Source organism: Cyclopterus lumpus, chromosome 25 (assembly GCF_009769545.1).
Source record: "Cyclopterus lumpus isolate fCycLum1 chromosome 25, fCycLum1.pri, whole genome shotgun sequence".
Lineage (NCBI taxonomy): Eukaryota > Metazoa > Chordata > Actinopteri > Perciformes > Cyclopteridae > Cyclopterus > Cyclopterus lumpus.
Window position 1 is genome coordinate 11,584,840 of NC_046990.1, and position 70,762 is coordinate 11,655,601.

General features: G+C 44.3%; 3 protein-coding genes across 3 annotated transcripts in view; 2 read left to right on the forward strand and 1 right to left on the reverse strand.

The window, feature by feature from the left end:
- The first annotated feature begins 6,167 nt into the window (after positions 1–6,167).
- Positions 6,168–23,388, forward strand: smg5 (SMG5 nonsense mediated mRNA decay factor). The gene is made up of 22 exons (XM_034528700.1): positions 6,168–6,619; positions 6,930–7,028; positions 8,779–8,902; positions 9,210–9,366; positions 10,396–10,485; positions 10,745–10,834; positions 11,515–11,593; positions 11,698–11,823; positions 12,748–12,816; positions 13,161–13,393; positions 13,844–13,981; positions 14,074–14,988; positions 15,084–15,253; positions 15,332–15,407; positions 17,539–17,714; positions 18,322–18,480; positions 18,669–18,728; positions 18,983–19,142; positions 19,768–19,858; positions 19,972–20,046; positions 20,133–20,271; positions 22,036–23,388. The coding sequence occupies exons 1-22, from the start codon at positions 6,555–6,557 to the stop codon at positions 22,117–22,119; spliced, it is 3,375 nt and encodes a 1,124-aa protein (XP_034384591.1). The 5' UTR covers positions 6,168–6,554; the 3' UTR covers positions 22,120–23,388.
- A 2,530-nt stretch (positions 23,389–25,918) lies between these two features.
- paqr6 (progestin and adipoQ receptor family member VI) lies at positions 25,919–44,343 on the forward strand. Its single transcript, XM_034529066.1, has 8 exons — positions 25,919–26,230; positions 33,789–34,051; positions 34,595–34,722; positions 36,236–36,441; positions 37,784–37,910; positions 41,196–41,292; positions 41,652–41,799; positions 43,021–44,343. The coding sequence occupies exons 1-8, from the start codon at positions 26,215–26,217 to the stop codon at positions 43,278–43,280; spliced, it is 1,245 nt and encodes a 414-aa protein (XP_034384957.1). The 5' UTR covers positions 25,919–26,214; the 3' UTR covers positions 43,281–44,343.
- A 4,027-nt stretch (positions 44,344–48,370) lies between these two features.
- The window catches only part of ntrk1 (neurotrophic tyrosine kinase, receptor, type 1), a 23,675-nt gene continuing 1,283 nt past the window's right edge, over positions 48,371–70,762 (reverse strand). The window contains exons 2-16 of the mRNA XM_034529065.1: positions 67,933–68,007; positions 67,371–67,442; positions 63,524–63,592; positions 62,179–62,333; positions 61,673–61,818; positions 61,252–61,390; positions 58,800–59,132; positions 57,968–58,026; positions 57,765–57,867; positions 56,704–56,859; positions 56,232–56,362; positions 55,330–55,502; positions 51,573–51,813; positions 50,890–51,048; positions 48,371–48,556 (exon numbers count right to left, since the gene is read on the reverse strand). Coding sequence (XP_034384956.1) covers positions 48,371–48,556; positions 50,890–51,048; positions 51,573–51,813; positions 55,330–55,502; positions 56,232–56,362; positions 56,704–56,859; positions 57,765–57,867; positions 57,968–58,026; positions 58,800–59,132; positions 61,252–61,390; positions 61,673–61,818; positions 62,179–62,333; positions 63,524–63,592; positions 67,371–67,442; positions 67,933–68,007 — 2,197 coding nt within the window. The remainder of the gene's footprint in view (positions 48,557–50,889; positions 51,049–51,572; positions 51,814–55,329; positions 55,503–56,231; positions 56,363–56,703; positions 56,860–57,764; positions 57,868–57,967; positions 58,027–58,799; positions 59,133–61,251; positions 61,391–61,672; positions 61,819–62,178; positions 62,334–63,523; positions 63,593–67,370; positions 67,443–67,932; positions 68,008–70,762) is intronic.

The window sequence follows — 70,762 nt, forward strand, 5'->3', positions numbered from 1 at the left end:
AAATGGTGCCGTTTTCCAAGTCAAATGTCTGTGTGTGCCATAGCACTGCCTCTTCCATGACTCACTCACTGTCTTCTCTCCTGTGGTTTGTCTCTCACAGGACTCCAGTCTGTTTTCTACCTGTCCGTCTGTGTTCTTTGTGCATCCTGTTGTGTTCTTATGTCCAACAGGGTTATTGGGCTTCCCATGTCCTCCAATCTCTGGTTTTATTAACAGAAGCAGCTCCCCAACTCAAAATGTTTTGATCATCTATTGAATCGGTTATTTCAAATTTGACAGTAATAACTTTAACATTGAATGAAGCTACTTTGAATGCGATGGATGAATGGACTTTCTTTTTTCTTTTACAGTTAAAAAGTGTCGGTCCAGTTTGTTTCCCATAAAGAAGATAAATGGGGACATTATTACATTTTATTCTGATTTTTCTTTCACCAATACTAATGTTGTAAGAGCATATAAATACTAATGACCGATTTGTGATTTAAGTCCAGGTCACGTTTTAGGACGGTAAACATGGATCATCTTATGTGTGGAAAGATCATTTTCAACTGCTTAGGTTTGCCTGCCATTAAGTGCCTGGGATCAATATATGGAGCGTCCTTTGGCCTGTAGACTAGCTAGTCATTGACCAAATGTACATTTTAATGCCTTGCTTGAGACAATAAGAATATATCACACCCCTAAAAAATCCGTAATGCCATACTGTAGTTTTCATAACTTGAAGTTTCTTTTCAAAAGGCCGGCATCTATTTCTGAAATAGCTTTTGAAACCAATTCAAAGAGAACACCGCTTGATTTACAGTACGTTTTAGAAATACGGTGAGATGTGTGTGTTTCTTTTTTATGAACTCTTCAGTTTCTCAAATGCTGAAAAACACGAGTCTTTGAAATGTTTGTACCGTGTTTCCATATTCCTTCATCTTGTGTATGAGCTGTCAGTCGTACGGTTGGTCTGCGTGTGAACTTGTTGTTTCCCGTCTCCGTGCACTCTCGCGTCGCTCTGAAACAACGTGCAGGTTGAACCAAGAGGAGTTCAAGGGTTCCCCATCAGCTTCGTTTTTCTATTCAGAGTGAACCAATCACTTACTCTTCAGTGTCAAAGGTCAACATGGCCGACGCCAGCACTTTGTAGACGAGTGCTACAGGATTAGCTTCGAGTCGCACTCTCAATGAATGTTTAACTGTTCAACCACCAAATGTTAACGATGCTAGCAGTCTTACGCAGGGAGGGCTTGTCTTCTACTTCGGCAGCTCGTAGGGCGACTCTTCTTTTCTCGTGTGTGAAGAATGTTGGATTTTTAAAAAAGCGGTCTAGGTTTGAACATCAGTGTCTTTTCAGAGATGTGAGATGATTCGTGATTGAGAAATTAACATTGCTGTGAAAATACCTCAGTGACTCAGGTAAACAAGCAGTTGCCTCAGAGCTGAACACACACACACACACACACACACACACACACACACACAACTATAGAAAAGAGTCCAGCTTTGGAAAGAATGCCACCATGCAGATACTCGGTCTAAAGCGATGCTTCAATAGCACCTGATCAAGCACCCTCCCCCGTTTCTTCTCTCTCTCTGTCTCCCCTTTTTTCTCCCCCTAGCCACTCTCAAAGCTTCATGGAGGACAATGTGGAACGTAATTGGCTGATGCACCATCGGCAGTCCGCAGGGTGGCACAGCCAAATGTCCAGAGCCCTCTCTCGTGACGCGATTGGCTGACAAAGGGAGAACTTGGGGCATTGGTCCCATTCTCTTTGCTCAAAGGACGGTGCAGAGCCCCAGCGGACCATGTAAGGAAATGCTGGGTTGTGTTTTTTTTTTTTTGCTTTACGTGGGCCCTCTCTCTCTGATTTGAGATGTTGTTTTTTTGGGGGGTTTTGTTAAGTGTTCGATGCCTCATTGGTGGATCTACATTTTACTTTTAAAAGGTAGGCTGGACACATATTGGCGTTTGTTAGCCTGCCGAGCATGCAAAGAACAGCTATGCAGTCTGATCAGCAGAACGAGGGACACGAGGCCAAAGGGGGGCGTGGCCACTAGGAGAGAGAGGGGAGGTGTATTGTGGGTAAGATGAATTTCAAAGGTGCTTGACTTCTCTTAAAATTTCAGTCAAAGCTGATTTACTTTCAGAGCATTTATTTCTCTGTCTCTCTCTCTCTCTCTCTCTTATAGTCTTTTTAACTTACCTTTTGATTCCTCTTCATCTACTCACTCTTTATCTATCTAGGATTCTCAAAGCATTATTTAACCACTTAATTTGTACTCAAATTTAGACCCGCTGGATCTCTTTCTCGTTTCATAGTATTATTCCGTTTGAATCTCTTTCAGACTTTGATTTTAAAGGAAACTAAATATGCACAGCCTAAAACAACAAGTGAAACTGCTTCAGAACAAAACTCTTGCTTCAATGAAGACTTTGAAAAACCTGACAGAATGTTATTATTTATATTTCTATGGTACTGATTATTCTTACAATAGTATAACAAAAAAAAAAACTCTTCATCTAAAATCTTCCGGAGCAGATATTTATTTCTTGATATAGATAGATGCCTCTATCTAATGGAAGTTCATAAATAATCCATTTTATATGAACCAAGTTTTTTCTTACTAAGACAATCTTGTGGAGAGAACCATTGCCCTGAAGGACTGAGACGAAAGGGACAAACTTGTGTTTTACCTACTCCCCGTACAGCAGTTTGCACGTTGCTGTGACCTGTGACCCCTGCCCCCCCCCCTTCCTCTTGGTTATAATCATTCAAAAGAAGAAAAACATTGGACGGATGTTTCTCGCCCAACAATCGCCATGGAGCTCTCCATTTACGGACGATGTGAAGGTGGATGAGGACGTCCTGACGGCTTTTGTTTTGTACTCCAACATTTCGACTCTCGGTCTGCAGAGTTCGAACCCAGCGGAGGATGAACTCTCGGTTTCAGTGCGGCCATTTTTTTAAATTATTTTTTTTTTGTGCTGTAAAACTTCCCCATTCACTGCAATGGATGGAGCCCACTGACACCAGTCGGAGTTGACCTCCCGAGACGACGCCAGAGAGAGATATGTTAGAGGTCCTGCTGGACCGAGTGAATGTGTGTGTATATAAGTGTGTGTGCCGGCTCAATCTTTGTGTACACACTGGATAAATGTGTATATATGGTATGTCTATGTGTATATACAGTTTGTTTGTACATGCAGAGTGTATAGTTATTTTTCCTCTAATGTGTCTCTCTCTTTCTATGATTAGGTCTTCTCAAGTTACCGATACTGAGGCATGGAAAGGTTTTTAAATGCACTGAGCTGTCAGACTTAGAATATCAGCGCGTCTGTCACGTATAGCTGCAATCTGGAGAAGTAACTCACGTAATCTTTAAGCTTGCACTCATTTTATGACCAACTCAAAAGCTTTTCTAAGTAGATTTGGGTGACCAAGCAATGTTTGTACATATATAGACAAAGACACTTTTTTTTTCTCCAGAAAACCTCCATCTGCATTTCTTTGAAGATTCTCGACCTGTTTTGAGTTCTTGCGTATCTGACTTTCACTTTAGGTTCCTATGGTATATGTTTGCAACGGTTGTCATTCAGAGTTATATATTTATTCCGACAACCCGTATATATTTCTTGAAATTTTGTTCCCCAAATTCTGCCTCTCGTGGAGTCTTCTAACCTTTTGTTAAGATGCGGTTAGACTGGCGAATCCTTCCATGAAAGTAAACTGTCTTTACTTAACATTGCTTGTTTTTGTATAGGTCCTTACTAAATAAGTGTGCCTCCCCCTTATACTCTTACTAACCTTAGATCCAATAACTCCTCTGGTCACTCATCTTCATACCCCTTGACAAGCCATAGCCCCCTCCCCAAAACTCCGCTATCGTTGTTTTGACAGGACAGACATTTGGGGATTCTGTGTATATTAATGGAAGAGTGGTGTTGAAGAGTGTATTGCAGTTGTATATGGAGTTGTTATGAATGTGGATATTCTGATCATTGAATTATTATTGTAATAATGATAATAATTATTGCCATTTTGATTTTGTTGATTAATTCCTTTTGATGAAGATGCCATTGTTCCCTTTTTTTCTTTTCTTTTTGGAATACACCGGAATTTATATTTTTCGGGTGGGCGAATCTGGAGATCGAAATACGTAAATAAATAAACAAATAATTAAATTCTTAATCGGCTGTGGAAATGTGTGTTCTGTTTCTTGAATGCACTAACTTGGACTTCTCTCTGTCAGATTAATTATCAGTTGTTGGTCACTTCCTTGCAGACTAGGCCCACAACTAACATCATCTATGAATCTGACAGTTACATTCTGGATTAAATAGTAATAGTCTCGATAAAATGTCAAAAAATAGAGAGAAATACCAACACAATTCCCCATAGCCGAAAACATGATGTTTATATCTGGTAAATGGTCCAAAATCCTGAAATATTTCATTTACAATCATACACAATAAAAAAAGAGCAGGCGGTCTTCCGATTTGAGAAGCTGGTGTTAGCAACTATTTGGCATTTCTGCTTCATAAATGACTCAAAAATGCAACTAATCACCCGATCGATGAATCAACCGTATCACAGCGTGCTCGCCCTCTTAACAAGGTAATTAGAAGAATCCTCAAGTCATAAATTATACACTGAATAGCTGAAACCAGGGTTATCTTATTGATCGGCTTTGATCACTTCCCATTGTTTTCCATATAGATTCATCTTCTGGACTTGTAAGCTTGTGGTTGCACACGCAGCTACAGCTCAACTGGGTCATCTACATTCCTCCTGTGGTTCAGATCATTTCCTCACACTCTCCTCAGCTGAGGTGCACACAGCGAGGACGGCGCTGGGGACTGGACTGAATATAGCAAGCTTGTAATTATCCTCATCCTCCCACATTTAATCGCCTGCAGTTCATTTGAGGGTTGGCTACTTCTGAGTTTGGACAGAGCAGGAAGAAAAGAGATTAGCACGATGGAGGAGCAAGACATGTAAACATGAGCGGCATGAGATGAGAGGTCCACCTCCACCTGCTTCAGCACCGAGCATCACATACATTCACATCATCATTCTGGATTACACTCTGAAGAATATTCATGTCACGATGCAATTACCTGTAAGGTTTCATTTGTCATGGTAACAACATGCCAACAAGTGTGTATCTATATCAAAATACATCACTTTTATAACACCGTTGCAAGCTTAATTACAACCAAAAGAAACACGAGATAGTGAACCAGCACCTTGATCAAATGACCCTTTTATTCCTAAGTAACACCCCATTGACTTCCATCATCATCAGAACAATAATCTGTTTCCACAGTCAGAGAAATACACAAAGAAGGTGTTACATTTAGGAAGCGAGCATATATCAACATGTCATTTATTTTAAAAGGATGTCAAATGAAATGTGATGTCTAGAGACCTCTAGTGGTAACCAGGAGGACTTACAACAACAACGTGATCACTGTGTGCCATGGGGGTGAAACATTTCTTCATCAACTCCATGTCCCATGTAAGGGAAAAGCATGTGAATGAAATATGAATGCAAAAATCTGGAAAGACAGTTTTTTTGCAATACAAATGTATTGTAGTAATCATCTTATAGACACAAATGAATACACAGGTATACAAGTATGTACCGCAAAATGTACAGACAGTATTAAAGTAAAAGAAATCCAGTTTCTAGGAATTTATTGAGTATTTATTGAGTATTTATTGAGTATTTCAATATGATGTTAGGCTAATGTACACTTGTATGCATGTTGGGGACAAATAGTTATTGTTACTGTAACAATTTAGATTATGAACACGAAATACAAATCAACAAACAATTACGAGAACATATTATTATAGGTTCCCCATCTAAATGTAAAGTAATGTAAATTATATATAATAGGTCAATCTGCACATAGAGTGCTTCTGTTGGTATGTTTGAAGATACTTGTTTTTGATGCAATACTTTTACTCGTAGTATCTGTATGCTGCGGTATTAATATTTTTAGTTAAGCAAACAATCTAATCACTTCTCCCACTACTGGCGAAATCTGTTATCTTCGAGGAATTACGTAATTCTCTAAAATGGGGGCTCTTGAGACAACCTGGCAACCCCCCCCCCCCCCCCCCCCCCCCCCCCCGAGTTGTCTGTTGACTTCGTTCCGAACTCTCGCGATATTCAGGCGGTCGCTGCCTGATAGGAATAATGGCCGCCTTCGTAGCAATGGCTGGAGAGGGGAACAACACAAGAGGCATATCGGAGCGTTTCAGCTGACCAGGAAGAGCCTAAATTACCGGGCACCCCCCTCCTACCCGGTTTACCGGAACGAACGGGTACAGGGGGTCTTGCCAAAGGACACAAGAAACGAAAGAGACTCGGGAGAGTGAGGAGAGCTAACGCTACTTCCATAGCTAACGCTAGCTGGCCATCAACACGGTTGTCACTGCCGGGGAGAACAAGCCCGAGTAGCCCTGACAACTGCGTGTCGTTACGGGGGGGGGGGGGGGGGGGGGTGTTGAGAGACCAAACGCTGCGGCGTGTGATCAACCGGCGTGCGGGTAGCGAACATGAGCGGACCGGTGCAGGACAGCGAGCCCGAAGCGAAAGTCCTCCTCATCAAGCGGCTTTACAGGTCAGTTTGCGAGGCCGTTTTTTGTTGTTGTTGTTCGCAGCTAACGCTAACTGCGGTGCTAATTGAACGTTATCGCACCCTCAAAGGGTGTGAGGGTCTGGGCAACCTGTCACGGCAACGAGTGGCCCGACATCCACGCGCACTCACGAGCGACCAGGGGAGGGGAGGGGGGGGGGGGGGGGGGGGTCGTCGTCGTGCTTTGTGTCTCACAAGAAAGGATGCGGTCGCGTGCACGAGCTTTAGATCGCAGCTATAACCTCGTCGTCATCGTGTGTTAACTCGTGCTTCCTGTTTGCCCCTCGCTGCCCAGGGCCGTGGTGGAGTCGGTGCACAAGCTGGACGTCATCATCGGCGGAAAGGCGTCCTACAGAGAGGTCTTCAAGCCGGAGAACATCAGCCTTCGCAACAAGTACGTCCAGCTGTGTGTGTGCGTGTGCGTGTGCGTGCGCGAGGAGGCAGGAGCCTAAACATCTGGCCTGTCATGCTGAGCATTGTGCACCTCTCTGCACCCTAGACCTGGAATGTTACCTCGACACTAAGCAATAGGAACATGTCTAATGTATCCAAACTGACCACTTTCATTATGATCATTTGATTCTATCTGTGTGAGTGTGTGACACTGCAAGTGTAAACAAACAAGCATATATATATATGTGTATATATATGTGTGTGTGTTGCAGCCGTGGTTCTCGTACTGGATACAGTGAAACAAAAGGAGGAAGTGAAAAGTAAAGATAGTGTCTCCACAGGTGGTGTCTTTACTCGCTCTGGGAACCAACATGCACTCTAAAAAGTTGACTGGTCAGGGGTTTGCATGTAAAACTTACGCAATTGGGGACAATAAGTGGGCATTACTTTGATAATCAGGTAATTGTGTTCAAGTAAAGATGCCAAACATTCACTAATTAGCTTCTTGTCTTTGTCTGTTTTAATAGTACACTGACTATATTTGGATAAACCTAGACTGGTGGGTGGGCTATAGTTAATTCTTATGGGCTTTTTTATTTAAAGATATCAGTTCCCCAGGACATCATTTAATGTAAGAGCTGGGGTCATATGTTGCATTTCACTTGCACATAATGAGCAATACTGCAGGCTCTCGCCTCGATGTCGTTACACAAGCTTGTCGTTGCCGGCACACATAAAGTGGGCACTGAGACACAGATCGTGTGATCATTCGCAATTGATGTAGTTTCTCTAAAATACGCATCATGCAACTAAATTCTATTTTTGGCCAATGATTAATCTTCAGATGTCCTTCTTGAATAATCATGGAAAAGTGCATTGAAGTGTGTACCCCGCAAGGTGTTTTGTTTCTGTTCTGCGTGGCCTCACCTGTTCATGTGAAAACTATGTTGACTCATTGGTCCGCCTGTCAAACCGGTGACCCAACTACCTCCTTAACATGTGTGTCTTTTCTTTCTGTGTGTGTCTGTCTTTTCTTTCTGTGTGTCCGTCTTTTCTTTCTGTGTGTGTGTGGTTTCTTTCTGTCTGTGTGTGTGTGTCTGTCTTTTCTGTGTGTGTGTTTTCTTTCTGTGTCTGTCTGTCTTTTCTGTGTGTGTGTGTGTTTTCTTTCTTTGTGTGTGTGTGTGTCCGTCTTTTCTTTCTGTGTGTGTCTGTCTTTTCTGTGTGTGTGTGTGTGTGTGTTTTCTTTCTGTCTGTGTGTGTGTGTCTGTCTTTTCTGTGTGTGTGTTTTCTTTCTGTGTCTGTCTGTCTTTTCTGTGTGTGTGTGTGTTTTCTTTCTTTGTGTGTGTGTGTGTCCGTCTTTTCTTTCTGTGTGTGTCTGTCTTTTCTGTGTGTGTGTGTGTGTGTGTTTTCTTTCTGTCTGTGTGTGTGTGTGTCTGTCTTTTCTGTGTGTGTGTGTCTGTCTTTTCTGTGTGTGTGTGTTTTCTTTCTGTGTGTGTGTGTGTGTGTCTGTCTTTTCTGTGTGTGTGTGTTTTCTTTCTGTGTGTGTGTGTGTGTGTCTGTCTTTTCTGTGTGTGTGTGTCTGTCTTTTCTGTGTGTGTGTGTCTGTCTTTTCTGTGTGTGTCTGTCTTTTCTGTGTGTTTGTGTGTGTGTGTGTGTTTTCTGTGTGTGTGTGTCTGTCTTTTCTGTGTGTGTCTGTCTTTTCTGTATGTGTGTGTGTGTGTGTGTGTGTTTTCTTTCTGTGTGTGTTTCAGGTTGAGGGAGCTCTGTGTTAAGCTGATGTTCCTCCACCCTGTCGACTACGGCCGTAAGGCTGAGGAGCTGCTCTGGAGGAAGGTTTACTATGAGGTGATCCAGGTTATCAAGACCAACAAGAAGGTAACTGCTCATGCAAAATCTGATAAATGTACTCGGGCGCTGTCAGTTGACTGTGTCAGTTGACTTTTGAAAATTAAAAGAAATCTGGCGTCGTGGAATTAGAAGTGAGCTTATCAGACTCGCTCGAGGCTCTGTGAGTCACTGATGGTGTAATGTTGGTTTTGTCATTTTTACAAATATATTTTAGCGTTTGACGCGTCTTCTTTTTCTTGTTGCCTTTTTTGATTGTCACTGTCAACTACAGCGTGTATGCAATGCGGACGGTCCGGCTCACACACCTCTCACCTCCTCTCTTCTTCCTCTGTAGCACATCCACAGTCGCAGCGCTCTGGAATGCGCCTACCGCACACACCTGATCGCCGGCGTCGGTTTCTACCAGCACCTGCTGCTGTACATCCAGTCCCATTACCAGCTGGAGCTGCAGGACTGCATCGACTGGACCCACGTCACAGACCCGCTGATAGGTCAGCAACACACACGCACAACTTTCAGACCTCATACTAAATGAGGGGTGTGTAACTTTCACATGTGAATGCGTCAAATTCTACATAGTTTGCCTTTCCAAATGGCCAAAATGTTTCTTTTAATTTCATTAAAAAAGTTATTTATATTTAATAAGTGTTTGTGTGTAAATTATAATAACGATCCACAATTAAAAGCTGGTACTATATTCATTTTGGAGCCACACAAGTCCACGACACTGTCCTGCAAACATTTCAGAATAAAAGCCTTGTGTACACAAATAAAAAAGGATTTTGTCCAGAGGGCTTTTATTTTGAAACAGAAGCAGGAGGTTTCTCGGATATAGACGTAAAAACTACAGTAATGGTGCCGGTATGTTAATATACTGTCAAAGATCATTTCTATTTATTCTATTTTTAGTACTCTTACATTGAGAAATTAACCGAAATCCACAGACGCATAGCTTTTTTTATTTTGCCTCTTTTGTCAGATAGGTTTTTATAATTTTTGTTCACACTCTAAACGCCTCCACTGGAAAGTTGAATGTCATGTACAGGTGATATTAAAATGTACTTTCACACGGGCAGGAAAAGTGTGGTCGCACCGTTGCGTTTAGAGCCGTTGTTTACGCGTCATTGTCTGAATTTAGTCCGTATCAGATGTCCGCGTTCCTGCACTATGCAGAGCACACACATGGGTGGAGAAGAGCCAAGTCGGTGTATTGTCAGCAAACAGGTGCAGGCTCACTCGAGTTTGTAGTACTACGACGCCGGCCTCACTCAGCTGGGGCTCAATCCCATCATGTTCATGTTTTTCTTATCAAGAAATATAAATCTTCTCGGCCACCTCCAAACAAAAGCCCGTGTGGATATTAACACCTCAGGGACGGAGAAATAATATCTGGGTGCTGTCTCTGATATTCAGCTTGTTCTTTGGTTGCATGACTCCATGTCATTTTGGGTAAGTGTGTAAAAACTAAATGCTTGAAATGATGAAAAAAAAATGCAAAACACTGTATTTGTTCCCCGCAGGCCGAAAGAAACCTGTGTCAGCCACCCCAAAGGAGATGGAGTGGGCACAGATGGCCTGTCATCGCTGTCTGGTCTACCTCGGAGATCTAGGTAATAACATGTTAATAGAATGTGCAATTATTTCATCTCTCTCTACCCAGCTTGCAGAGGTGTGAGACAGCATGTGTGTGTCATTCAGCGTGGGAACATTTGGCTTAGCTATTGAGTACAGTTGGTTGGTCGGTTTAGATATTTGGGTTGATTTTACATTAAAAGCTGAAATGATCAAGCAAAGGAAAATGATGTCTGCAGCACGTTCAAATCGCCTTTTTATAGATGAAAAGTCTTAACATTCCACTTTGTTTCGCAGCCCGTTATCAGAATGAACTTGCTGGAGTGGAGGCCGAGCAGCTGGCGGAACGGTTTTACCATCAGGCGCTTTCTGTCATGCCGCACGTGGGTGAGTGAATGGAACGTCACCTTTCTGCTGGTAGAGTTAGTGGTTTCTGGACTGGGAGAGTACTGGGAGACGACAAACACAGGAACATTTTTTCAAAAGAAAAAGAAAGCAATTGAAGAAGGAAGCTTACACATATTAAATGTCCTTGTAATGTTGTTGTGGAAGAAAAACGTGTTCAGACACTTAAAGGAATAGTTCAACATTTAAGGAAATACTCTTATAGTTGGAATCATACCGCTCTTACGCCTGTACGGTTAGCTTAGCTTAGCATAAAGACTGGAAACTGGGGGAAACGGCTAGCCTGGCTCTGTCCAAAGGGACCCAGCTCTTATCTAAAGCTCAGTGATTGACACACGGACGTTTTAATCTGCAGTCTCAGAGTTTCGTATCTCATTAGAGAACGAAATAAAGAAGCTAAACGATCGATTTGTGTATCTTTTTATATAATATTACTATTATTTGTGTTTTTACAGTAGTATTGGACAGATTAAACAAACAAGGTTTATAGCTTTAAAGGGGCTTATTGATGATATGTGTTGATCAGAACTGCATGTTTTAGTGGGTTTACTGATTTTTGCAAAATGCTAGATTAGTTCATTAGAAACAACTTCAGTTAATGGTTCTCTGTCCACAAATAAAGGTGGACTTGTTTACTCATTTCTTCGTCCTTTTGTCTCCAGGAATGCCGTTTAACCAACTGGGCACGCTGGCCGGGAGCAAGTTCTACAATGTTGAAGCAACCTACTACTACCTTCGCTGGTGAGGACTGTTTATGGACATTTGTGTTTGAATGTTAACTCCCGAACAATAAGTTCAGAGTCTTAATTAACCAATGTTTTTTACATTGTTTTAATCTGCGCTAGCATCCAATCAGACGCCCCCTTTGAGGGCGCCTATGGCAACCTGAAGCGGCTGTTTGACAAAGCTGCCAAGATGTACCACCAGGTGAAGAAGCAGGAAATGAAGAAGCTGTCTCCTTCTCGACAAAGGTGAGTCCAAAGAAATGCACATTTTCCTCCTGAGCCCTTTCTGGACAACAGTGATATTAATAATGTTTTTCTCTGGCTTGCCTTGGGGGAAAAAATCTGTACTGACATCCCAGAGTAACTTTAATCAAGGCCCAATTGACATCTGGGGTTAAACCACTGATTAGCTTTCAGCGTCCCTCTGCAGATGGATCAGATAATCGATGACACCTGTGGGGGAAATTATGTTGTTGGAGCAACAAAAGTATCAGAAATCAGTTGGAATAAAAGACATATATGCACAATAGATATAGGTCAAGTCATGTTGCTTGTTTACTATGAGATTACTTAGATTAGCAAATGAGATTAAGACATTCTTTTGCCACCGGGACAGAAAACAACACTGTTTTTGTTCCATTCCCACTAATAACACTTCACTTAGCTGTGTTCATACGGGGTTTTCCCAACGGAATAATGACTCATGGAAATGTATCATCTATTATCCCCATTTTGGGAACTAGATTAGATGAGGAGCTTGATTCCACAGCTTGTGTGTACGAGTTACACAAACCAGATGAACCTTGTTACCTTTGGATGGACGCTGTGTCGCCCTGCTCCCAGTCTTTATGCTGAAGGCTCAAACTCCATGTTTACTATACAGACATCAGGCCGGTGTCGATCTTCTCATTTAACTCGGCAAATAAACACATTTCACCCTCTTGCCTAGTGTTTGTTGTTGATCCCCTTGTTTGCTCTGGGGCCTCGTTTTCCCGTCTCTGAGAACACACAAAGGGAGAGTGGCAGAGCACCAGCAACACGCCATTGTTTACATTGTTTTACGTGCTCTAAAACATGAAAATGCTGAATTTGATTGAGAATGTTCGCACGCAATCAAAATGTTCTGTAATCTATCATTTCCATTGTTTAGCTATTTTCTTTTTTGTGCAGATTAAAAGACATCAAGCACCTCCTGGTGAGCTTCATGTACCTTCAGAGCCTGCTGCAGCCCAAGAACAGGTGAGTCGCTCGTCCTCCACAAACAAGCCTTCCACTTCACTGTGTTTAGTCCTTTTATTGGAATGTTAAGACTGAACGTCGTCTGTTATGTGTGGTTATTGTCAATTGACTCTATCTTTTAGTATCTGAACTCCTACCTGCATCAGTGATATCAAAGGTGTTCACTGCCTGTCACACAAGCTGATTTAACTAGCAACACAATGTACTCGTGGTTTATGAGCGCATACGAAGGACAGCGAAATGAGCATATCAGTGTTGAATTATTCATCGCTGGTTTGCGTTGACCTTGCACTTTCAGTGCATCTTTTTCACCACGTTGCGTCCGCTCCTCTGTCTCTACGCAGTCTAATGGAGACGGAGCTGACGTCACTTTGCCAGTCGGTGCTGGAGGATTTCAACCTGGTGCTTTTCTACCTGCCGCCGCCGACGCCTGGCGGCGCTCACCACCCCCCCAGCGAGGAAGAGGAGGAGCAGCAGCAGCAGCATGCCGACAGCTCCTGCCCCGTGCTGCCGGACACCCTGGTCTTCAAGATGGTGGTCACTTGTCTGATGGTGGTGCACAGCCTGAAGAAGGGAGGTCAGTGTTGCTGTGGTGTTTTTTAAATACATTTTGATAACTAATGTAGACCTATAACCGAGTAGCAAACATGAGCGTTTAGGTCAGGTTACCTTTATTGTCCCACGAGGAGACATTAGTTTTGCAAAACGACACAATTGAAATGTGTAAAGTAAACATACAATAGTGCACATTTACAAGTGTGCATTTCTTTGAATGTCATTTTAAAAGCTGCATTTCTGTTTCAGTGCCATCTTCAGTGGGCTTGTGTATCTAGATGACATAATAATTAGTGGTAGGGAAAGGAGACATAAACCGGACCCAAACTAAAATTCAGATCCTAACTTGAAATTGACAAGAAATGCAAAAGATCTGCAGAGTTGATGAGTAATAGTCTATAAATGTCAAACGGGTGCCATAAAACAGAAGTACACATTTAATAAACGCACTAATACATGTTGTGTCTTTTAGGATCAAAGCAGTACAGTGCGTCCATCGCTTTCACGCTGGCGCTGTTCTCCCATCTGGTGAACCACGTCAACATTCGACTGCAGGCTGAACTGGAGGAAGCGGAGAGCCAGGTGCCTCCACTTCCCACTGACGCCACAGGTGAGAGGGGAAACCTCTGTCTCCATATATGTGGGGAGAGAAAGGAAGACAAATGCAGCTACGAGTTAGTTCAATGTTCTTTCCTTGTCTAGATGACCTGGAGGCGAGGGACTCATCGGCTCCAGCGACGGATCGCTCCGTTGAGAAGCCTCTGCAGAACGGCTCCCTGGAGCAGGAGGACGAGGAGGACGAGGAGAAGGATGAAGATGCCAGGGTCGGCGCCAAAAAGCAGTGCAGTGCGGAAGAGCAGCGCCAGTTGGAGGAAGAGAAACAGAGACAGAAGAAGAAGTACACCCGTCTCTCTCGACTCCGCCGGCGCCGCTGTGCGCGCAAGGACACTCGAGGAGAGGCCGAAAGCGACCTGAGCGAGGGCTTCGAGAGCGAAGAGGACGAAGAGGACGTTGACGAGCGGAGGGGCCACGCGGACTCGACAGGCGCCGCCACGACGGGAACCCCGGTCAATCCACCAGCCGTCAGGAAGGAGACCAAGCGGGACCCCCTTGGGGAGGAGGGCAGCTGGGGGAGTGGCTCCGAGGAGGAGGAGGAGGAAGGGGGGACGGCGTTCGACGTGGAGACCGACTCGGACATGAACAGCCAGGAGTCTCGCTCGGACCTGGAGGACATAGAGGACGCGGAAAACTCTGACAACTTGGAGGGTCATGCGCGGGAGCACCAAGACGAAGAGGAAGATGAGGACCAGCCCAAGGAAGATGGAGGCGACGGGGACGGCGACACGCCGCCGACCATGAACGGGCCCCTCCTGCCCAGCGACTCCAGCATCAGCAGAAACCTGCAGGCCATGTCCTCGCAGCTCTTCCAGGCTAAGCGCTGCTTCCGCCTGGCGCCCACCTTCAGCAACATGTTGTTGAGGCCCCAAGCCTCGTCGTCTTCGGGTGTTCCCCCCGCTACCGAGGCCTCTGCTCCCCCATCACAAGAGACACCCCCTCCTCCTGGGGAACCGCCATGCGATACGAACCCTGCCGCTGCCAACGGAACCAATGAAAATGGTGATGTGCTCTTTACCTCGAAGTTACATGTAATCCCCCCCACCCCCTGTTACTCACACTTTCTGTTTCTTTCACTATTCTCTCACCTCTTCTAGACTTGGACTCTGATTCGGAAGGCAGCCAACACAGTACGCAATCAGTACATAGTGAGAAAACCCTCCTGGAGAAGCTGGAGATCCTGACCAATCAGGGGTTGATCCAGGTGGTGAAAGTCTTTGTTGATTGGCTAAGGACGAACACCGACATCATCCTCATGTGTGCACAGGTGAGAGGGCGGACTGTCCCGCTTGGCCTATGAAACACCGTCATCTCAGGAGCGTATTTAACACGGTTCTCTCTGCAGAGTTCTCAAAGCCTGTGGAACCGACTGTCTGTGTTGCTCAACCTGCTTCCAGATGGCAGCAAGATGCTCGAGGCCGGTGAGTTATTGCTGAAAGCTTTACGCTCCTTTATAGCACAGCAGTAACTATGTTCATTTCCCCACTGGAACAACGATGCTAAAATGTCCTAGGACACACAGAGTGAAGACATCAACCAAACCTCATCTAAAGGAGTAGACCTCAACTAAACCTCATTTAAAGGAGTAGACCTCAACTAAACCTCATCTAAAGGAGTAGACCTCAACTAAACCTCATTTAAAGGAGTAGACGTCAACTAAACCTCATTTAAAGGAGTAGACGTCAACTAAACCTCATTTAATGGAGTAGACATCAACCAAACCTCATCTAAAGGAGTAGACGTCAACTAAACCTCATTTAATGGAGTAGACGTCAACTAAACCTCATTTAAAGGAGTATACCTCAACTAAACCTCATTCAAAGGAGTAGACCTCAACTAAACCTCATTTGAAGGAGTATACCTCAACTAAACCTCATCTAAAGGAGTAGACCTCAACTAAACCTCATCTAAAGGAGTAGACGTCAACTAAACCTCATTTAATGGAGTAGACATCAACCAAACCTCATCTAAAGGAGTAGACGTCAACTAAACCTCATTTAATGGAGTAGACATCAACTAAACCTCATTTAAAGGAGTATACCTCAACTAAACCTCATTCAAAGGAGTAGACCTCAACTAAACCTCATTTAAAGGAGTAGACGTCAACTAAACCTCATCTAAAGGAGTAGACCTCAACTAAACCTCATCTAAAGGAGTATACCTCAACTAAACCTCATCTAAAGGAGTAGACATCAACTAAACCTCATTTAATGGAGTAGACCTCAACTAAACCTCATCTAAAGGAGTAGACCTCAACTAAACCTCATCTAAAGGAGTAGACCTTAACTAAACCTCATCTAAAGGAGTAGACGTCAACTAAACCTCATTTAAAGGAGTAGACATCAACTAAACCTCATTTAAAGGAGTAGACCTCAACTAAACCTCATCTAAAGGAGTAGACGTCAACTAAACCTCATCTAAAGGAGTAGACCTCAACTAAACCTCATTTAAAGGAGTAGACGTCAACTAAACCTCATCTAAAGGAGTAGACGTCAACTAAACATCATCTAAAGGAGTAGACGTCAACTAAACCTCATTTAAAGGAGTAGACATCAACTAAACCTCATTTAAAGGAGTAGACCTCAACTAAACCTCATCTAAAGGAGTAGACCTCAACTAAACCTCATCTAAAGGAGTAGACGTCAACTAAACCTCATTTAAAGGAGTAGACGTCAACTAAACCTCATTTAAAGGAGTAGACGTCAACTAAACCTCATTTAAAGGAGTAGACGTCAACTAAACCTCATTTAAAGGAGTAGACATCAACTAAACCTCATCTAAAGGAGTAGACGTCAACTAAACCTCATTTAAAGGAGTAGACATCAACTAAACCTCATCTAAAGGAGTAGACGTCAACTAAACCTCATCTAAAGGAGTAGACGTCAACTAAACCTCATCTAAAGGAGTAGACCTCAACTAAACCTCATCTAAAGGAGTAGACCTCAACTAAACCTCATCTAAAGGAGTAGACGTCAACTAAACCTCATCTAAAGGAGTAGACGTCAACTAAACCTCATCTAAAGGAGTAGACCTCAACTAAACCTCATTTAATGGAGTAGACCTCAACTAAACCTCATTTAAAGGAGTAGTTGGACATTTTTGTAACTACGTGTATTTGCTTTGTATCTCTGTATGCTAAATATAAAGATAGTGGATTAAACACTTGAATTGTGTGATTTAAATCTACACTAATGTGTGTTGGTGAATATGTTGTATGTGTCACATTTACGGTCTGTTTCCCCCGAGCTCTTTCTCCATCCCTCCATCTCATTTTAACAAACACAGTTAACACTCTCACACTGAATATTTGTCTGACCGTGCTCGCTGTGTCTACACCTCATTTGTGTGTGTGTGTGTGTGTGTGTGTGTGTGTGTGTGTGTGTGTGTGTGTGTGTGTGTGTGTGTGTGTGTGTGTGTGTGTGTGTGTGTGTGTGTGTGTGTGTGTGTGTGTGTGTGTGTGTGTGTGTGTGTGTGTGTGTGTGTGTGTGTGTGTGTGTGTGTGTGTGTGTGTGTGTGTGTGTGTGTGTGTGTGTGTGTGTGTGCGCGCCGCAGAGCTCGGTCTGAACGCCGCGGTGACGGAGCTGTTAAACGAGTGCGAGCAGCCCGGGTTGGTCCAGAGTCTGCTGCTGCCGGAGGATCTGGCTCTGCGACACCTGCCCGCGCTCACCGGCGCTCACCGGCGCCTCGACTTTACTCGCCGCAACCCGTCCCTCAGCTCCCTGCAGGAGGTACACGGGCGTGTACAGATGTGCCAATAACCATCCTATTGTTGTAGAATCAGGCACAGTTGCCTGTTGTCTTTCCTTTTTTTTTATTATTTCATGAGCCAGGGAGTTTGCAAATATCAAAACGGTTATTATTATTATTATCTGCACAGAGCTATTTTGCAGCGGACAATATTTCAATAATTACTGAACTTTCAGGAAAATCTATACACAGAATCTGTTGTTCTCACCGTGTCGTGCATGTGACAGATTTAATTAAATTGGCTCAATAAATAAGTCTGGCGCTGAAATGAATGGACGTCTATTTTGAATTGTTTATTTTGAAATTGTTTGTTCAGCTTTTAAACCATGAGAATGTATATTTCTTTCTCCTTTTTTATTTGAAATGACACTCAAGCAGCATTTTACACACTCCCAAATTTCATGGGAGAAGGACTATCTTTCCATTACAATGATTTGTATGTCATATATTGAAGAAACGTTCGTATATCTGTCACTGAAACATATTAAGACTCACATGTGTCCTTTATTACGTCCTCTCGTTCATTTATTCAACATGATATTTTATTATCTGACATCATATAAAACCTTTTCTCTCTCTTCCCTCCAGTGTGCCGTGCGAGTGTGTTGCATTCGCAGTTTTGGCCACTTCCTGACGAGTCTCCAGGGCAACGTGCTGCACTTCAACCCGGAGGCGGGCATCTTCACCAGCATCAGCCAATCCGAGCAGGACAATCTGGTGCAGCAGGCCAAGGCCCAGTTCCGAATGGTGAGTGACATCTGAACAGAACACCGGGGGGGGGGGGGTCTCATTGTTCTGGGCGCCGCTTCCACGGGCAAGATGGCGTCGTTGTGTGACTGCTGTGAAGCATGTTTAATTAATGACCTTTAACCACAATGTGTTTTTAGTTTTGCTTTCGATGTCCACTCTCCCGTCTCTTATCTCCATTTGTCCAGGCTGAAGAGGAGGCGCGTCGGAATCGCCTGATGAGGGACATGGCCCAGCTTCGACTCCAGGTTTGTAATCGGATCCCTCTGTCCACGGGTTGTTTACCCGTCTGTGTTTCCCTTCCAAATCTGAGCAGCGCCGCAGCGTGGACACAGCTGTGGGCCGCCGCCACAAGAGAGCTCAGAGCGGGTTTTTTATGGGAAATGTAGGGGAAAAAACTAATGGAGGTTGTGTTACCATGATGGGAACGTTGAGATAGTTGTGTTTTCTATTTCTAGGTCCATAAAACCACAATAAACACTGTCCAACTCTTGTTCTGCAGTTGGAGGTGTCGCAGCTAGAGGGCAGCCTTCAGCAGCCCAAGGCCCAGTCGTCCATGTCCCCCTACCTGGTGCCAGACACAGCTGCTCTCTGCCAGCATCTCAACCTCATCCGGCAGCTGGCCGGCAGCGGCTGCTTCATCATCATCATCCCGCGGACAGGTCAGTGTGTGTGTGTGTGTGTGTGTGTGTGTGTGTGTGTGGAAAAGAATAAATACCAGGGTATCTGCAGGTTTCTGAAACTCTTGAAAAAGTTACATTATTACACATACTAAGTGTAAATTAGGTACCAAAAGTGGGATATAATAAATCATTCTAAGCCATTTCCTCCCTTCATCATACTTTAGACGGTCTTGAAAAGGTCTTAAAGTCTTATTACTCTGACAGTTGTGTTTTGGGAACTCTGATGTAAAAGATGAGGCTAAACGCAAGTTTATGGAAAATTAAAGGAAGAAATTCTGAATGTTTATTATCGGATTTTAATTATAATCATTTTGTGTCCAAATGTCTTTTTTAATGTTTGGCTTCAGAACTCAATATTCAATGTTTTTTCTTTCTGTTTGTAATATTACGTCACACTGGAATTAAATTAGTTGTCTTTCTTTAAATTAATTTTTGTATAAATTATTCGTTTTTTAATTATTTATCAAGCAGTGCAAAATGACAAATATGTCAGATTTTGTCATGTTCATGTAATCGTTTGGGCACTTGGTCAGATGTAATTTATTCATAGAGTTTATGATTAATATTCAAACGTCCTGTCTGACCTTCTTCTTCTCTGTCGTAGTGATTGATGGACTTGACAGGTTGAAGAAGGAAAACGCCGGCGCGAGGGACGGCATCCGCTTCCTGGAGTCTGAGTTTCGCAAAGGCAACAGGTGGGTGTTGGTTCAGCGGCCGGCTGATGGAGCTTCTGGTCGAGGGCCGGATGTGAAGTGGGTTTTTTTCCTCGTTGAACGCAAGCCGCTGAATACTCTGAATCCTTCTGCAGGTACATTCGCTGCCAGAAGGAGTCCGGTCGGAGTTTTGAAAGAGATAAACTGAAACGTCAGGACATGGAAGCCTGGTAAACCTCGCCCGCCGCGCTCTACTGTGTCCATTTGTTTTCTGAGAGGTGTTGGACGACCCTGACTTCTCTCCTGTCGTTCCAAGGCATCTGTACAAGATGGTGGACAGCTGTCGCCAGCTCACGGTCTCCCAGAGCAACGGAGATGAGGACACGGCCGGCATGGTGACCATTCTGACCGACCATCAAGTGGAGGAGCTTTGCACTCGGTCGGCCGCAATGAAGGTCGGTCACCGGCGTTGTTTTTGTTTTACGTTGCACGCTCACGACTTCTGCTCCGCTGGCGTGATTTGGGGGAGGGGCCGTCGGGACGCCGTTGGACCAACAAGCTCACTGACACCATCGCGGTTGTTAGATTGTCACCATTTGGCTTTAAATTTCTTTTTTCTCAATAGTCACATGTTGTTTTTGGTTGCCAACGGTAATGGTCCTCAGTATCAGAAAGATATTCAATAAGGCAATTCCTGTTTTCAGTCTCTCTCTCTCTCCTGTTGTCTTTCTCTCTCTCTCTCCTGTTGTCTTTCTCTCTCTCTCTCCTGTTGTCTTTCTCTCTCTCCTGTTGTCTTTCTCTCTCTCTCTCTCCTGTTGTCTTTCTCTCTCTCTCTCCTGTTGTCTCTCTCTCTCTCCTGTTGTCTCTCTCTCTCTCCTGTTGTCTTTCTCTCTCTCCTGTTGTCTTTCTCTCTCTCTCCTGTTGTCTTTCTTTCTCTCTCTCTCCTGTTTTCAGTCTCTCTCTCTCCTGTTGTCTTTCTCTCTCTCTCTCTCCTGTTTTCAGTCTCTCTCTCTCTCCTGTTGTCTTTCTCTTTCCTGTTGTCTTTCTCTCTCTCCTGTTGCCTTTCTCTCTCTCTCTCTCTCCTGTTGTCTTTCTCTCTCTCCTGTTGTCTTTCTCTCTCTCTCTCTCCTGTTGTCTTTCTCTCTCTCCTGTTGTCTTTCTCTCTCTCTCTCTCTCCTGTTGTCTTTCTCTCTCTCTCCTGTTTTCAGTCTCTCTCTCTCTCCTGTTGTCTTTCTCTCTCTCTCTCTCCTGTTTTCAGTCTCTCTCTCTCTCCTGTTGTCTTTCTCTCTCTCTCTCTCCTGTTTTCAGTCTCTCTCTCTCTCCTGTTGTCTTTCTCTCTCTCCTGTTGTCTTTCTCTCTCTCTCTCTCTCCTGTTGTCTTTCTCTCTCTCCTGTTGTCTTTCTCTCTCTCTCTCTCTCTCCTGTTGTCTTTCTCTCTCTCTCTCTCTCTCTCCTGTTGTCTTTCTTTCTCTCTCCTATTGTCTTTCTCTCTCTCTCTCTCTCCTGTTTTCAGTCTCTCTCTCTCTCCTGTTTTCAGTCTCTCTCTCTCTCCTGTTTTCAGTCTCTCTCTCTCTCTCTCCTGTTGTCTTTCTCTCTCTCTCTCCTGTTGCTTTTCTCTCTCTCTCCTGTTGTCTCTCTCTCCTGTTGTCTTTCTCTCTCTCTCTCTCTCCTGTTGTCTCTCTCTCCTGTTGTCTTTCTCTCTCTCTCTCTCTCCTGTTGTCTTTCTCTCTCTCTCTCTGCTTCACCGCATTGTTGTTGTGATCCAACAAATAGTAACATCCTGACGCTGTACCTAATTACTAAAGCTGACCCAATTGCTTCAAAGCCTTGACCGTTGCCATGGTAACAGGCGTCCAAATCAGCATTCGACTCCGTCGTTTTTGTAAAAAAAAAATTTGTAATGTGCAACAAGGAATGATAATCTCACCTTCTCACTTCAATATTAATTATTACGATTCTCAGACAAATCTTGTTTTATACATTAGCTACACTATTTATAAAATAGTTTATAGGCCTACATATGAGCATATTTATTTTATGGGCTATCTAATACATTTTTTTTATTTGTGCATTTTTTACATTTTGTTGTGCATCTGAGTTTGTTTTTGTTTTTTTTTCGATTTAAAAAGGGGAATAGGCATTGATAGCAACGTTAGCTAAATGAATGCACGGACTCGACACTATCGCCTCACCCTGATTTCATGTGTTTGTGTTTGTCAGTCCGCGGTCCAGGCGGCGGGCTCGGCGGGCATGGAGCTGAAGAACATCGTGGAGTTCTACCGGCAGTGGAAGGAGATTGGCTGAGAGGTCAAACGGGGGGCAGCTGTCGGCACTGCGAACAGCTGATCGATCACAACGCTCTCTCTCTCTCTCTCTCTCTCTCTCTCCCACACTCTTTTGCTCTGTGTATCTGCGTCTTGAAAGGCAAAAAACCAACTCAAAAGAAAGCTGAATAGAAGGAAAGAGTAAAAAAAAAAAAAGCTTAGAGGAGTGGAAAAGTTAAAACAGTGGAGTTAAAAAAACAAAAACAAATGGAAGTTGGTAAGAAAATAAACCAGAGAAATGCGAGTGAAAAGGCGCTATAAGAAAGAGCCGATCTCCCACCTCCCAATCCTAAACATAAAGAGTGACCCCTAGTGGTCGGAGCGCGGGACACGGTGGGGGAACGCTACTCAACTTTAAAGTGCCCCTGGTTCACACCCTAACCAGGAATACACTGTATATGTTAGCAAACGAGTACATGGTGCCGAGAGAGAACCCGCACACACATTAACACATTCACGCTCGGATGAATCCATGTAGATGTTTAGGGCAGCGGCTCCTTCCCTTTCCCTTCAGTCTGCACTACGGAAAAGAGGGTAAAGAATGTGCCGGTCTGGTGGCGAGTCGAGGCTGCGTGAAGACACCTTTTTGAAGACGGAGGAACGCTCTGTCCACCTGAGGCCGCGACGCCAACCAGGCGTCGCTCACGGGCCTCGAGGGAAGGTCGAACGTGCACTTCTCTGGGATCGGTCTCTTTCCTACGTGGCTCTTTGTTTTTCCTCATTTGCGGTGTACTTTTGTGACCAGTGACGTGTATTGTGCTATTCTGTATGAGAAGAAGAAGAAAAGACAAAATGGGAGTCATCCTGTTTAAAAGGTTTTAATTTGGATTTTTATTTTTGTACCCAAATGATGTTGTTAATTTTGCTTTTTGTAAGCTACATTTTGAATGAGATGTCCGAGAATGTTTGAGGGGAAGGGGGGGGGGGGCGTTGATCCACTGAGCAAATCCTTCAGTTCTGAAAAATGAATAAACGACTTATAATCCAGAATTTATTCACCAAGGTGTCACGTTAGAGGGAGCTAGAAGCGTGTTAGCCCCGTGTCGTTAGCATGGAAGAGGGGCCGGCTGACTCTCCCCAGAGGACCGCGGGTTGTGTTTGGACCCCTGTAAACTACTAAAATGTGTCCCATCTACATCACCATTTCCATAGTGACTGTCCCATCATGCACAGTGCAAAAGAAAGCCAGTATATGTGTGTGGCCATGCATTGAACAATAAACAGATAAAAAGAAACTCGTATAAAATGATGACGACTTACTCCTTTTTTTTTTCCTGTTTTATTACCATGAATGGACCGCTGTCGGTTCAGTTAGTGCTGGTTTTCGAGCCTGCTGGTCCTGCTCGGCCTCTGAAGCCCATTGTGTGAGTCCTTCTGTGGCTCTGAGGGCGTGGCGGGGAGGACGACTCTGGAGGCCACGGCTCTGCACGGAGGTTTATAGTACTCGAGAGACCTGAACCCTCTCAACTTTCCTGAAGTCTTTCTAGGGACTCTCCTCTCAAACTAGGACTCCATGTGCCGCTCTCTTTGTGTGCGTGTGTGTGTGTGTGTGTGTCCCGGGCCTCGTGCCCACCACTGACCGAGCACACAGAATAACCAATCCCCTGGCAGCAGGGTCAGTGCCTCTCCAACAGAAGATGGCTGGCACTGGTGCCGGCCCCCTTTTTTCTTTTTTTGGGAAACCTCGCTGACCCAAGGAAATCCCCTTTCTGTGAGCCCCACGTGGCTGCTGGGACAGGATGAGAGGTGTAAACCGAGAAAAAAGCGCATTAGTTGGATTCATAACTTGGTTAAAAGCAGCTGTGATCTGTGAGAGACGTCCATGCAGGGCTCTGTGCTCAGTGGGGAAAGGCCTTTGGTCTTTTTGGACCAGCCTTGATCGTTGTCACGCATCTTCATTCAGAATGGATGCAAGCCTCGTTAGCTCTTATGCTAATGATGCTGGAGCTCTTGTTCTCGCTCCGCCTCGTCTCCTGACAGTGAACAAGGCGTCTTCTTTTCTTTTGCCACATCCAATGGGGAAAAAAAGCCTCTGCCCTGGGGGTGGGATTTCAACACTGGGGGAGGGGGTGCAGTGGTGTTTTGATTGGGTTACTGCAGGAATGTGCAGAGGATAAGAGGACGGGGCTGTTGCTGCAATGGAGAAAGTGCCCGACTGGAATAATTATGGATTTTTAATATAAAAAAGGGGTACTGAACCTCTGGTGCTCTGGCGCAGGTCACATGTGCTTGATTGTGGTTCTTCTGTTTAGTTTAGTTTTGATCTTCCTCTTATGTGCTTGTTTAAACATATTAGTGTTTAAAGTAGTGGATGACATTAACTTATGGACTGTACTTAAGTAATACTTGGCGTACTTAATACTTTGAGTATTTCCATGTGAATGCAGGTGATTCAATAAATATTATTAGGCTATCATGATTATCCAATTTTTAAACGTGACACTTGAACTCTGACTTATCGAGCCAAGAACATGAATTATTGTGTGCTAACTGCATGTAGGTGTAGCTTGTGTCCCTCAGGTGTTCACCGTCACGCTACTCTTTGTTTGTTGGACTCGAACGAGACATTCACAGATATATACGATGGGAAAGAAAGTTGTGTTGACACGAGCTGGATGTTTTCTCTGTGCACTTTGAAACAGGATGTCCTCCCCGGCCAGAGTTTGGACAAAGGAGGATCCCCACAGGCTCATTGTGAAGTCATGTGATAACGTAGAAACCAGTCTGCAACGTGGGCTTATGAGGCCGTGAGGACATTTAGTCATCCAAGAGGTTCAATCCAAAGTTACGGATGTAACCACGGTTCTATGGATGTCTTAATAAGTCACCTGTGACCTCAGATGACCCCCCCAGCCGGGCTATAAGTTCCGACATCATCCTGAGATCAGTCCTACGAAATCACGAGATTCCAAGAACTCTGGCGGTCATCCAGGATTCATAGAACCGTAGTTACATCCATAACTTTCCATATTTCATCCTTCCTGACCGCCAGAGGCGCTGCTTAGCACCGGCTCGATGGACGCAGTCTTTGGAGGGCGAGAGACCGGCAGCTCCGACCAGTGGTCACAAGCCTCCAACCGACGAGCTTCAGTTATCTTAAGTTCAGCTAATGCTAACATAGTAGTTAGCCTGCGTAGCGAGAAGATGAAAAAGGACTGATCTCGGGACGCCGCCGAAACTTATACCCAGATGGGGTCATCTGAGGTCACGGGTGACACTTGTTATTAAGACTCGACCTGTGAGGGGGGTCAGGTGTTTGGAAACACTCTCACTTTTGTCCACAGGGGGCGCCAAAATCAACACAAAATGAAAGTTCCTTGTAGCAGCTTTAAGAGAAATCCATTAAATCCGACTTAAACGTTAAGGGAAGCTATTTATTATTCATACGTGTAATATATAAATGGATTATAATTAGTAATGCGTTTGATTTAATGTTGCAGCTGGTAAAGGTGGGGATAACCTGCACTACTTATCCTTTTGAGAGGCAGACGCTGGGATCATGCAGCTTTAACTTTTGGTTCTTTAAGTGTAAGTTTTGGATGCAAATACTGTTTTACTTTTATTTGAGTGAAAATTATATTATGTATATGTATTTTATGTCCACCCTGTGGATGAGAAACCTTTTAATAACATTTCTTGTCTCAATATCCTGCACCGCCACTGGCCATCTGGTAGCATAGCAGTTCAGGGATGAGTCGAGAAAAGCATCAATAAAATACATATTTTAAATATACACACCGCGCACGAGGCGTCTTTGAACACGCGTGGCTCGTGTTGTTGTGGCTCCAGTGGTCACGTGACCACCGAGCGGCGCAATAAGGGGGAAAAGAGGAGGCTGTGGAGCTGGTTCCGTTAACACCGGGAGACGGAAGAGGGGGAGAGAGAGACGGAAGAGGGGGAGAGAGAGACGGAAGAGGGGGAGAGAGAGACGGAAGAGGGGGAGAGAGGAAGAGAGAGAGAGGAAGAGAGAGAGAGACGCCCAGCCGCTCCTGTCACACACGCGATAACCTTCGAGCGTTGTTACGGACACACACACACACACACACACACGAGGGAGAGCAACGCCAACGTCCGCATGCCGGAGGGTCGCGGTGAGTAAAACAACGCGGACACGAAGTTCATCTCGAGGGGAAGTGTCTTCTTGAGATGCTGCTGCACCGGACATGTGTTGTTGTTGTTGTTGTTGTTGTTGTTTTTAAAGATAGTGTTGAAAGAATTCCTGGGAAGTTAACAATGAGCCGGAAAGAAGCACACACGTGGGGTTGAAGAGTTCTTCTAAGAAGGGTCTCCATGTTTGTTGCTCTGGAGGTCCACTGGCTGGTCCGGACTTTGGAGATGTTTGGGCTTTATTGGAGTGTCATTGTGACCAGTCGCCACATGGACTGGAGCTGCTGGTCCCTGATGGTCCCTGACTGGAGCTGCTGGTCCCTGCTGGTCCCTGACTGGAGCTGCTGGTCCCTGCTGGTCCCTGACTGGAGCTGCTGGTCCCTGCTGGTCCCTGACTGGAGCTGCTGGTCCCAGACTGGAGCTGCTGGTCCCTGACTGGAGCTGCTGGTCCCTGACTGGAGCTGCTGGTCCCTGACTGGAGCTGCTGGTCTCTGACTGGAGCTGCTGGTTTCTGACTGCAGCTGCTGGTTTCTGACTGGAGCTGCTGGTTTCTGACTGCAGCTGCTGGTTTCTGACTGGAGCTGCTGGTTTCTGATGGTCCCTGACTGGAGCTGTTGGTTTCTGACTGGAGCTGCTGGTTTCTGACTGGAGCTGCTGGTCCCTGACTGGAGCTGCTGGTTTCTGATGGTCCCTGACTGGAGCTGTTGGTTTCTGACTGGAGCTGTTGGTTTCTGACTGGAGCTGCTGGTTTCTGACTGGAGCTGCTGGTTTCTGACTGGAGCTGCTGGTTTCTGACTGGAGCTGCTGGTTCCTGACTGCAGCTGCTGGTTTCTGACTGGAGCTGCTGGTTTCTGACTGGAGCTGCTGGTTTCTGACTGGAGCTGCTGGTTTCTGACTGGAGCTGCTGGTTCCTGACTGCAGCTGCTGGTTTCTGACTGGAGCTGCTGGTTTCTGACTGGAGCTGCTGGTTTCTGACTGGAGCTGCTGGTTCCTGACTGCAGCTGCTGGTTTCTGACTGGAGCTGCTGGTTTCTGACTGGAGCTGCTGGTTTCTGACTGGAGCTGCTGGTCCCAGACTGGAGCTGCTGGTCCCAGACTGGAGCTGCTGGTCCCAGACTGGAGCTGCTGGTCCCAGACTGGAGCTGCTGGTCCCAGACTGGAGCTGCTGGTTCCCAGGCGCAGGGCGTTAGCAGACGGGTGTCGTGTGGTTTGACTCGTTTGTTTAAACACGGGTTGTCACCTTCCACAGTTGTTGTTCTTCTGGGTTGTGGACATTTGAAATTGAGATTAAGCAAACAAACTATTTTTGATAATGTTTACAGTCATAAAAAGTTGTCTGGCGTGCAAAGAAATGCAACCAAATGTGTTCTTTCTTAGTTTGATCTTGTTGTAAACTGTTTGACAAGATGTCAGCTTGGTTTCTGGAAAAGGGGGACAATCATTTTCTCGGATTATTCTGACGTTTTTGCAGATGAATCGTTAAATCTGCAGGTTAATGTACAAATGGAATCATGTTTGCTGCAGCTGCCACTAAACGGGAGAAGAAGCTTGTGTTGATGGTTCAGGTTCTATAGTACTGCAGCAGAGGAATGCAGCAGCATGTGGGGGTGGGGGTGCAGCGTGCTCATGTCTCACACACTCTCCAGTCTTTTGTCTCCCTCTTGGATGCATGTGACCTCCTATTTGATCAGCGACGACGTGGAGAAACTGGTTTGACATTGTGTTCCTTTCTTATATGTAAAAACCCCACCAGCAGTCACGTCATGCGAGCCAAAAAGAACACGCCGGTACTTTTTTCTCATAAAAAACCCCAACAAACCGGTTCACGTGGTTGACAAACGCAACAGAAACAAGAAAGATACTCTAATAAATATGAACTGTCTTGCTGGTGCCGGTTGCCTCTTTGTTCCTGCAGCCACCCAACGAGAGCTGCAGGAACGCTGCGTTACATAAGTCCTTTTCATGGGGAATGTAGACCAGGAAGGGGGGGGGGGGGGACCCGTGAGGAACACCTTTTTCTCTTGTTCTTGGGAACATCCCCCCCCCCCACACACACACACACACACACATTCCAGCTTGACTTCAGACTTGAAGCCAAACGAGAGACGTTATCCACCCACCCCGTGACGAGGTCTAGCCCATGTCCCCGTGTGCAGCCCCCCCCTGGTTGTCCAACACTAACGGACCTCTTGGTCAGAGGGAAGTCGTTGCTTTGAGAAACGGTGCCGATGCTTCGAGTGAGGGGGGGGGGGGGGGGTGAAAGTAAACAACATTTGTTTTACATTAGTTATCAGAGGAAGATGGCACAGAAAACCTTGTTTTATTTGATTAGAATTCGTGAAAAAATGACAAAAATGAGCTTGTTTTGTTTGTCCAAAACATTCCGATGTTCAGCTCTCATAGAAGGAGAGTTGGTCATTGACACACGAGCAATTTTATTAATTGATTGACTTGTTGAAGAATGCCATATAAAGCAGTTAAAAACAAAATGTATCGTAAACATGTGTCTGTTGAAAACCGAGTGTTCCCAAAATAAAAGAGCAATATCTTCTTTATTGACTCACGTTCCAGAAGCATAACAGTAGGAACCGATCCGTCCCCGGGGGCCGCGCTGCGCAGCCAGAGACATCGTTACGCAACGATTAAGTATGTTGTTCTCGGTCCTCTCGGCGGCGTGAAGAGCAAACAGGTGGATGTAGCAGGTCGAGGCCGGTTCTGTAGGAAATCTGGGGAACATTAAGCAGATGAAAGTTAATCAGAATGAATAATCACAACGTGCCAGATTATGACACTTTTTTTTGTTTTTGTGAATGTAGGAGTAAAAGTACCAAATAAATACCTATTTATATAGGTGCATTAACCTTCAGTGAGCCCAACCACCGGTGAAGTATGGATGGTTTTATTGGGCTCCAGCTCTCCTGAGTCGCCCGCTCATTGTCAGCGTGCGGCCGATAAAGACGTCCATTGAGAAAAGGTCACGCGGGAGTGAAGAAGAAGAAGAAGAAGAAGAAGAAGAAGAAGAAGAAGAAGAAGAAGAAGAAGAAGAAGAAGAAGAAGAAGAAGAAGAAGAAGAAGAAGAAGAAGAAGAAGAAGAAGAAGAAGAAGAAGAAGAAGAAGAAGAAGAAGAAGAAGAAGAAGAAGAAGAAGAAGAAGAAGAAGAAGAAGAAGAAGAAGAAGAAGAAGAAGAAGAAGAAGAAGAAGAAGAAGAAGAAGAAGAAGAAGAAGAAGAAGAAGAAGAAGAAGAAGAAGAAGAAGAAGAAGAAGAAGAAGAAGAAGAAGAAGAAGAAGAAGAAGAAGAAGAAGAAGAAGAAGAAGAAGAAGAAGAAGAAGAAGAAGAAGAAGAAGAAGAAGAAGAAGAAGAAGAAGAAGAAGAAGAAGAAGAAGAAGAAGAAGAAGAAGAAGAAGAAGAAGAAGAAGAAGAAGAAGAAGAAGAAGAAGAAGAAGAAGAAGAAGAAGAAGAAGAAGAAGAAGAAGAAGAAGAAGAAGAAGAAGAAGAAGAAGAAGAAGTTTCGTGGCTTTATGAAGTCTCATTTATTAGTGTTTGCATTCAGAAAGAAGTGATGACGTCTCCTTTTGACCCCGAATGGCTGACTGAACTGTCAGCGGTGGAGTTGCATTCTGGGTAACATCCGGAAGTACAAGGTGTGTGTATAAAATCGGATTCTGCTTTATCGATTTTGATCCTTATTTTTCAAATTGTCCATCAGCTGAATCAGCGGAGCACTTTTTCTTTTTTAAGACGCTCTGGTCGTTGAAAGAGACACAACGACTAGAAAGACACACAAAACGACTAGAAAGACACACACACACAAAACGACTAGAAAGATGCACAACGACTAGAAAGACACACGACTAGAAAGACACACAAAACGACTAGAAAGACACACACACACAAAACGACTAGAAAGATGCACGACTAGAAAGACACACAATAACTAGAATGACACACAACGACTAGAAAGACACACACGACTAGAAAGACACACAATAACTAGAAAGACACACACGACTAGAAAGACACACACAATGACTAGAAAGACACACAATAACTAGAAAGACACACACGACTAGAAAGACACACACAATGACTAGAAAGACACACAATGACTAGAAAGACACACAACGACTAGAAAGACACACGACTAGAAAGACACACAAAACGACTAGAAAGACACACACACACAAAACGACTAGAAAGATGCACAACGACTAGAAATACACACAATAACTAGAATGACACACAACGACTAGAAAGACACACAACGACTAGAAAGACACACAAAACGACTAGAATGACGCACAACTAGAGCAGAGCTCACACTGAAAGCGTTCATTTCATTCCTCAAGCGAGTTCCAGGACTTTGTTCCTCCTCAGAACCAAAACGCCCACAAAGAGACTCGAAGCCACTCAATATTTATATTGATCACGTTGAGTTATTGGCTCAACTACGTGGATTCTGCACCGAATGGACGTCACCACGTTAAAAATGGCCTTTGAAGTCACCGGCAGCCGAGGATCAGAATTCAAATGAGCTTCTTTCTTCATTCCCACTCCAGTGGACCTCGGTGGCTTTTCGCTGCTATTGTCATCGTCAAACAAGCTGTGGTGTGTGTGTGTGTGTGTTGTGTGTTGTGTGCTGCTCAGATGTTATCCAGTCGTGATGAATGCAGGATTTGTACCAGTGTGCACGCATGTATTTGTATTTGTGTGTGTGTGAGCAGCCTCATTTCCATCCCGCGCAGTGTGTAACGGTCATCCTTTTGGCCCCTGTACTCTGGAGGCTTCAGCCTCCACAAAGCTCACTTTGTCACCGCTAACAGGCCGGGGCCTGCAGCTGGGTGTGTGTGTGTGTGTGTGTGGTGTGTGTGTGTGTGTGAAATCCTTTTAGTGTACTACTTGTTGTGCATTTGAGCCCCATGCTGGATTTTAAGGCTTAAAACATTTGGCCAATATTAGTTTTAATTGTAAACTCATTACATCTGTTTATTGTGAACGAAACATGGTCCATTTAACTTATTTTATTATCAACTTGTCAGTTATGGAGGACAGACATTGCATATATATATATATATATATATATATATATATATATATATATATATATATATATATATATATATATATAATCTCGTTCAAGGTAATTAAAACCTGGGGCGGCCTCAATGAACTGCAAACTGACATCCAGATGTCGTCCCGTCGTCGTGGTGACGGCCGGCTGTCTCATCACCAACACGGCGTTCTTCACGTGGAGACCCGGATGGTTCTCCGTGTCGGTTCTCCGTGTCGGTTCTCCGTGTCGGCTTCAGTCAACAAAGACTCTTGTCATGTGGACTTTAGTGCTGATGTAATATTTGACCAACTGAACCTGAAAGACGAGGTTCAGAAATCCAGTTTGTTGCAGCTGTCAACATATTTCATACGTTTTTAATAATATATTATTAAATAATATAATATTCAGTTATTGTAGATTATTTACTGTTTATTATTTTTCACTTTTTGTATGTCTCCCTTTACTGCTGTAGTCCTGTAAATGTGACGAATAAAGGAATATCTGATCTTACAGTGAGGAGCTTTTTAACTGCTAATGAAGCTTCTACATGTGAGAAGATATGGTTATTCTTAATGATCTTAAGGAAGATATGGTTATTCTTAAGGAAGATATGGTTATTCTTAATGATCTTAAGGAAGATATGGTTATTCTTAAGGAAGATATGGTTATTCTTCATGATCTTAAGGAAGATAATATGGTTATTCTTAATGATCTTAAGGAAGATAATATGGTTATTCTTAATGATCTTAAGGAAGATATGGTTATTCTTAATGATCTTAAGGAATATATGGTTATTCTTAATGATCTTGAGGAATATATGGTTATTCTTAATGATCTTAAGGAATATATGGTTATTCTTAATGATCTTGAGGAATATATGGTTATTCTTAATGATCTTAAGGAAGATATGGTTATTCTTAATGATCTTAAGGAAGATAATATGGTTATTCTTAATGATCTTGAGGAATATATGGTTATTCTTAATGATCTTAAGGAAGATATGGTTATTCTTAATAATCTTGAAGAATATATGGTTATTCTTAATGATCTTAAGGAAGATATGGTTATTCTTAATGATCTTAAGGAAGATAATATGGTTATTCTTAATGATCTTGAAGAATATATGGTTATTCTTAATGATCTTAAGGAAGATAATATGGTTATTCTTAATGATCTTAAGGAATATATGGTTATTCTTAATGATCTTAAGGAATATATGGTTATTCTTAATGATCTTGAGGAAGATATGGTTATTCTTAATGATATTAAGGAAGATATGGTTATTCTTAAGGAAGATATGGTTATTCTTAATGATCTTAAGGAAGATATGGTTATTCTTAATGATATTAAGGAAGATATGGTTATTCTTAAGGAAGATATGGTTATTCTTAATGATCTTGAGGAAGATATGGTTATTCTTAATGATATTAAGGAAGATATGGTTATTCTTAAGGAAGATATGGTTATTCTTAATGATCTTAAGGAAGATATGGTTATTCTTAATGATATTAAGGAAGATATGGTTATTCTTAAGGAAGATATGGTTATTCTTAATGATCTTGAGGAAGATATGGTTATTCTTAATGATCTTAAGGAAGATATGGTTATTCTTAATGATATTAAGGAAGATATGGTTATTCTTAATGATATTAAGGAAGATATGGTTATTCTTAAGGAAGATATGGTTATTCTTAATGATCTTAAGGAAGATATGGTTATTCTTAATGATATTAAGGAAGATATGGTTATTCTTAAGGAAGATATGGTTATTCTTAATGATCTTGAGGAAGATATGGTTATTCTTAATGATCTTAAGGAATATATGGTTATTCTTAATGATCTTAAGGAAGATATGGTTATTCTTAATGATATTAAGGAAGATATGGTTATTCTTAAGGAAGATATGGTTATTCTTAATGATCTTGAGGAAGATATGGTTATTCTTAATGATCTTGAGGAAGATATGATTATTCTTAATGATCTTAAGGAAGATATGGTTATTCTTAATGATATTAAGGAAGATATGGTTATTCTTAAGGAAGATATGGTTATTCTTAATGATCTTGAGGAAGATATGGTTATTCTTAATGATCTTAAGGAATATATGGTTATTCTTAATGATCTTAAGGAAGATATGGTTATTCTTAATGATGGGGTCGGATTGTGTACATATAGGATGAACTCATTCAGGTTCACCAGAAACCTCTTTTAGAGGTTTTCCTAAGGGACCACTACCACTGTCATCCTCGGGCCGACATCCAGACCCAATGAAGGAAAGTTCCCTGAAGGATACTTGACGGATAATAAAGTAGACGCCTCTAAATAAAAAGGGGGATTCACATTTTAAGAGCAAGAACACGTGTTCTACTTTCCACCATCAAACCCTGATCACCAGGACCAGCTGGTGACATGGGGGCAAGTCTCAAACTACCAGTCAGGTGTGTGTGTGTCTCATTGTGTGTGTGTGTGTGTGTGTGTGTGTGTCTCTGCAGTGTTTCCAGTGTGGCGGGGGATCGGGGTCGGTGCTGGCGTGTGGAGCCAGGGCTGGGGACGCTGTCTGCAATGGGACCCCGACGGTCCAGAACAAGGGCCCCGGATCCCGGTGTTTGACTACCCGGTCTGGGTTGTCCTCTGTCAGGGGGGGCGCGCCAGGCTCAGGGAGGTTTGTCAGCGGGGGAGGGGTGCCATCCGACTGCCCACGGACATGCTGAGCATCAAGCTGCCCCAGCTCTTTGACATCCACCAGGTGCCCAAGGTACGGAAGGAAGGAGCCCGTCTCCACTTTTACTCGGTTATAGATATCAAATGTTCAGGTGAGGAAGGAACATTAAGAAACCTGTTTGTGATCCAGGTCGGCGTCTGTTTAGAATAAACTCGCTGGTGTTTACATCACATCGGTTCCCACGGAGACGCCACCGGTATCGGCTTCATAACAGATGTGACGTCTCAGTGGGAACACCAGTATTTACTCATGTTTAAAATATAAAGCTTAAAGAAGTTGATTACTGTTCCTATTATTTGACTTGAAGGTTTGTTCCTGACACAGGATATTTAAATGTTTATCTCTTTCACAATAGTATAATTTTATGATTTCACAAGGCTTGCTTTAACAGTTATTCAAACAACAACAATAAATGGTTGAATTTCTCTGTGAGTACAGAAATGTAGTTTTACTCTTAAAATAAAACCTCTTAATAGTGAGAGGTCATACGTTTCAGTGAAGAGGGAACTTGCTTTCCACCTTAAGTTGGGACGGTTCTGTAACGTACGGAGTCACGAGGGTCTGCTCGGCCCACAGGTGTTCCGGGAGGACAGCATCATCTCTGGGTACCGTCACCCGCGCAGCTCGGCGCTGGACTGCGTCCTCAGCAGCTTCCAGCTGAACAACGAGACCGTCAACATCTGGACCCACTTCCTGCCGACGTGGTGCGGACGCCGTTGTTTTATTGTGCATTTCTCACGCGGTCCTTTTTTAATGTGTGTATCGTGTTCGCGAGTTATTGTGAACGCGTGATGTTCAAGACTAAAACTACACTAGAACCTTCCATCTGTAAGATAGGATCAGTCAACGTTTCAGGGTCTTTGTTTACGAAACAAATAAACCGGCTAAAATGATGTCAAGATTTTTAGAAAGAGGGGAAAAAGTTCAGATGAGCCTGAATCCTAACAAACAGGAGGCCCGGATCCGGATGGAGTCCAGCCTAGAGGGAAGTCCAGCCTAGAGAAGTCCAGTCTAGAGAAGTCCAGCCTAGAGAAGTCCAGCCTAGAGAAGTCCAGCCTAGAGAGAAGTCCAGCCTAGAGAGAAGTCCAGCCTAGAGAGAAGTCCAGCCTAGAGAAGTCCAGCCTAGAGAGAAGTCCAGTCTAGAGAAGTCCAGCCTAGAGAAGTCCAGCCTAGAGAAGTCCAGCCTAGAGAAGTCCAGCCTAGAGAAGTCCAGCCTAGAGAAGTCCAGCCTAGAGAAGTCCAGCCTAGAGAAGTCCAGCCTAGAGAAGTCCAGCCTAGAGAAGTCCAGCCTAGAGAAGTCCAGCCTAGAGAGAAGTCCAGTCTAGAGAAGTCCAGCCTAGAGAAGTCCAGCCTAGAGAAGTCCAGCCTAGAGAAGTCCAGCCTAGAGAGAAGTCCAGTCTAGAGAAGTCCAGCCTAGAGAAGTCCAGCCTAGAGAAGTCCAGCCTAGAGAAGTCCAGCCTAGAGAAGTCCAGCCTAGAGAGAAGTCCAGCCTAGAGAGAAGTCCAGCCTAGAGAAGTCCAGCCTAGAGAAGTCCAGCCTAGAGAAGTCCAGCCTAGAGAGAAGTCCAGTCTAGAGAAGTCCAGTCTAGAGAAGTCCAGCCTAGAGAAGTCCAGCCTAGAGAAGTCCAGCCTAGAGAAGTCCAGCCTAGAGAAGTCCAGCCTAGAGAAGTCCAGCCTAGAGAAGTCCAGCCTAGAGAAGTCCAGCCTAGAGAGAAGTCCAGTCTAGAGAAGTCCAGTCTAGAGAAGTCCAGCCTAGAGAAGTCCAGCCTAGAGAAGTCCAGCCTAGAGAAGTCCAGCCTAGAGAGAAGTCCAGTCTAGAGAAGTCCAGCCTAGAGAAGTCCAGCCTAGAGAAGTCCAGCCTAGAGAAGTCCAGCCTAGAGAGAAGTCCAGCCTAGAGAGAAGTCCAGCCTAGAGAGAAGTCCGGCCTAGAGAGAAGTCCGGCCTAGAGAGAAGTCCGGCCTAGAGAGAAGTCCGGCCTAGAGAAGTCCGGCCTAGAGAAGTCCAGCCTAGAGAGAAGTCCGGCCTAGAGAGAAGTCCGGCCTAGAGAGAAGTCCGGCCTAGAGAAGCCTAGAGAGAAGTCCAGCCTAGAGAAGTCCAGCCTAGAGAAGTCCAGCCTAGAGAAGTTCGGCCTAGAGAAGTCCAGCCTAGAGAAGTCCAGCCTAGAGAAGCAGACCGAGTGGAGTTGATGGCTATAAGTAAACAAGTTGTTGTTCTGCAGGTACTTCCTGTGGCGCTTCTGCGCCCTCTGCTCCACGATGAACTTCCTGACGGACAGCTACACCTGGCCCCTGCTGGTGTACATGCTGCTCATCTGCGTCTACCCCTTCACCTCCTGCTGTGCGCACACCTTCAGCACCATGTCCCCGGAGTCCCGGCACATCTGCTACTTCTTTGACTACGGAGCGCTCAGCCTCTACAGTCTGGGTGAGTCCTCGGACCCACTGACAACATTTTAAAAATGAACATCGATATTTGCAGTGCAAAACATTCTGACCGATTTTTATTTTGAAGGACGTCTTTATAAGCGTTTTTTTCTCCACTTCTTTTTGTTACTTAAGGCCTTTTTCCTGACAGACGGTGGTCAGCGTTCACGTCTCGAGGCAAACCATCCAGATAAAAATCTTCTTAAAATCTCTTAACAACCATTTAACAACATTTTAAGATAAAAAGTGTATCGAGTGATTTTTAAATAGATTTGAATATCAGCTCTTTGGTACACGACATCTAACTAAATTCTGTATAATCTGGCAGTGAAGCAAATATCTTCTGAACATTACCGTCCTTACTATTTGCTGACACGGCATCCTACAGAGAATTATAACACGTTATTTACCGGGCGATTGACATTGCAGAACGTTCAGAGCACTGTATTTATATAAATATGTATATGTTGTATTTGCCTTTTTTCAAACCCAGCTACGCGTGTGTGTGTGTGTGTGTGTGTGTGTGTCGGCGTGTCTGATTTCCATATCCTCTCTGGCTGAGAAACGATGTGCTTCATGGCTCATCTACACCTGGGGCCATCTCTCCTCTGATTAGTGTTTCCCTATCGCTGCATCGGCCTTCACAGAGGACTCTAGATGTTCCAGGGCGAGGCGTCCTCGCTGTGTGCATTTCAGATTACACGGTGTCGTATTTGTCTTCGCGGGCGGGTTCGTGATCCCAGTCGCACATTAACCCAGGGCCTCCTCTGGTTTGGTGGCCCCCTGCAGACTGATCCCTAATCTACCACAAAGGAAGGACCAAACACACATGACGGGTCCTTCCAGGCGAGAGGGAGGCGGCTGCAGCGCTTCTCTGATTACGAGTCGACGCTCAGAAGCTTTGAGGCGGAAATAGAAACTAACTTTAACGTTTGTCCCGTTAGAAAAACTGACTTCAGTGACCCCTAGTGGTGGTTTCAGAAAACACACTCGTATTTATTATGTGGTTTCTACAAGTTTTAAATACTCAAATGGTGTTTTAGTTAGTTTGGTGCGTTTTTAATTGCGTATTATTCCTTTTTTCCATATTATTTTCTATTGTAGCTTATATGTGATAAGATGCCTGTACGATGCTCACTCTTGTTTTGTCAGTGAATGTTTTGCTGTGTGTTGGTTTGTTTACACATTAAAATACATGCACAAAGATATATATTGGAATACATTTACATGTATACAGAAACGCTTTTGTCTCCATAAACTCGGATGGATTTAAACCAAAGCTCCCGTGGGAAGCTAAATGTTTGCGCCGACGTGCTTTCATGTGTTTGTTTATGTTTTGTCAGGTTGTGCCATAAGCTACGGATACTACGTGATGCCCGACTGCCTGCTGAACAGCTGGCTCCATCAACATTTTGTCCCCATCGCCATTGGAAACACGCTGTTCTGCACCGGTCTGTCCTGCTACTCCAGGTGAGGCACACATCCCCCACAATGCACGCTTCAATATTCAAGCTTTGGAATAACTGTCAGGAGTTTTCAGTAAATTCAACAACGTTTACCGTGAATTATTTCTTCAGGCTTAAAGGATTGAAAACGAATGCGCTCTCTGTTTGACTTTTCCATTTAAATGTGTTTGGTTCTTGTTGGTTTTCAGAGTGTGTTCGCTAGTTTTGATTTATACTTTCTCAGTTTTTCATTTAATTTAATTTCCAGTAGTTTTGGTGTGTTTTTCCAGGTTTAATATAAGTATGTCTCTAACATTCTTACCCAGTTGGTTAACATTGGACCGCAGCTGGACGGCTTTGTTTAATGGCATTTGACAATATTTATATCTCTTGTCATTTAATACTACACGACTAGACAACTGGGGTTAATTGTGAAGCAATTGTCGCACAGCGCCACCTCCTGGAGGGTCAAGTCTGATCAATGAGTCATGTCATGAGAGTTGAAGGAAATTCTCGCCGTCTCCTTTTCGGTGGTGATGTATTATAGCTCAGAAAAGTGATACTAACACTACATACAATCAATAGAACTATAGTTCTAATGCTTAATTGAGCTTATTTTGTTATATTATTGTTGGTTTATGTATTCCTCCCTCTGGGTGTCAATGAGATGGTGGGAGGAAGGGGGTGACATCACCTGAGGGTGATGAGTGTACGGCGTTGTTTCTGTACCTCTGTGTTCTGTTTCTGTACCTCTGTGTTCTGTTTCTGTACCTCTGTGTTCTGTTTCTGTACCTCTGTGTTCTGTTTCTGTACCTCTGTGTTCTGTTTCTGTACCTCTGTTTCTCTGTTTCTGTACCTCTGTGTTCTGTTTCTGTACCTCTGTGTTCTGTTTCTGTACCACTGTGTTCTGTTTCTGTACCTCTGTGTTCTGTTTCTGTACCTCTGTGTTTCTGTACCTCTGTGTTCTGTTTCTGTACCTCTGTGTTCTGTTTCTGTACCTCTGTGTTCTGTTTCTCTGTGTTCTGTTTCTGTACCTCTGTGTTCTGTTTCTGTACCTCTGTGTTCTGTTTCTGTACCTCTGTGTTCTGTGTTTCTGTACCTCTGTGTTCTGTTTCTGTACCTCTGTGTTCTGTGTTTCTGTACCTCTGTGTTCTGTTTCTCTGTTTCTGTACCTCTGTGTTCTGTTTCTGTACCTCTGTGTTCTGTTTCTCTGTGTTCTGTGTTTCTGTACCTCTGTGTTCTGTTTCTGTACCTCTGTGTTCTGTTTCTGTACCTCTGTGTTCTGTTTCTCTGTTTCTGTACCTCTGTGTTCTGTTTCTGTACCTCTGTGTTCTGTTTCTCTGTGTTCTGTGTTTCTGTACCTCTGTGTTCTGTTTCTGTACCTCTGTGTTCTGTTTCTGTACCTCTGTGTTCTGTTTCTGTACCTCTGTGTTCTCTGTTTCTGTACCTCTGTGTTCTGTGTTTCTGTACCTCTGTGTTTCTGTACCTCTGTGTTTCTGTACCTCTGTGTTTCTGTACCTCTGTGTTTCTGTACCTCTGTGTTCTGTTTCTGTACCTCTGTGTTTCTGTACCTCTGTGTTCTGTTTCTGTACCTCTGTGTTCTGTTTCTGTACCTCTGTGTTCTGTTTCTGTACCTCTGTGTTCTGTTTCTCTGTGTTCTGTGTTTCTGTACCTCTGTGTTCTGTTTCTGTACCTCTGTGTTCTGTTTCTGTACCACTGTGTTCTGTTTCTGTACCTCTGTGTTCTGTTTCTCTGTGTTTCTGTACCTCTGTGTTTCTGTACCTCTGTTTCTGTACCTCTGTGTTTCTGTACCTCTGTGTTTCTGTACCACTGTGTTCTGTGTTTCTGTACCTCTGTGTTCTGTTTCTGTACCTCTGTGTTTCTGTACCTCTGTGTTCTGTTTCTGTACCACTGTGTTTCTGTACCTCTGTGTTCTGTTTCTGTACCTCTGTGTTCTGTTTCTGTACCTCCTGTGTTCTGTTTCTGTACCTCTGTGTTCTGTTTCTCTGTGTTCTGTTTCTGTACCTCTGTGTTCTGTTTCTCTGTGTTCTGTGTTTCTGTACCTCTGTGTTCTGTTTCTGTACCTCTGTGTTTCTGTACCTCTGTGTTTCTGTACCTCTGTGTTCTGTTTCTGTACCTCTGTGTTCTGTTTCTGTACCTCTGTGTTCTGTTTCTGTACCTCTGTGTTCTGTTTCTCTGTTTCTGTACCTCTGTGTTCTGTTTCTGTACCTCTGTGTTCTGTTTCTCTGTGTTTCTGTACCTCTGTGTTCTGTTTCTGTACCTCTGTGTTTCTGTACCTCTGTGTTTCTGTACCTCTGTGTTCTGTTTCTCTGTTTCTGTACCTCTGTGTTCTGTTTCTGTACCTCTGTGTTCTGTTTCTGTACCTCTGTGTTCTGTGTTTCTGTACCTCTGTGTTTCTGTACCTCTGTGTTTCTGTACCTCTGTGTTTCTGTACCTCTGTGTTCTGTTTCTGTACCTCTGTGTTTCTGTACCTCTGTGTTTCTGTACCTCTGTGTTCTGTTTCTCTGTTTCTGTACCTCTGTGTTCTGTTTCTGTACCTCTGTGTTCTGTTTCTCTGTTTCTGTACCTCTGTGTTCTGTTTCTGTACCTCTGTGTTCTGTTTCTCTGTGTTCTGTGTTTCTGTACCTCTGTGTTCTGTTTCTGTACCTCTGTGTTCTGTTTCTCTGTTTCTGTACCACTGTGTTCTGTTTCTGTACCTCTGTGTTCTGTTTCTCTGTGTTTCTGTACCTCTGTGTTTCTGTACCTCTGTTTCTGTACCTCTGTGTTTCTGTACCTCTGTGTTTCTGTACCACTGTGTTCTGTGTTTCTGTACCTCTGTGTTCTGTTTCTGTACCTCCTGTGTTTCTGTACCTCTGTGTTCTGTTTCTGTACCTCCTGTGTTTCTGTACCTCCTGTGTTTCTGTACCTCTGTGTTCTGTTTCTGTACCTCTGTGTTCTGTTTCTGTACCACTGTGTTCTGTTTCTGTACCTCTGTGTTCTGTTTCTGTACCTCTGTGTTTCTGTACCTCTGTGTTCTGTTTCTGTACCACTGTGTTTCTGTACCACTGTGTTCTGTTTCTGTACCTCTGTGTTCTGTTTCTGTACCACTGTGTTTCTGTACCTCTGTGTTCTGTTTCTGTACCACTGTGTTCTGTTTCTGTACCTCTGTGTTCTGTGTTTCTGTACCTCTGTGTTTCTGTACCACTGTGTTCTGTTTCTGTACCTCTGTGTTTCTGTACCTCTTGTGTACTTTTCTGTACATGACAATGAACTCAACCAGCTGACTGCTGCCCCCCGTCTGTCTCTGCAGGTTCCTGGAGCTGCAGTTCCCACAGAGGAGCAAAGCGCTGAGGACGGGCGCGTTTGTCCTCCCGTTTATCTTTGACACGGTTCCTCTGTTTTACCGGGTGAGTGTCGGCATTGTGCACACCGGGTTGTGTTTGCGTGGTTATGCAAGCGGAGCCGATCGGGTGCAGCTGGCAGGACTCTGGCTCGCCGACCCGGAGACAGATTTCTCATACAAACGTATCGCCGCCATCGACTAATCCCTGTAATCGCTGCCATGATTAGTTTGTCATTTGTTGGAGTACTTCTTTGTCTCTAACTGGGTCAGACGTGCTGTTAACAATGCTGCAGCCCTCAGTGTCCACACGAATAAGGATATCTTAAATTGGTGGCGCCTGTTGACATTTCTAATCAGTATTTCTGCTTCTCGTTGAGATGCATTTAGCTGCACTTTAAAAGCTGCTCGTGTTTCTGCGTGCAGATCCTGCTCTGCTGCGGGGGCAGCGGCTGCAGCCCGAGCGACGCCCTGTCCAGTCACTGTTACCACCTCCTCTTCGCCTTCCTCACCTGCTTCCTGTTCACCGCCCACCTGCCGGAGAGGCTGGCCCCGGGACGCTTCGACTACATCGGTACGGTTCGGCTTTGACTTCAAATGATGACGAGCACATGTAGGAAAGATGGTCAGATGATTGAAGTTTGAAAAGGAGCGTATAAAGGAATAACATCCATGTGCTCCAGGCAGGAACGTTACAGGAGCTTGGGGGCCTCCATCTTTTTATATGCACTTACAGTTAACAGAAGATAAGGCACGGAATTATTAAGTCAAGAAAGCTTAAAGTATAAACGGCCATCTCAGTCTCACAGAAGTTTGTGTTGTTGTTGTTGTTTTCGAAACATTCGTCTGTGTTTGTGAACCTCAATAATAAGTTGCTCTTTAAAACGTTGCATTGATTAACAAAACCTGACATGAATAATTCAATCAACAAATTAATGAATTATTAATGGTTTGATCTGCAACTGATAGTTTAATGTTGTCGGTCACCTGACTTCTACAGTACGTTTCTTCTGTTGTCTTCTTTCTCTGAAAAGACTCCCCGTGTTTATTTTTGCATATTGATGATTCAACTCATTACAGACATACTGTGGGCGTTCTTTCCAATTCTCGATCCCTGCCTCTTCGTTTCCTACACCGAACCATGCGTCCTCTCTCCTCTCTGTCCTCTGTCCTCTCCTCTCTGTCCTCTCTCCTCTCCTCTCCTCTCTGTCCTCTGTCCTCTCCTCTCCTCTCTGTCCTCTGTCCTCTCCTCTCCTCTCCTCTCCTGTCCTCTGTCCTCTGTCCTCTCTCCTCTCCTCTCCTCTCCTCTCCTCTCCTCTCCTCTCCTCTCCTCTCCTCTCCTCTCCTCTCCTCTCCTCTCTGTCCTCTGTCCTCTGTCCTCTCCTCTCCTCTCTGTCCTCTGTCCTCTCCTCTCTGTCCTCTGTCCTCTCCTCTGTCCTCTCTCCTCTCCTCTCTGTCCTCTGTCCTCTCCTCTCCTCTCTGTCCTCTTTCCTCTCTCCTCTCCTCTCTCTCCTCTGTCCTCTGTCCTCTATCTCCTCTCTCCTCTGTCCTCTCTCTCCTCTCTCCTCTCTCCTCACTCCTCTGTCTCCTCTCTCTCTCCTCTCTCCTCTCTCCTCTCCTCTCTCTCCTATCTCCTCTCTCCTCTCTCCTCTGTCCTCTCTCTCCTCTGTCCTCTGTCCTCTATCTCCTCTCTCCTCTGTCCTCTCTCTCCTCTCTCCTCACTCCTCTGTCTCCTCTCTCTCTCCTCTCTCCTCTCTCCTCTCCTCTCTCTCCTCTCTCCTCTCTCCTCACCCAGGCCACAGCCACCAGCTCTTCCACGTCAGCGCCGTGGTGGGGACCCACTTCCAGATGGAGGGCGTGATGGCAGACATGACGTCGCGGCGGGCGTGGCTGCTGGCCCACGGAGGCACGCCCTCCTTCCTGGGGACCATCGGCATGCTGGTCGCCAGCCTCGTCCTCAACCTGGGCATCATCGGCATCTTCAGCACGCCGCTGCTGTGGAACTCCCCGCACGGCGCCGGCCAGCCGCGCACGCCGAAGTGCAAGGAGCAGTGAGGTGTGTGTGTGTGTGTGTGTGTGTGTGTGTGTGTTGACTATTAAAGACACTAGTTTTATAATTCAGAGAAAAAGATTTTGATGCATTTGTCTTAACATCCCGACGCGTCACGTGTCTGCTCAGCAGCCGAGGACCCGGCCACGTTCTTCCGATGTCACGTTGAGCCCCCCCCCCCCCCCCTCGTGTGTGTGCCGTGTGCAAAATGTCTGTTTTTAATTTATTTGTGAGGTTCCTGAATGGGCGTTTTGGGGTTGAAGGACGCGCGCTGTTGCAACACGAGCGCGTCGGTGTTCATTCCCGTTTACAAGTTTAAAACTAAAACTGGAAACGTCTAATAATCGCAGTTCGCAGGGATCAAATATGGAATAATGTTGTTTTTTTTATGTGCTATAGGCCAGAATCTCCTTTTTGCTTTATTCAGGATTTATTGAAAGTATTCTTTGTAACTGGACTGCTTGGTTGACCTACGTGTAAACAGTCTTATATACAGTGAATCCACGTATTGATTCCACTCAGCAGGGATTTGATTGGCAGGTCACGTGGTTATTGCTTCCTGATTGCCTGCCCTCGGCATATTACAGCGCATGAAAAGACCGGTACAATTGGGGGAAAATATATCTTTATAACCGCACGTTTCCATGACAACGCGACAGCGGCCTCATGGCCCCTGAAGGTCTTGAGTAAATGTTTCTCTTGTTCTTCCATCACGCTTCATGAGATCCGATCTGAACGTTTCTCACTTTAAACTTTCGTAATCTTTTGTGTTTCCGGTCAGTTTTCCAACACGTGCGGTTTAAGGAGTGAGAAGTACATTTTGTGATAGTTTGGGTCTTATTAATAAGAGTATTGTGGTGCATATATAGTATTACCAACCAGTCCCACTCCTCATACACTGTGGTTATCTTTTCCCATCAGACGGTGTCTACATTGACTACTGAAATAATAATAATAATAATATGTTTATAAGATTTTATTATATTAATCTTTTTTTTGTTGCATAAATGAAGATGTTTTTCTCTTTTGGGGGATTCATGGATAAAGTAACAGTTGTTCATGCTGTAAGTTGTGACTGTTATTGATCTTTGTGTCCTTAAAACACAGGAAAAGAAATGCAGGCAGAATCCAACTTGAGTCAATTTTTTGTGTTTTAAAAAAAATAAAAGTAAAGCTGAAATAATTAGTTTAGTTAATTAATCGATTAGTTGACTGACGGAACTATTTTGATATTTGCTTTTTATATTTCAGTTACCTTTCAGGCCAAAAATGTGTTCTAGCTTCTTATTTTATATCATTATCAATTGAATATTATTCAATAAAAAACGGGTTAAAATGATCACATGTTTTTAGAAAATAAAAAATTCTAAGGACCTTTAATAATGGACACAAATGACTTGATAAGCTGCATAAATTAGACATTTGCAGCCATCTCAGTACTGTATATACAGCCGATGCCTCAGAAGTAATGTTTCATGTTTATTTGAATGGGGACGGAACATTTCTGACAAACTGCAGGTACAGATATTTAATAATAATCATTTGTACAAAGTAGGTTTTAAAGCATGTTTTGCAAAACCTTAATTCCGTTAACACCAGAACACACACGAGGCGCTCGGCTCACACACTCACACACTCACACACTCACACACTCACACACTAAGGTCTTTTTGGTAGGGAGTTCAATAGGAGGGGAAAATGTATGTGTTATTATGGGAATGCGGTGTGCTGCAGGAAGAAGGGAGGTCGGATGTAGAGCCACAAAGAGCGCACGCACACTTTTATATTAACAGGAGTTCAAGTTTCAAGGTGTGCAGACAAAACTTTGATTGATTTCATTCAAAAGGAACAATAAAATCATTATTTTGCGGCGTTCCTCCCGCTGACCCTGTTGGTTCTTGGAGTTGCGTCATTATTGCTTCTCTTGTGGTTCTTTGCTATCGACCCAAAATAGTTGGAACTCTTTCATTTCTGAGCTGCTGTTGTTGTTGTTGTTGTTGTTGTTGTTGTTTTATTTTCGTTGACCAAACTATCATTTCCAAGCCCATAAATTCTTGACTCTTGGTTTCAATTATCAGGACAAAAGACGTAAAAACATAAAGTATTGAAGGATGTTTAAAAATGTGAAATGGAGAGCAAAGATGAGATGAAACATTTGATGCAACAACAATTCAAAATGTGGTTTGAAAGTTTCATTGGTGCCTTTTAAAAAAATAAAATAAAAGAAATATTTTTAAACATTTTATACAGCTTTTTCTTTTTATATAAGACAACAAACTAATTTAAAATGTATAAATACTTATTTGTTCTTTGCTATGTGTAATTTGTAATGTGCTACTTTTGTTCTACTAGACTTGTGTAATAAATTAAGCCTTTTATAAGTGTAATGATTGTCACTGGAATCATTTTACGTGCTTTTAAAACAGAAAATGTCCGACTAACACTCCAAAACCCAAAGATATTTAATTCACTGTAGCGTATTGCGTTACTTTAACCTAAAAGATGACCAAAACAAATGTAATACAAAATAAAAATAATACAATTTCAGATATGCAACTTGTCCTTTATGTCAATGGCTACAACCGTACAAAAATATATTTTCTTTGAGTAAAGAAAAATGTTGTTCCGCAGGTCCTTTTTATTTTAACGTGTGTGTGTGTGTGTGTGTGTGACCAGCAGAGGGCAGAACACAACCATAAGTGTGTCCTTCAGGGTGAGCAGCTCGTTGCTCCTCTGCTGATCAGCTTTTATTCCCCTAAAACTGAGCTGCAGCGTCGTGAATCCCCAAAGATTTATCTGAATGAATATTTATATATAACAAAAATAATACGGCATGTCGCTGCAGCATCTACAAAATGTGACAAAGAAAGTTGAAATAATTGCGTGTAGAACTTCAGGCTGCAGGAAGCCTCGTGATTTAAAGTGTGCAACGTGGATTTGTTTGCTCATTTATTTGTATTTCCATCTCCGTTCCTACATGAAGCTTCTCCGGTCTGAGGAAGAATCTGAGTAACCGGGTCGTGATTTCTGGAAAGAGACAAACCAGACCGGAAAACAACTAGGCAACTTCCACCAGAACAAGCTGTACTGGTAAATGGAGCACTGCAGAAGAGAAAATAAATATGTATTTTGGTGTGAACCATCTTTTCGAACTTGATTCATTGTTGCTCTATTTTCTCTTAACGCGTTGTTAAAAATTGGTTTGCTATGATTTTTACTTTGAGCATTGTGCGCCTCACAGGGTAGTAGTGTAGTGTAGTGTAGTAAAGCAGACAGAGTGGTCTATTATTGCCCAAATTAATCTGCACTGGCATTGTCATGGAAGAAATAATTACCATTACAAAAATCAATATCCTGCATACAAGCATTATTATGTCGAGGGAGAAGATTTAAAAGGAAAGCAAAGCTCCAATAGGGGTTCCATTTTAAAAATGCCCTCATTCCCAGCTCTTATTATAGTCATATCCCATATCCAGCCAGGATGGAGACTCGAGTGCTGATTAAAAAGTGCTCATTCTGAAACCACAAATGGAGCCCTTAAGGATAACGGGGACAAACACGAGTGGACTAATCCTGTCTGGCCCAGAATCTGCTTGTAGACTCCAGAAGAAACAATAAGCCAGACACGAGTCCTCCAAGTGTTTTCATCCGCCGGGCACACCAGAGGAGGTGGAGGGAAAGAAAGAGACAGAGAAAGGGATGATAGCATTACTCACAATCCATTACCACTCCCAGGAGACGCTGTGCATACAGAGTGATGGAGGAGGAGGAGGAGGAGACGGCAGTGTGAGGTAGAGAGAAGGGTTTTGGTCGGTGTTTGTAAGGCAATATGAAACTTGATTATTCCTTTTCAATAACCATCTGCCGAGGATCCCGTTGAGACGTCGCAAGGATGCTGATTAGTTCGTCAAAGATAATAGAAGCTCTCGAATAGCTTGTTGAGATGTCGAACTTTAAGAACACGAATCATTGTTCGCTCTGAAGCGCCACGTAATGACGAGGGCTGCAGCCGTTCTGCATCCTCCTTTTTTATCAAGTTTGTTTATTTTAAAGGCAGACAATATACAAAGTGCTGGAGTAACAATACATGAAGATATAGATATATATATATATATTTTAGACATGAATACAGAGTATGTACATGTAGTATTTACACTTAAAGGCATCACAGCTTTCATCCTCAATGTGGTTGAGTTTAAACGTGTGTTCTTCCCACGGAGGGCCTCACCTCCAGTGTCCGTTTCAGCGCCATCTGTCCTTCTGCTCCTGGAGCTTCACTCACTTAAATCCATCTGCTACCTCTAAAGCCATCGCAGTGTGTCACCGCCCCTCCAGCTTGACCCCAGCGTGCCGAATTTCACTGCAAGTGCTTTGATTTTGAAGGTGGCAACATGGCACGTTGCCTCAGGCCGGCGAAGGGTCGAACGGTTGATCTTTTGGAAGTATTTTCTTCATATTCTTTTACAGCGAAACTGACCGCATTGAATGTAAACACACACTTTGACATCCTGTTCTTGTTTTTTGAAAAATACTCATATGATACACTGAATCTCAGAAACAGACACAGCTCACGGTTTTGATTGTACAACTTTGATTCCTTATATACATTTACTGAAAGCCTTTCAATATTGTCCCATATCAAAACTTATTCAAAATCAGTGACTATACTGTACAAATCTTTTGCCCTCTCGTGTAATCATCCGTTTCATTTTCTAATCGCCCTCCATCACAGTGGAATAAAATGCACCGCAGCTCGGAGCCAAACCCCCCGACAAGCCCTCATTGTGAGGTCGCACTCCCAGCAACGTAAAGCCCATATACAGTTACTTCAACACTTATCCATGCATGCCCCTCCATCTGGCTGATCCCACTTGAGAAAAAGATTAAACACTTTGGTAAACATCTGACAGGTTTCCAGAGAAGGACGAGGGAGGGGGGGGGGGATGAGGCACAACTTAAAGTCAAGGCTGGATAAGCAGCAGCTGGGACATATTTTTTTAAATCTCAAACCAAAAGGAACCTGCTTAAAGTAATTAGCCCGGATTAGAGTAATGGAGTTAAAGCGGCACATTCCCCCGGTCGGTCCCCGGCCTCCTCAGCCCAGGATATCCAGGTACACCGGCGGGTTCTTGACCAGGAACAGCAGGCGGCTGTGGATGTCCTTGATGACCATCCTCTGCTGGGGCTCTCTCTGCCAGCAGCCCTGCATCAGCAGGGCCACCTCCTTCGGGCAGGTGCGTGGCCTCTCCAGTTCCCGGCCCTGCGTGATGCATTCAATGGCCTGTTGGGGATTTAGAAATGCGTTATATTAACAGGAGCCACAGTATTGTGTGTCCGTCCAGGACCAGAGACGTGGCAGCTCAAGCTCTCCAGCGATTGACTTATGACCAATATAGATATTTGAGCTTTGAAACAAGACCAAGAGTTGTAGCTGAAAGGGAGAATTAAAAGCACACCTTTCTCTCCCTGACATCAAAAGAGGGTGGAGCCAAAGAGGGTTTAAATGAGCACACCTGTGAGCTTGGAAAAAAAACTATCAAGTAACAAAAACCAGCAGGAGATCAGAGAGAGGAGCGAGAGTGGCTGAAGGAGAAGGATTCAGATTCTGTAGGATTCAGATTCTGTAGGATTCAGATTCTGTAGGATTCAGATTCTGAAGGATTCAGATTCTGTAGGATTCAGATTCTGTAGGATTCAGATTATGTAGGATTCAGATTATGTAGGATTCAGATTCTGAAGGATTCAGATTCTGTAGGATTCAGATTCTGAAGGATTCAGATTCTGTAGGATTCAGATTCTGTAGGATTCATATTCTGAAGGATTCAGATTCTGTAGGATTCAGATTCTGTAGGATTCAGATTCTGTACACCTTAGTAAAAACTTGAAAAATGGTTGAAGTACAAAAGCAACGGAACCGGCTGAGTGGGACCACGTCACGGGACCACGTCACGGGACCACGTCACGGGACCAGTACGGACCCGGTAGGCTGTTCTTCAGCTTCATGGAAAGTAAAGACCGGACCGGCTTGGACGCCACAGAGGATCTCCTTCCCTGCACCGGATCCTCAAGATAAGTCCCTACAAAGCCTACTCTCCAGGCCTCTCTGTTCCCCAAACACACACACACACACGTACGCACACACACACACACACACACACACACACACACACACACACACACACACACACACACACATACACACATCACTGCCTATCCACAGACAGTCAAACATGTTGGATTTAAAGGACCAACCCACTCACACCTCCCCTCTGACCCAAGACACTTGGCATTTCTCTGGAGTCATTTAGATTAATTACTTTGATTAATGACATTTTATTAGATATACAGACTCTTTTATTTGTGTTTCTGCCGGTCATGGACACCTTGGGTACTAAGATTGTATCGAGTATAACCCGAACGCTTTGGATTTGACCATTTATCTGCAAGACTAAAAAGTGGCTGAATGTTTATTGGTTTGGTGTATTTTGTGTATCTTTTGTAGCGGTTAGCATGCTATCCGGGCTATTCCTCCAATTGTTTTCGTAGAATGGCTATTGTCGGTATTTTAGGGATGATTTATCTCCGCCACTGCGTATTTAGGCAACTTGATAATTTCACCTGTCCCTCATTGGCCGAGACAGATTGGGTTAACGAGGTTACGGCTCATTGGGCCTGGGCAAAAATGAGAGCCAATCAGATTAGAATTGAGTGCCGGGGGAAAGTGATCCACCCTTCTCTTGAAAGGAGAGAGGGTTTGGGCCTGTAATAGCACCGCTGTGGTCGCAATGGAGTCCCACTTCTTGGTGCTCGAGCTGAAAAGGCTAGACTGGACTGCCCTTAATTACTATGAATTTATTGATTTAGTTTAAGAGTGTAGAGTCGTTAAAAAACAAACAAAAAAACATCAGCAACATACACTCTGAAGCATCCACGCCTACATCAAAATGTTTTGTTCTGTTTTCATTGAACACCTCTCAAAGAAACTCACTGTACGCTCTAAACTCTTATCTAATGTAAAGAGTTGTGTAGGAACTAGAAAGACCCCCTCATGTGTGTAGCTGTCTCTGCATGGTATGATTAGCTTAGTTAGCTTAACCAATGCTAAAGCTCACTTTATAAACACGTTGTAGATCTATCTGGAAAAACACCTTGCAGGTGAATTAGTGGCAAGCTAACCAACAATGTTGAAGTTCTGAAAGGGAAATTAGTTTCTTTTGAGCCACTTTAAAAGTCGAGCTCATCACAAGAAAACCCCAAAACGAATCTAATCACCGGCCACTCCGACAGTTCCATCCGTTGAGGTTTTGGAGATGAAGAGAAACTCTGCACAGCGGAGAGGAACCACTCAAAAGAAGACGATTGAAGAAGCCGACCTTTGACCTTTGCAACAATGCACGTGACTGAAAAACAACTTGGAGCAGAGTCTCACCACCGCATGAGGTCAGATATGGCCAAACACGTGTTTTGCAAGTGGACAATTGTGCCACATTTGAAGAGTTTCCCCTCAAGGAGTTCCCGAGATGATGCGTTCACAGACGCTCGACCCACAAACACAACGCCTCCAAATGAGACGCCATCTGGTTCTAAAACACCTCCAATAACATCCCAACCCACCTCGCTGTTGGACAGCTGGTACCAGGGCTGTTTGCCGTAGGTGAAGATCTCCCAGAGGACCACGCCGAAGCTCCAGATGTCGCTCTCCGTGGTGAACTTCCTGTACATGATGCTCTCCGGCGGCATCCAGCGGATCGGCAGCATCGTGCGTCCGCCCACCTGAGGAGGAATGGAAGTCTGAAGGTGAACGTTCAACCACGTTTATGAGCACATTTCACACTGATTTCTTATTATGGAAGCCCATTTGCACCACTGTGATGAGAACATCAGTCATTAAAATAAGAACATGGTACATTTAGAATTATGATTTAATGTCTCAAAATAATAATATAATGAGAAACGCAATATTTTGACAGAAAAGTCAAGATATTGAGAAAATGTTTCATTCTTTTGAGAGACTTTGACATACTATGCATCATTTTGAGATGCTAACTCAGTATTTTGGGATAATTGCTCATTACAATGAGTCACAGGATGTTTTCTTTTCATCACAGTGGTGGAAATGGGCTTTCATAAATCCATGAACTGCAGACAATCTGGACAATTAGTGATTCAACGTCCGCAATGACTTCAATTCATACAGTTTAACATCCACTAAAAGGATTCATTAACTTTCGGGCCACTTTGGCTGAACCGACACTCAGAAACAAACCAAACCCTCTCGTCTTCATCCGCCCACTCACCCGATAGTAGTCGGTGCTGTAGATGTCTCGGGACATGCCGAAGTCTCCGATTTTGACCACCAGGCCCTCCCCCACCAGACAGTTGCGCGTCGCCAGGTCTCGGTGGACGAAGTGCAGCGATGCCAGGTAGACCATGCCCGAGGCGATCTGGGCGGCGATGTGCAGCATCTGAGGCAGAGTGAGCTGCCCCAGCGGGGGCATCGTGGCCTCCTCCAGGATACGAGCGTCGGGCCCGTGAGCCCTGAGGCAGTGGTGGAAGGAGTACTTTGAATCGAGTATTTCAGCGACATTGAATACTTGATTTAAGAGCCCTGCATTCACAATCCTACTAAAAAGTACACAAGCATTATCTGCAAAATGTATCAAAGTAAAATTCTCATTATGACATTATTGGATCATTTCTGACACATTAATATACAAGCAGCATTTTAATTTAGTTTAGTCCAGACTTTCTTAGACTGATCTTTACTTTTTGTAGAATAATGGCTGTTTTAAAGTTTTAGAGTTATGTAAGTGACCCATCTTAGAGGTTTATTGGGTAGATGTCTCCAAGTAGACACTTTTATTTTATTATAAGGGGTCAGGAGTAAATAAAACCACCAGTTTAATTGATAACAATATATTTATATTTTAAAGTTTTCTTTTTGTGATCTTTTTAATGTGGAATCTTAAATGAAACAGTTGGCAAGTAAATATTGTGGAGTATAAAGTACAGTAGCCTGTAATTGAAATACTTAAGTACCAAATACAACATTACCCATATCTTTTCTTTCCCTTTTTTCATAGCTAAATTGGTTAAAGGCACATTTGTCACTGAAAAAAAAGAACTATAGATCTCAGCAGTCTAGTCTTTTATTTACACTGAATTATAAAAAGAACAGTAGAAAATCCTTAAATTCTTGAACTAATTGATTTTTAATGAGGACTCATCTTGTATATAATGTGGTATTTGTAATTTCTGAAGCTTCATTGCTTTTTAAGAAAGTACCCTTTGAGGTAAGATATGTTTGTCGTGGTCCGATTTGTATGCCAGTTTCAGGAAATGTTTTTGATTTGAGAGATGCCAGAATATTTTCCTTAATGGTTTTTCCTTCCTGCACTGGAGCTGAACTCCCGTCCTCCCAAAGGGGACGTTAGCATCACACATACTTCCATTTGTAAAGAACAGGAGATCCTCGGCCCCCATTGGCTGTTCACATTAATCAAATGCTCCCGGTATGTTGGTAACTATGGCATCACCCTCTGGTGACCTGAAGGACAATGACCTCCGCACGCAATCTGCAGATTGAAACATTTCTGACATGCGTGAGCTCTTGAGACCCGGTGGGCTCGACCGCGCCGTGATACGGCCGGTTAATAGAAAACATAAGGCTTGTAATACGCCTACAATAGATTTGCAATAATGCGATTCGGAGATGCGGAGCACATTGACTCTCGTGGATCATAAACACCCACTCGCACGTCCAACTGCAGCCTAAATGAGCAAATCACAGACGATGTGTCTCCATCCATCCTAATATCTCTCCTCTCCACTTTGTCCCCTCCTTACAAAGGAAGTTGTCTATACAATCACTATTAGTTTAAAAGGCAGGTGGCAGGGTGGGAAAGCAGCTGCATTGTGGGGGCCCTCGGCCGTTTCACCCATTCTGTCTGCTGGAAATGTGATTTCCATCCGTCGGCGAACATGCATCTCAAAGTCTGTGTTTGGGTTTCCTTCCCAATCTGTCTCCTGTGGAGGACACCTGGCGGAGCGTCTGCTCTGGTCGTTGTCAGATGGCTTCCCAGGTGCCACGAGCGCTCTAAGGTCCACACGGTCTCAGCCCTCAGGGGCTCCTCCAGACTCCCAGATCCAAACCACGCGTTTTAAAACCAATGATGCTCTTCTGGAGACATCACGTCTAGTCTTTTTCTGCCCGAGTGCTCAATCTGATTTTATTTACCGCCGTCCATCAGCATTGAAATGAAATCCGGCAATTCACCATTTGCTATTCTCAAGGGAGGACATCTTGTAAATATTATATTTGCGACTTGACAAGCTGTAAATCACATTTTCACCAAACGAGAGACGCGTGCCCGCGATGCGACGCCGTCATTTGATACGATTCACTGCAGCCTCCAATTTCTGTGACAGACGGGTGATATAAACTGTCAGTGGATGAATTATGGAGGGGAAATAAATCATCGGCGATATTAAGATGCGTTTGAGACGGTGAGAAATCAAGGGAGAGATTTAAACTCCCGACTCTCTCTCGGGCCACAGATCATCTGACGCTCTTGTAAATAGACTTCAGAGACCTCGAGAGGAGGAAGAGAAGCCGCAGCATCAAACTATTAGTCTCTACAGTCGTAACCACTTCCATTCATGCAGTTGTACTTAAACGCAGGAGCCACAGATGCGCTGAGAGACCACCGGACCCACACGGCTGAGTGGGTTCAACCTTTAAACACCCGTCAGCTTTGACAGCTCTGTGTCTTTAAACACACGGAGTCAAAGACACTGTTGTTGGGGGAAGATGTGAAGAGGCTCAGAGATCAATGGAAGTCCAAAAGGACAATGAGCCAACGGGCCACAGGTGTAACTGTAGGGTATCTTTATGTAACTGTAGGGTATCTTTATGTAACTGTAACTGAAGGGTATCTTTATGTAACTGTAGGGTATCTTTATGTAACTGTAGGGTATCTTTATGTAACTGTAACTGAAGGGTATCTTTATGTAACTGTAACTGTAGGGTATCTTTATGCAACTGAAGGGTATCTTTATGTAACTAACTGAAGGGTATCTTTATGTAACTGTAACTGAAGGGTATCTTTATGCAACTGAAGGGTATCTTTATGCAACTGAAGGGTATCTTTATGCAACTGAAGGGTATCTTTATGTAACTGAAGGGTATCTTTATGTAACTGTAACTGAAGGGTATCTTTATGTAACTGTAACTGAAGGGTGTCTTTATGCAACTGAAGGGTGTCTTTATGCAACTGAAGGGTATCTTTATGCAACTAACTGAAGGGTATCTTTATGTAACTAACTGAAGGGTATCTTTATGTAACTGTAACTGAAGGGTGTCTTTATGCAACTGAAGGGTATCTTTATGTAACTGAAGGGTGTCTTTATGCAACTGAAGGGTATCTTTATGTAACTGTAACTGAAGGGTATCTTTATGCAACTGAAGGGTATCTTTATGTAACTGAAGGGTATCTTTATGCAACTGAAGGGTATCTTTATGTAACTGAAGGGTATCTTTATGCAACTGAAGGGTATCTTTATGTAACTGAAGGGTGTCTTTATGCAACTGAAGGGTATCTTTATGTAACTGTAACTGAAGGGTATCTTTATGCAACTGAAGGGTATCTTTATGCAACTGAAGGGTATCTTTATGCAACTGAAGGGTATCTTTATGCAACTGAAGGGTATCTTTATGTAACTGAAGGGTATCTTTATGCAACTGAAGGGTATCTTTATGTCCTTTAAGTACAATTTGAGATATCTTTACATACTCTACTCTCTTTTGAGTTTTTAAGCCTTTTTTATATATGTGTTTCTTTTGCATCGTGTCTTAAAGCCTTTAGGTCTTAAGTAATGCGCCTCCTTGTTGAAAGGTGCTATACACACTAGCTGGCCTTGCCTCATATGAATGGATTCATTGTTAATGTAGCTGCTGGCTCAGTCATGCTAGTTCATCCTCTGCTCAGCTCCGCCCAACACGATTGTGATTGGTTCAAAGAAATACAACTGAACTTCACGAGCACGCCTGCGTACCTGAGAAATCGGTTGAGGTCTCCGTGCCGCATGTATTCGAACACCATGGCCAGCGGCTCTCCGTCCGTGCAGACGCCGTAGAAGCGCACGATGTGCTGGTGTTGGAGCACCGTCAGCAGCTCCGCCTCCCTCTGGAAGTCCTGCCGGGTCGACTCGTTGGCGTCCTTCAGAGTCTGCGACCACACAAGGGGGGTGCGTTGACATTAAAAGAGCTGCTGGAGGCCCAGAAGGCCTTGCTCCGCCCCTGCTTATGACTGATGATGTGTTGCAATAAAAGCACAGATTAATGGGAAGATTCACCGTCTGTGGTTTGCATTAGCCTGTTGTAACACGAGCTGTGTATTAAACCACAAAGACGTCGCACTCTGAAACCGCAGGATGCTATTTCAGTGCACGGAGGATTTAAGAGTAAGTGCAGTGTGTTTGCTTTAACTCTTGTTGGTGTATCGAGTATCACGATTTATTCATTTAGCCCTTTATTAGATAGTAGACTTGAAAAGAGGAAAGTAACAAAGGTCCCTACCTTTTACTTCAGTTCATACAGATGCAAAGAAGTAGCTTAAATATAGCATTTCTTTCTCTGCTTTTCTCTTTTGTTTAATGTGAAGAGGGAATTAAAGCGACGGTCCGTCATGAGTTTTCAATCTGACCATGAAGCACATAATCTGTCTGCGTGTTCTTTGCATATCACTTATCATCTCAGCTCTGACCTTCCACAAGCTGTGAGAACTAAGAACCGTGGTCACTGTTTACGTTCATCGTGGTCGTTCTTTGGCTGAAGGAGGCCTGAAGGGCATTTTGAGCTCGGGCTGCTGGACGCTTTTATTAGGTAGACTCATGTCAACTGTTGAGGGCTCTAATCATTAGAGCTCTAATGAGTGAACCGATGTGCATTCACTCACCTTGATGGCCACCAGCATCTTGTCGCTGTCGGGGCTGAGGTTGGCGCACTCTGCCAGGTAGACTTTGCCAAACGCTCCCTCGCCCAGCTCCCACTTCAGCACGATGTCCCTCCGTTTAATGTGCTGGACGCCTGAGCATGAAAATACATAAAAAGGGTTCAAAATCTGGGAGGAAGGATTTTCTGTTTGCAACAAACTGGCTCAAGATTTCACCCCTTTTTAGTTTTACTGTGTTGTCCCTTTTTTTTATTAAACCACTCGTGTACTTTTTGTAATTAGCAGACAAAAACAACAAAATATTACGGACATTAATACAAAATCAGAACCGGTTTACTGCCAAGCGTACGTTACACGTACCAGGACTTTGGCTCGGTGACACATTGCAATAGTAAAAGACATGAAATGATATGTGATAAACAAATGAAGCATACGTATGGATACACTAAACCAGAGTGGAAACCACAACACTCACACATGTCTTTCTCCTTGATGATACCACAGAAGTACTGCGGATTCTCCACGAAGCTGGACAAGCCAGAGTCTTCATCTGAGGAAGGCGGGCTGGTTCCGAAGTTCATGAAACGAAGCGACACAGCCAGGTCGTCCTCGGTTCCCAGAACGGAGGAGCCTGGCAACACGGGGCAAAGTGAGCGCTGCGTACCGACCAATCAGCCTCCAAGCAATCGTGATTGCTTGCGGCCGTCAGAAGAAAACTCTGAACTTATTGAGCCGCCGGCTCCGGCTGCACATGAGTTTCTGCCGTGGTGACGAGCTCTAATAATCACCATCATCAACCAGGCAGCAATCAGGACACATTGAACTGGAAGAGGGGGATCGGGAGCCTGAATGGACGACAGCGTGTATTAAAAGCCAAACAAGTGGGGCCCAAATTGTAAAACCCCACTCAGCAAGGCAAACCACAGAACCCCCAGAGTCCAACACGGCAGAAAATGGAACAACAAAGAGAAGCGATGGAGGAAAGGAAAGAGGGAGCAGGGCCCACTTAGGCAATCTGGCCCACTTAGGCACTTTTAGAGTGAGAAGTGTGTGTGTGTGTGTGTGTGTGTGTGTGTGTTGGGGGGTTCAGAGTGGAGCTATATCGCGTCTAGCTGTTCCTCCATCCATCTTCTTTAATGGTCCTCACCACGTGGCGGTGGCCGAGGGAGGTTTCTGCCATTCTCGAGCAGTAATGAAGGCCCTTCAGTGTGAAGGGTTACGGCTCGGTGGAAATCTCGTATTAGTCGGTCTCTCAGAAACGTCTGCGATTTGACGCCATAATTAGGTGGAACGACTACATACGTCTCATTCCAGTTCGCCTGTACGTCTTCGGTCGTGTGGTTCTGATGACGCCGATCGGTCCAGGGTGCGACGGCCTCTGAGGACTCTGAGCTCGGCTAGTTTAATTAACGGAGGTCGTCATCTTTAAGGATTCTGTTGTTCTGCAGTTTTCTTGTTTTGTATTGTTTTTATTTGCTTTAATATAATTTGCGGTATTGGGCTGTATAAAATAAAAATGCTGCGTTTCAAACTTACGGTGAATACCGAACTTGGAACGCTGGCCACACTTGTTGATGACCAGAACCATGATGAGCAGGAACGTGCAGGCGAACACGGCGAAACCCACGGCCACCGACACCTGTCGAAGCAAAGACACACACACACACACTCATGATGACCGACGACAGGAGGGGTGTGTGTGTGTGTGTGTGTGTGTGTGTGTGTGTCTGCGGACGCACCACGAACACCCGACTCTCCGGGTTCTCCGTGACGTCCATGTCCGATTTGTTTGTCGGAACTGAGGATCAGGAAGGAGATTTGTTTTAGAGGGACGTGATGGGATCATCTTTAGGAGAGTGTGAATCAAATCCAAGACTTACTTGGAGCCGCATCGGGGACTGGCGTGAAGGAAGAACACAAACAGTTGTATTAGACCGGAGAAGCAAGCCGTGATATTAAAGCATGCACACACACACACACACACACACACACACACACACACACACACACACACACACACACACACACACACACACACACACACACACACACACGTTGTTTTCCAATTATTAGTCTCTGCTGAAATTGTGAATAACATGTATTTGTTGTAGATGTTATGCTATGTTGCATTCTAGAGGAATGTAAATACCTATTCCACACTAGCCCATACACTGTATATACTGTATCTATGCAATAGATCTTTAACGCATTTGCTGGTGAATATTAATTCATTTTCATTAATATACTTTACTTGAAGCGGGCAGATAGAAACACATTTGTGTTAAGCTGCTGATTCAGAGTTAATCAGGAATGAAGAAAGTGTGTTTATATCCCAGATCTCTAAGATCATTAACTTATAACTCGTTTAGTTGCTTTGTGACGACTCTGCAGTTTTTTGAGGGACCTTGTTGAAAGATGTGAATCAGTGCTTCAACACTGGAGCAGGCCGTGTTGAATAAGATATTCAGATGGATTCCTCTTGCAGCTGCCCTAATGGCCTCCCCCCCCCATGGGATACTGCTCGGAAAAATAAAACCCTTCTCCGGCTCAAAAACAGTTTCAGGAACTCACCTGGAAAGATGCCCTCGGGGTCGAACTCGTCGAACGGGTTGTCCATGAAGCTCCCGTTGGCCGTGGCCTCGTCCCTGCCCAGCTTGTTCTGCACCATCAGGGTGTAGAGGCCGTTGTTGATGTGGGTGGGCTTGTTGAGGAAGAGGCACCCGTGTTTCTCGGAGCCGTCCCCGGAGTCGGGGATGAGCTGCGTGTAAGTGTAGGCGCTCTCCTTGAGCTCGTGGCCATTGTAGCGCCAGGTGATGGTCGGCTCGGGGTTGCCGTCCACCACGAAGGGGAAGCACCAGTGGTGCTGCTGCACGGCGTTGCCCAGGTAGCCGATTCTTACTGGAACTGATGGGAGACGACAGATGTTGGGAGTTCAGGGGCAGAAGAGAAGATCGGGAAAGTGCTTCCTTTGCTTGACTTTGTGCTTCTTATTTGGAAAGTGAAGACTCAAAATTAATAGTTACGACATTTTGGGAAATAAACTCGTTGGCTTTCTTGCCAATAGATGAGAAATGATACCACTCATGTCTGTATGGTGAATATGAAGCAGCCAGTTTAGCTTAGCTTAGCTTAATGTGTGGAAACAGATGGAAACAGCTAGCCTGGCTCCATCCAAACGGAGCAACAAGGTCCTAAAATTAATCTATTTAGTAATCAATTAATCTGCAGTGACAAAAATAAGAAGTTTTAAGTCTCGTCGTTCTATAAAAAACTCATGAGAAAATTCTCCCAGTCCCACCATTTATTGAGAATTAAAAAAAAATAATGATTTGATTTATTAATTGAGAAAATAATCTGCAGATTGATTGATGATTTTATGTAAAAAGGACCCTGTATTGCTCTGAAGTGCAAAGTAGCAACATATTAAATGATAATTATATCAATGAATAAAGCACTTTGCACTGGTCACATTGCCAATAAATCAAATAATGATTACGGAGATTTAAATGCACGAGCATACTATTGTGCAACATCGACGGTTGGGGGGCGTCCTGTAGGTTTCCATGAATCGATGCTCTCCATCTGTACATCAAACCTGTGCCGACCTGCTATGAATAATGAATCCTGGTCGTCGTCGTGCCCCCAGACCACAAAAGCTACCTGGAAGCTCCGCAGGACGTGAGGTTACAGGAAATGGCCTCGTCCGGATCGAACGCGGCCCTCGAGTGCAGAGACCCCCGGTGCTGCTCTTAACCCGTGACCCCGCCTTTGGAAAGTGCTGCGCTAAGGGGAGACGGAGGTCTTTCCACCCAGAGCCCACTGGACGTCTGTGCTGGGTGAGCGTGAGCTCCGTGATTCACATTGGACTAATCATCCATTAGCGTTCTCACTGCAGGGGGTCAAAAGGAGGCATTCTGGGTAGTGAGCCGGCTCTCACTGGACCAGTTTAGACCCTGAACTTTTCTTTAGGAAATACACTACATGATTCACAGTTAACCTTTTTTGCATACAAAATAAATAACTTTTTGCCATGATGGATATTAATAAAACTGGTGCTCCGAATCCACCTTTTTAACTTCAATGATGCTGCAAAAACAACAACAACAACACCACATGCTCTTCTTCGAAAGGGAAGCCACACGAGCGCCATGAATCAATGGCACCGAGAGCCACTCAGCTGTAAACACCCACTGTTCAGGGAGGTAATTAAGAGTAATTAAAGGGCTGGCGGTTAACGAGTGTCCGTCCACCAGGGGGCTGATGTTGATAGATTAGCTGCACTAACGCATTTACTGACTGCCAATCACTGCGGATGAAGCGGTTTTCCGGAGTAGGAGGGAAAGGTCCATTAGCGCCGGCTCAAATCCGATCTTAGGCGGGTTATCAGCCCCGTTTTCCTGACGCTCATTATCTGTCCCTCGATGCTCGTGCATTCGGCCCCAGCTGATTGGCGCCCCCGCTCTTTTTTTGGCTTTATTCTGCCTAATGTGTGTCACAGAGTTGATGATTTACGATATTGTTTTGGCAGTATTTTCTTCAGTAATGCATCGCTAATGCATCCGACCGTGTTTTCTGTGGGACCGCTGGGTGCTGTCGTTCCTGCGTGCTCCTCGATGCGCTAATGCATCTGAAAGGAGAAGAACAACAGGAGCCTCCTGGGTCAAGCTGCAGAAGTACTGTGTGTGTGTGTGTGTGTGTGTGTGTGTGTGTGTGTGTGTGTGGTGAGTTGAAGGAGTTCTTTGAGAGCAAGGAGAGGAACCGTAAGCTCTACCTGAGCCATACCTGCAGCACTCCACTCGTATTATTCTAACACTTCTCGCCCAGTTGCCAGAGTGAGTGGCAGATGACAAAGAGCTCCATTAGAAGCGTGGCGGGTACATGCTCGTGTTTGGGGGGGCATTTAGAAGAAATCAGTACCGTGTATTTTTCCTTTCTCTCGCTGTCCACCCTGCCTGCACTAGAGAAATGACCTCCATTAGACGACTCCCGTTGAGCCGGCGAGCTTTCAAGATGTGGCACTTACACTCGATGTCCAACTGCACCATCTCCTCCCCGGGCCCAGCTTGGTTCTCGGCCTCACAGGTTAGGTTGTGCAGGTTGTCCTTGGAGGAGATGTTGGAGAGGAACAGGACCAGCTCTAATGTGGAGCCCCAGATTCTCTCCTGTCAGCAGAGGAAGAGCAGAGGAGGTTAATGCAGCCACTACTACACATAGATCACTTAGAGGAATACGGGTCAGAGGGGTGAAATGGGATCCAATTTACTATCCTGTAGATCAATAGATAAAAGAAGCCAACTGTACTTTATATAAACAGTTTGTCGACAAAGCTTTACAGCAGTCGGGAAAGCAGTAAAAACTAAATCGCAACTTTTATCAGACAGCTGGCCTCGATAAATACAGCCAGCAAATGATATTTAGTTAATACTCGTTTACATTTCCACTACCTGGGTAAAGAAGCGAGACTTGAGCGCATCAGTTCGCCATCTCACGTTGGGAGATGGACTTCCTGTCACTTGACAGGCGAACGTCAGGTTGCCTCCTTCTTGAATCTTTGAATCCTTGAAGGGGTCAATGGTCACCACGGGCAGACCTGAGAGCAGCAGAGGAGACGGCGGTGAGCGACGCGACTGAGTGAAGACAGCAGAGCCGGGGTCGTCTTTCTCTTTTCTTTCTTGTAGCAGTTGGGAGAAAACTCTCTCCTGTGTTTCCTGGCAACGAGACGACGAAGCCGGCGAGTCCGTGGCGTCTGCGTTTCACTGCAGCGCTCGTTCATATGCAGCAGAAATGATGATTATTTCACCTTTTTTAAGCCACCTGGGTGAAGCTACATTGAAAAATGTCAGAATCTATAACTACGTGAACATTCGTAGCCTTCATGTCTGGTTTGAACGTGTTGCACATCTTACTGTCGGCATGCATCATCACCGATGACATCATGCACGTCACTCACTGCAGTTATCGAGCACCAAAGAGTCGAGCGTCACTTCTTGGTCGTCGGAGAAACAAGACAACCTTTGGTTGTCCACGTCGCCGCGCTCATTGCGCTGCCACGTCTGCAGCCAGTGGAGGTCACACGAGCAGACCAGAGGGTTGTCCCTCAGCACCCTGGGGAGAAAACAGAGGAGGCGTCTCGAGCATAAAACATACAAAATGAGAGAAACAGGAGAAACTAATGAATGGATTTATTTATTGCAGACATGCTCTCTTTATGTAAACGCACAAAAGTATTGCTTTACTTTTAAAATAAGTGGAGAACATTATGCATGAATCCTTGAAGAACAACCTTTTGTTTAGTAATGATTCTATTGTTCTTCAGACCCGGCAGTCACTGGTGAAAAAGTGTTGCTGGGCACCGATGAGTCAACCGCGGGTTTTATTTGAAGTGAACTCGCTCACCCGTGAATTAAGCTCTGGGTTACGAGAGCTCTGAAAGACCCAGAGATTAACCTGCACAATTAACGTTTCATCTTTTGAATTTCCACTACTTTAAAATATCATTCACATCCTAATCAAGTCAGCTGAGAGAGACAAATAAAACCCCTTTTCCAACAATAGATGTCATCAAGGTGTTTAAACATGTAAACGAGGCGTCAGGTGCAAACAGACAAAGTAGGAAAATAAACACGCAAGTGTGTATTTTGGGATGTTTTCTTTCCATCAGGCATATGGAAGACAAACATGCACACACTCTCAAAATGGACCGGTGCATGAACATGTTTTTAATCCTAATCAAAGGTGTGTGTGTGTGTGTGTGTGTGTGTGTGTGTGTGTGTGTGTGTGTGTGTGTGTGTGTGTGTGTGTGTGTGTGTGTGTGTGTGTGTGTGTGTGTGTGTGTGTGTGTGTGTGTGTGTGTGTGTGTGTGTGTGTGTGTGTGTGTGTGTGTGTGTGTGTGTGTGTGTGTGTGTGTGTGTGTGTGTGTGTGTGTGTGTGTGTGTGTGTGTGTGTGTGTGTGTGTGTGTGTGTGTGTGTGTGTGTGTAGGTTTGTGGTTAACACAAACTCACATTAGTCAACAGCCCTTTTTACAACAAGCTAAAGTAAACGTCATCGTCCACCTTTAGTGACATGGAGTCATGTGACCGTGGTGGAGTTCGTCTATAGCTTAAAGCTTTTTTACTTCTGGTCTTTGTATTCACAACGGTACTGTTCTTCTTCTTTTGAAGATTATCTTGCAGAACGAAATGTTCAAGTATCAACTTTTGTTTGCCACATAGCTTATTTTTCTGGAATAATCCAATAATAATACTAATAATCCAATAATAATAATAATAATCCAATCGAGTTTAAAGGGACTCACAGGTTGAGCAGTGGCAGGAAATGAAACACCTTCCAGGAGATGTGTTCCAGGGAGTTAGAGGCCAGGTTCCTATTTGAGAGAAGACACGTTAACGACATTAAAGACATTGTGGTTCTATCAATATTCAATTGTCAAGAACCACCTGGCCAGATAAAGAAGGTAACAGCACAGCCAGTATTGTGTTCATGCCATCGGCATCCTAAACATCTTCTGGAAAAAGGCAATTGGACTTTTAATCGGGTTTAACAAAAGAAAAAGAAAGTAACATTTTTATTTATATTGCTTCTCGCTCTGTGATTTGATTGCTCTCTTTTGAGAGCGTTGCTCACCTGCTTGTAGAGCTTCATGGCAACAAATAAATATTCAAGGTCCCCAGAGGATGAATCCTCATGAATTTGGTGACCCCGGACATTTTCTGTAGTGCGACAATGAGGCCGACAACCTTTTGTGGTTTTACATGAAATGTCTCAAAAAGCTATTGACTGACTTTTCACTCAATTTGACCATTTAAACGTATTAAAAAGGTTATAATGCATCATTGTAATCATGTCATGGGTGAATGCTACGTATCTTATTGCCTCTCAGGGCACTAACATATCATCACAGTGGAGCATCAGGCTGTAAATAAACGTCCCCAGAAGATGACCAGACGCCACACTGGGGAGCGCCCACATGGAAGCCAATACATATTCACTCTGGCAGGACCACGGGTTCAATTATTTGTTTTCCTTGCTCCCAAAAGTTCATGTCAGATGGGTTAGCCATCGGGGCTTATCCATTACCAGCTCTATTCCTACCCGGGGGAGGGGGGGGGGGGGGCAGAGCCGGGAATGGCAGCTCATTTTCTTTTTGCCATTCTTAAGTATTGGATTTTTATAAAAGACGATAAAGATCCCGGAGTTTTGTGGGTGGAGCCGTGAGCAGAAGTAGAGAAAGTGAAGTGGTCCAAGCCTCCATGTGCACTGCTTAGTTTATGGTCTTAATCTGCCACCCAGAAGCCCCCTCTCCCCCTCTCCCCCCCTCCACAGTTAAATATTGATTAAGTGATAATGGACCCTTAGTGGAGTGTATTTATTATGCATCAGTTGTCGATAATCCGCCAAAGCGAGCGAGTAAAAGGTGACTGGTGGATGTCTTCTCCAATTTCTCGAGCCCTCCTCAAACCCGCTTGTCTTTCAGATAAGCAAAGTGGGACAACGAGGACAAGATGGAGGCGATAAGGGTCAGAATAGATTTGATGGGTCCACCAGATAAGTCTTATTTATTGTTGGGCAAATCTGAACAGATATGTAAAGACCGAAATTAATTACTTTTAGATATTGAGTGAAAAGTTGTCTCTTTAATTAACAGGCTGCCTGCACTTTGGTTTTCTAGATCATTTCTACAACAAAAAAACATGTTTTCTTTGTAACAGCAGCAGAAGTAATTGATTTTAGCAGATGCAACTAAAGATTATGTTCACAAATTGATTAATCTGCTTTAATCTTCAGGTTAGTTTATTGATTAATAAGCATTAAGTCCACAAAATACCAGGAAATATAGAAAAAAAATACAAATAACAATTCCCCAGACCCCACGCTAATGTTTTTTTTTTACAAAAACCCCAAATATGTAATGTATAAATACTCATATTAGGGATATTAACTTGTTACAAACAGCTGGATGTTATATTCTACACGATATCCATCGAGAGAGAGACGACTTCTAATAAAATGCAATTTGTGGTTTCAAATGAGCGGGCACACATTTACCAGATCGGAGGATGAGTAACATCCTAGTGACGTGCACTAAAGACGTGCACTAGTGACGTGCACTAGAGACGTGCACTAGTGACGTGCACTAGAGACGTGCACTAGTGACGTGCACTAGAGACGTGCACTAGTGACGTGCACTAAAGACGTGCACTAGAGACGTGCACTAGAGACGTGCACTAGAGACGTGCACTAGAGACGTGCACTAGAGACGTGCACTAAAGACGTGCACTAGAGACGTGCACTAGTGACGTGCACTAGAGACGTGCACTAGAGACGTGCACTAGAGACGTAGAGACGTGCACTAGAGACGTGCACTAGAGACGTGCACTAGAGACGTAGAGACGTGCACTAGAGACGTGCACTAGAGACGTGCACTAGAGACGTGCACTAGTGACGTGCACTAGAGACGTGCACTAGTGACGTGCACTAGAGACGTGCACTAGAGACGTGCACTAGAGACGTAGAGACGTGCACTAGAGACGTGCACTAGAGACGAGACGTGCACTAGAGACGTGCACTAGAGACGTAGAGACGTGCACTAGAGACGTGCACTAGAGACGTAGAGACGTGCACTAGAGACGTGCACTAGAGACGTGCACTAGAGACGTGCACTAGAGACGTAGAGACGTTCACTAGAGACGTAGAGACGTGCACTAGTGACGTGCACTAGTGACGTGCACTAGAGACGTGCACTAGAGACGTGCACTAGAGACGTGCACTAGAGACGTGCACTAGAGACGTGCACTAGTGACGTGCACTAGAGACGTGCACTAGTGACGTGCACTAGAGACGTGCACTAGAGACGTGCACTAGAGACGTAGAGACGTGCACTAGAGACGTGCACTAGAGACGTGCACTAGAGACGTGCACTAGAGACGTAGAGACGTGCACTAGAGACGTGCACTAGAGACGTGCACTAGAGACGTGCACTAGTGACGTGCACTAGAGACGTGCACTAGTGACGTGCACTAGAGACGTGCACTAGAGACGTAGAGACGTGCACTAGAGACGTGCACTAGAGACGAGACGTGCACTAGAGACGTGCACTAGAGACGTAGAGACGTGCACTAGAGACGTGCACTAGAGACGTGCACTAGAGACGTGCACTAGAGACGTAGAGACGTGCACTAGAGACGTAGAGACGTGCACTAGTGACGTGCACTAGTGACGTGCACTAGAGACGTGCACTAGTGACGTGCACTAGAGACGTGCACTAGTGACGTGCACTAGAGACGTGCACTAGAGACGTGCACTAGTGACGTGCACTAGAGACGTGCACTAGTGACGTGCACTAGAGACGTGCACTAGAGACGTGCACTAGTGACGTGCACTAGAGACGTGCACTAGTGACGTGCACTAGAGACGTGCACTAGTGACGTAGAGACGTGCACTAGAGACGTGCACTAGAGACGTGCACTAGAGACGTGCACTAGTGACGTGCACTAGAGACGTGCACTAGTGACGTGCACTAGAGACGTGCACTAGAGACGTGCACTAGAGACGTGCACTAGAGACGTAGAGACGTGCACTAGAGACGTGCACTAGAGACGTGCACTAGAGACGTAGAGACGTGCACTAGAGACGTGCACTAGAGACGTGCACTAGAGACGTGCACTAGAGACGTAGAGACGTGCACTAGAGACGTAGAGACGTGCACTAGTGACGTGCACTAGAGACGTGCACTAGAGACGTGCACTAGTGACGTGCACTAGAGACGTGCACTAGAGACGTGCACTAGTGACGTGCACTAGTGACGTGCACTAGAGACGTGCACTAGTGACGTGCACTAGAGACGTGCACTAGTGACGTGCACTAGTGACGTGCACTAGTGACGTGCACTAGTGACGTGCACTAGAGACGTGCACTAGTGATCTGCACTAGAGACGTGCACTAGTGACGTGCACTAGTGACGTGCACTAGTGACGTGCACTAGAGACGTGCACTAGAGACGTGCACTAGTGACGTGCACTAGTGACGTGCACTAGAGACGTGCACTAGTGACGTGCACTAGAGACGTGCACTAGAGACGTGCACGTCACACACACGGGTCAAAACACACACAGCTGACAGTCGCTCTGTATTGACACACTTACACGTACTGCAGCTTGGGGTTGTGTCTGAAGGCGTTGGCCGAGATGAGCCTCAGCTTGCACAGCGTGACCGTGCTGAGGGGAGAAGGCACAACTCAAAGTTCACGGGACATCAATAAATTAAGGAGTTGCATTATTGTCATTTTCCGCTCATCTGGCAAACATTTCTTTTGAATAATCCACATACAACGTAGATGATATTTTGGAAAGCATAGAACATGGAGAAAGCGGTGTGTAGTAAGAGCAACTGGCTTTAATTAGTACTATTGAGGTGGTATAGTTAGTAGTAAATATGAAAGGGAAATGGAAGTAAAAGCTTTTAGGGTTAAATCTGCTTCCTTCTCATTGCAAACTGCATGTGCTGTGGCCGAGCAGAAAGCTTGATCGGCATAGCAACAGTGAGTAAAGGGGGGGTGAGGGGGGCGTTATTGAGCGGTCAATGGAGTTACATGTTGTGTTTACAACAAACAGTACGGTGCAGAGAAACAGCACAACATGTAAAACATGAAGTGTGGAACAATTGTTTTCATTATCAAGTATGTGAGAATTACTTCGCATTACTTACAGGTTCTTCAGCTCTTTGTAGTTAGCAAGATCAATTATAGTTATATTCTCCAGGGCTGCTTGGTTTTCTATGTAACTGGTTGAAAAAGAGAGAGAGAAAGTTGCACGGTAAATACATAAATTCTGTTGTGACCTTCAGCCTTTTGTTGTGTAGATAATCAATTAAACCCACGCTGAATGAAAATAATAGAGACTAAACACTTAAAAAACAAGTGAATGGGTTCCTCCTTCAGGGACAATCAAAAGAATGAAGAGTTTACCATCATCCGTGTTCATTGTTTCGGGCGTTCCAACCAGACGCATGACAGCAATATTCATTTATTTTTAAAGGCAGGTTTTTTTTTTTTACCCAAGAGAGTGAACAAGAGAAATATAGTTAACGACAATAATCCTCAAAACACTGAATGCAACAAAAGAGTCACCCGTGTAACCTCTGTCAATACACAGCAGCCAATTATTGTAAACCATTAACCTCCGTTAAAAGGTATTATTATTATTATTATTATTATTATTATTATTATTGAGGGTTGGGAGAAAGAAAAGGAAGGACTGGGACTGAGTGGGGATTTGAAACATGCTCATGTGAAGAAAAGGCATAAAAGACGCCGGGTAGACGAGGCGGATGGGAAAATTAATTTTCCAGTCGCAGCCTCCTCAGAATAACTAGTGAGCTGTGGATGAATTCAGCCCTCAGCACAAGGACAGGTTTGAATGGACGGCCACGGAGGCTCTCGCCCCGTTGCTCCTCCACCTCCACTCCTCTCGTACGGATGTTGTCCTTTGAGCCCAGGAGGACTCTCCATTAACTCCAATCATGAAGGAAACGTGTCTTCAGCCTTCCCTTGAACACGTGTATCCTCGGGAAAGATTAATAAGAAGAAATCACTAAACGAATAAGGTTATTTATACAAAGTATACACATGATGTGAATACTTTGCATCAACTTTAAAGATGATATGATTAACACATTTTTAAAGTGGATAAACAGAGCAGGAAGTACTTAAAGGTGCTTAAGGCCAAACAAAGAGCATATCTATTGTCTCTCGACGTGGCGCCGGATGAGACGGCGGCCATGAGCGAACCAGAGGGGCTCACATGCACTAAATGAACTCTTCTACTCTTCAATACATCTTCACTTTGCAAATAGTTGCTTGCTGTTATATTAATGTTCTGAATATTATACAAAGAAGCGTTCAAGGTTAGTTTGTTGGAATCTAAGTGGGGCAGCCTTGTTTTTGTGCTTTTTGGTTTTGTGTGCGTTTTGAAGCTTTTCAGTATTTCACTTTCAATAAATGATGCGTAAGCATGTTTTCATAAAAACGTTGATTGTTTCGTGGTGAATATTTGGAAATTTTTAGTTTAAATATGGTGGAAAAGATGCCTTTTTAAAGTACATTTTGTATAGACAGCACAGCAGACTGGTTTCTAGCAGGTCATGTGACACATCAAGCACTATACAGCATTTTTAATGGTTTCTGTGGGTGCTGTTCTCTGGAAAAAGCATCAACTGTTTCCCCATGTACTGTAGCTTACAAATAATTGATTCACGATTATATGAATACATATTTTCTTGAAAGGTTTTCTGTGCAAAGTGACTAAGAACTTAAATGCTGTGAAAGAAACATTTATTTTCCTCTGAAATCCAGTGAAGTAGAAGAATAAAGTGGCAGCTCTTTGTTCTGAATATAGATTCCCCCCCCCCCCCCCCCCCCCCATGGTATGATGATGTTTAGTATGCCAACGAATACCTGGACTCATTTCCAGTAGATGCATGTGGCATTGTTTCTACCCCTCCAGTTCTGTTCGTCAGCTGCGACACACAAACCTTTTTATTCATGTCCGATTGACCCGCACAGCAATAATGTGATTACAGGGCAGGTGGGCCCCAGGATCACCCATCGCCCTTACTTATTGGATTGAGCCAAGTGGGCTGTATATAATCTATTGTTCCCGGGTGGAGGCATTGACTGGCAATTCACAAAATTGAATTTATAACTCTGCGTCCAATGAATCTTGGCCCCCGTTCCACAGTTAATGGCCCCTTGTTTGTTCCGCGTATCGGCCGTATTCCCTTACGCTGCCAATTCGCCGAAGTGTTGTTGTTTGCTGGCATGTAGAGCGCCGGAGACAGGCCAGCTCGCTTATTGATCCAACGGTTCGGGGAGAGTGTCGAGCCTCACCCCGAGCTCTACGAAACATGTCTAGCTGCAGGTACAAGGTAATACCTCTGGCATGAGGGGGGGGGGGGAGCGGGGGGCAGGTGAATGGAGGCAGGACGCAGCAGTAAATGGACTTTCACAAACGTACTTCCTTCTGTGCTAATTGCTCCGCTCTGCACACGGGAACAAAGCGAGTGCGGCGTGGTGGTGCGGAGAGTGACATTTAGATTTCCACGCTGGAGCTGATGGTGGGTTGCATAATAATACAGCAGCCGTCTTTTAAATCACAGGTGGTCAGTTTTCTGCTTCCTTTTCCATACAACGTTCCAACGTTGAGTGACAGTCGTCCGAGTGAGAGCGCCTTCCCCGCGGCGACCGCCCGTCCACGCACGTGACAGACGTGTGTGGCTGTAAAGGCCGACATGAAACCTCCGGACCACAGCAACAAGTGAGCCTCTCCTTCCTCCCATGGGCCGTGAACCGGGTCAGAACAACCTCGCTGGCAAACGCAGGCCAGCAGATCTTTCAGTGGAATTCCCATTAGAGCTTCAAAAAATGAGAACATTCTTTCTTTCTTTCTCCGATCCAGCCGCATGCATCTCAGATGACCGCCGTGAATAACAGCATGGTATTTGTACATTAGATAATTGTTTGTTGTCCTTCAGAACTGGT

Excerpts from the sequence above, each read along its gene's own strand:
- paqr6 (XM_034529066.1), top strand. Across the intron at positions 36,442-37,783 it reads GCTCAGCCTCTACAGTCTGG|GTTGTGCCATAAGCTACGGA; the intron begins GTGAGTCCTCGG and ends ATGTTTTGTCAG. Across the intron at positions 41,293-41,651 it reads CGGTTCCTCTGTTTTACCGG|ATCCTGCTCTGCTGCGGGGG; the intron begins GTGAGTGTCGGC and ends TTCTGCGTGCAG.
- smg5 (XM_034528700.1), top strand. The coding sequence starts at position 6,555 with ATGAGCGGACCGGTGCAGGACAGCGAGCCCGAAGCGAAAGTCCTCCTC. Across the intron at positions 8,903-9,209 it reads TTATCAAGACCAACAAGAAG|CACATCCACAGTCGCAGCGC; the intron begins GTAACTGCTCAT and ends CTTCCTCTGTAG. Across the intron at positions 20,272-22,035 it reads CTCGGTCGGCCGCAATGAAG|TCCGCGGTCCAGGCGGCGGG; the intron begins GTCGGTCACCGG and ends TGTGTTTGTCAG.